The 72,089-nt window shown below is 37.0% G+C and overlaps 3 protein-coding genes across 3 annotated transcripts in view; 1 reads left to right on the top strand and 2 right to left on the bottom strand.

Annotated features, from left to right (window-relative positions):
- Positions 1-8,889: 8,889 nt before the first annotated feature.
- LOC115921824 (slit homolog 1 protein-like) lies at positions 8,890-10,565 on the top strand. The gene is made up of 2 exons (XM_030980056.1): positions 8,890-9,450; positions 10,506-10,565. Exons 1-2 carry the CDS (start codon positions 8,890-8,892, stop codon positions 10,563-10,565), a joined length of 621 nt encoding a protein of 206 aa, XP_030835916.1.
- A 9,267-nt stretch (positions 10,566-19,832) lies between these two features.
- On the bottom strand, positions 19,833-43,465 carry LOC574696 (choline O-acetyltransferase). The gene is made up of 14 exons (XM_030979259.1): positions 43,163-43,465; positions 37,525-37,929; positions 32,986-33,180; positions 32,389-32,561; positions 30,578-30,758; positions 29,124-29,298; positions 28,169-28,365; positions 27,030-27,130; positions 26,304-26,438; positions 25,752-25,874; positions 24,740-24,878; positions 23,615-23,677; positions 22,570-22,707; positions 19,833-21,679 (listed from the first exon to the last, which is right to left on the bottom strand). Exons 2-14 carry the CDS (start codon positions 37,606-37,608, stop codon positions 21,437-21,439), a joined length of 1,947 nt encoding a protein of 648 aa, XP_030835119.1. The 5' UTR covers positions 37,609-37,929; positions 43,163-43,465; the 3' UTR covers positions 19,833-21,436.
- A 25,773-nt stretch (positions 43,466-69,238) lies between these two features.
- LOC115917906 (probable vesicular acetylcholine transporter-B) overlaps positions 69,239-72,089 on the bottom strand; it is a 9,950-nt gene continuing 7,099 nt past the window's right edge. Inside the window, exon 2 of the mRNA XM_030979258.1 lies at positions 69,239-72,089. This exon is cut by the window's right edge and continues 1,658 nt beyond it. Coding sequence (XP_030835118.1) covers positions 71,949-72,089 — 141 coding nt within the window. The 3' untranslated portion in view covers positions 69,239-71,948.

The raw sequence follows: 72,089 nt of genomic DNA, 5'->3' as shown, positions 1-72,089 counted from the left end.
TGTAAACTGAATAGTTTCAAACACGTGTTTTAACGTTTGGATGTTGAAGTTTTGTCATTTTAATATTTTGTTGAAACCTAAAACAGTAGACAAAACTTTTATAGCATCGTATTTTTACTATGAATAATATAATTTATAAGGGTGTATCTATCAAATGCAAATATTCGGGGGTACCCATCCCTAAAAAAAAAAACGATTCACCGGTCATGAAATGAATTACTCACAAATCACAATTGTATTTTACAAGTAATTCTATATTATAATCTACACAAGTTTTTGAAGTATTTTGCATTTCTTATTTCCTGGTACTATTTTTAATCTTGTTTTATTCCTAATTCATTTAACTAATTGCAGTTTTTCTAAATTTACTTTGACAGGCAACCGTCTACGACATCACACATCACTGGAACTGGCGATGTTCGTCCCCCTGAGATCTCTTCTAAACCTAAAGTGAAGTATACTTCAATGGAGCTTCTACAATGGAAAGATTGTAAGTTACCAATATCTCGTTGTGTACTTAAGACCATCAGATATCTTGGAATTTATAAGCGTAAAAAGAAAACCAGAAGGGGAACGCATGGCAGTCGTCATAAGAAGACTTCTTATTGTGAACATTACTCCATTCCTGTTATTATTCAGCCACGCACGGGCCTACAGGCCCAGTCACAGAGTGAAGTTTGCTTGAATCAACGACAAATTATTCAAGCAAACTTGACTGTTGTGAAAACTGTTCCTCATTTTACTAAGCTGTGTACCTTAAACATGAGATCTGTCAGGAATAAAATTTCAGCATTCACTGACTTCGTTATTGAGAATGACTTTGACATAATAGCTATTTGTGAAACGTGGTTGAGAGATGGTGACAACGCTGTTATTAGCAGAATTACTCCTGATGGTTACAGCTTTCAACATAGACCTAGGGAGGAGAAGTCTGGAGGAGGGGTTGGTCTCTTGTTTAAATCATCTTTGTCTATAACTGTTCAGCAGGTTACACCGTACAGGTCCTTTGAATGTCTTCATGTACTGGTTACAAGTGACTCCCGTTCAGTTAGGCTCATCATCGTTTATCGTCCAGAAGTTTCTGATAACCAAGGGCGTCACCTACCATTTGGCATATTCCTTGATGAGTTCGGCATGATGTTAGATACATACCATCTTGGCTCTTCTGAAGTCTTGTGCACAGGAGATTTCAATATTTGGGTTGATGATGAAACTAACAGAAACGCAAGGCAGTTTCGTGATCTGTTGTCTATGTATGGGATGAAGCAACATGTTCTGGAATCGACACATCGCTGCGGACACACATTAGATCTTTTTATATCTCGAGAATCAGGAAATGTTCTCTCGGATGTCGCCATTCTACCGGGACTGTCAGATCATTTTGCAATCCAGTGCAACCTACTTCTAAGGAAACCTAAACCCATTCGTAAGTCCATTGTCACTCGTAACTTAAAATTAATGGATCGTCAGGAGTTTCAAACTGGTGTCCATGCTGCGTTATCTTTCATCGATTTTAATCATGATACTGTTGATTCATGTGTTGCACAGTATGAGAACTCTCTCCACTGTTTACTTGATAAACTTGCTCCAAAGAAGACTCGAATTATTGTTATCAAACCTCAGTCACCATGGATGACTGATGACATTCGTAGCGCAAGACGCCTTCGACGGAGACTTGAGCGGCGTTGGAGGTCTTCTAGAATCCCTGCCGACCGCATTCTCTACATGGAGCAGAAGCAACATGTGTCTCATCTTATAGACCAAGCACAGAAACAGTACTATTCTTCTTCCATTGATGATTGTTCAGGAGACCAGAAACGTCTGTTTAGAATTATTAATAAGTTATTAGACAGGAAGAAGGATCCATTATATCCCAACACTGATAATGATCATAATCTTGCTAATCGTTTTTGTGATTATTTTGTAGATAAGATAAAAAGTATTCGAGAAGAGTTAACTGATTTAAGTTCTTACAGAAATACTGACACCCTTTTAGAAATTGTTCCTGTCCCTTCTACTGGCATGTCAGAATTCACTCTCGCCACATGTACTGAAATTAGAAAAATCATCATGAATTCCCCTGTGTCTTCTTGTGATTTAGATCCGATACCAACTTGTCTAATTAAAGAATTTGTCAATGACTTTGTTCCTTATATCACTCAGATAGTTAATAAATCTCTAAAGTGTGGATTCTTTCCCCATTGTTTACAACATGCCCTCATAAAACCCCTTCTGAAAAAACCCTCTCTTAACAGACAAGATTTGAAAAACTACAGACCAATTGCTAATCTAAAATACTTAGGCAAGCTAATAGAAAGAGTTGTTTCCGGTAGACTACAGTCTCACTTAAAGAATACGAGTTTGCAAAATCCTTTCCAGTCAGCATACAGGGAGATGCATAGCGTGGAAAGTGCATTGTTACGGGTAAACAATGATGTATTAATTGGTATGGATAATGGAAATGTCTCTGGTTTAGTACTGCTTGATCTCAGCAGTGCTTTTGATACCGTTGATCATTGCATTTTGCTAAAGAGATTAAAGGAAATAGGTCTCAATGGTATAGTATTAAAGTGGTTTATGTCATATCTTTCTAGTAGATCACAAGAAGTTTGTATCCGTGATGCTACCTCTGCTTCAGTTAGTTTAGATTTTTCAGTTCCCCAAGGATCTGTTCTCGGTCCGCAATTGTTCAATGTTTATACTCTGCCCATACAGCATATTGTTCAAAAACACAGTATCAATTATCATATGTATGCAGATGACTTACAGCTTTATTTTATTTGCAAACCTGTCCAGATAGAAATAGATGAAAATGTGAAGAAAATTGAAAACTGTATAGCTGATGTAAGGAACTGGATGATTGAGAGTCGCTTAAAACTAAATGATGCAAAAACAGAATTCATTTTGCTTGGCAACAGTAGACAGCTCAGTAAAATTAAGGTTTCTCATGTTCAAGTTGGTTCTGCCCCTGTATCTCCTGTACATCAAGCTAGGAATCTTGGTGTAATATTTGATTCTGCCATGTCACTCGAAACCCATATTTCAAATTGTGTTAAACTGGCCAATTGTAATCTACGTAATATCCGTGCAATTAGGCAATATCTCTCACCTCAATCCACCCAACAGTTAGTACATGCTTTTGTTACTTCGCACCTTGATAATTGCAAGTCATTACTCTTTCGACTACCCGCCAACCAAATTAACCGATTGCAAAAAGTTCAGAATGCTGCTGCTCGCCTTGTAACTAACACCAGAATATCATCACATATCACTCCTATCTTGAAATCTCTGCACTGGCTCCCTGTTCAACAGCGTGTGATATATAAAATTCTACTCTTAACCTATCGTGCACTAAATGATCTAGCTCCAGAATATATTTCATCCCTTCTATCACCCCACTCTGCAGGTCGTTCTGGTTTACGTTCATCACATAATATTAGACTTAAAGAAATACGTACCAAAAGAAATTGGGGGGATAGAGCATTTGCATCAGCAGCTCCTTCTTTGTGGAATAAGTTACCTTTCTCTATTCAGACGGCCAACACTCTCTCTACTTTCAAAACTGGGCTTAAAACTCACCTGATGCTCAATGCATATTGTTAAATTTCAATGTTCTTTTTATACAATGCATGCAAAACAAACAATCGCACTGTGCCACATTGTATGTACCTTGGCACCATGAAGCTGTATGATCTAATGCAAGTTAACATTTAATATTTCTTTAATCTTAAGTATGTTAAATATTAATTTAAATTATTTGTATGCGCCTTGAGCATCTCTAGAGATGGATATGTTGCGCTTTATAAATATTGTTATTATTATTATTATTTATTATTATATCCAGTTGTAACCAACGCTATGTCTTCTCCTCTTCTCGCCGATAGCATCGACTTCACGAGATGTATAACTAGTTATACATAATTAAGGAGTTTCGTGGTCGAGTGGTTTAAGGCGCCTGACTGGAGATGCGAAGGTCGAGGGTTCGAAATCCGACATGGCACTAATATCCTTTGGCAAGATGTTTACCTGAACTTGCTACTCTCCACCCAGGTTTAAAATGGGTACCCGTAGGATGAGAAAGTTCATGTGGTTGGATGAGCAAGTGTGCGCTTGTAAAATGGCAACTGGCTGGAATGCTCCCCAGGGAGTGGGAAATGTGCATACATTGTGTGCGGGTAATGGGTAAGCCTGAATCCGATGACCGGGGTAATAATAAATCTGTAAAGCGCTTGGGCACATCGTTGTTTCGATGTATTGGGCGGTATATAAGAGCAGAATATTATCATTATTAGTAGTAGGATCAGAGACATCTCTGTAATTGGCGGATAAAGTTATGACTGTCTTGCCGTTGGTTTCGAGAAACAGGCTAATGTAATGCTATCCGAGGACAATTGTTCTCATGAATTTCTTTGTTCGCTGTCTTCGCTTATCGAATCCCCCCCCCCATACACAAACAATTACACCTAATTAGACATATTTATGTATTTTTATTCACATGTTGTCCTATAAGAGAGAAAGAGAGACGTGGAACAAAGCTAGAGAGAATGAGGGACATGGACGAGATATGTGTAAGCAAATAGAGGGAGAAGAGAGATATATATATATAGAGAGAGAGAGCGAAGGGAGAGAAAGGGGGGGGGGAAGGGAGAGAGAGATAGAGAGAGGAGATAGAGAGAGAGAGAGAGAGAGAGAGAGAGAGAGAGAGAGAAAGCTTGACAATTAGTACATGTGCTAACAAATATGTCATTTAGATTTCAAGATAAATTATGGCTTCGGATCTATAAATGTTTAAGACTTGTTTTTGTCAGGAGTCATTGATTTAAATGCAAAACAAAACAAGAAAAAAGTATCAACGTTAAAAATAATCGGGGATCTCATGGAAGAAAGCTTGCAAAGAAAACGTATTCTGCTAACTGGCTTTTAAAGCGCTTTGGAATTGTGGACACTTTGCTTTCAAATTGATAAATGTGCTAAATTGTATTTCTAATGAGGAGAAATATTTTCCTGTCATGGGAATGATATCAGAGAGAGAGAGAGAGAGAGGGGGGGGGGGTAGAGAGAGGGAAGGTTAGTAAATATTCATGTTGTTTGTTTTCATTTTTTAAATCAATTTCAGGGGTGAATAAGGACAAATAATGGGCATATATATATATATATATATATACCGTTTCCATTTCACCAATTATTATGCGTCGAATGACCACTTTTCTATCTTGATCTTTAAAAACTGGAAGTGCACATGTAATGAACATTATAATAGACTCATTTCATAGATTTTTCTCAAATATTGAATTCTGTTTCACGTATTATGATTATGAAAATGCATTGAATATGAATTCATTAATTATTTTAGAATTTCTTTAAATGGAAATTTATTTGTATGTTTGTTTATGTAAGATTTCATTTGTAATTTTGAATGAAATGTGGATTTTAGTTACCATTTTTTTTTCATGAATTTTTTTTTACACACTTTAACCCCCTGGTTAATAAGGTACTTTTTGTTTATATTTTGCAATTATGAACATTAGATTGTTCAGGTATTGTTGACAGCTAATCAAACCAGCGGCCTCTAAAGGAGAGCCCCAAATAGGACAATCGAATTGGTTTGCTGTTTCTCAGATAATGTTAATTATAACTAACATACAGGAGCGGCAGAGCGATTTCCAAAGTTGGAAGGGGGCACCAAAAAAAGGGCACTTTCTCGAAGAAAATAAAAAAGGGCAACCACAAATTGAAATCTCAAGGAGAAAATATAGAATTTTAAAAACATTGGTATATACGTCTAAATTGGGATTCCATTATCAGGAATGATTTCACTATTTGTTTCTCTTCATACATCATACAAGATATTACTTAAGCATCATACTTTGCAGTTGGGTGAAATGGTCTGAATATTCATATGCGAGGCAGAGAAGCGAGCGAGGAAAAAATGTAAGATTAAGAAATACCTAATTCTGTTCGGGGTATAGCACATTCTCATAACAGATGACTGAAAAGGCCTTTGATAAGTAACATAATTATATCATCTATAAATGCGAGCGAGCTTTGGGGTAAATTGCTCTTAGTCGCTTTAAATTAGGACCACGTTTAATAATGAGAGGAAAAGGGGACTCTTATCGAAAGGGATAAGACACTTATTAGAAAGGAAGAGGAGCACGTGTCAAAGTACAAAGGGTCATTATCGGAGGTAAAACTGGTGCACTTCTTACACCTGAAACGAGGCACTCACCATGGTTGAAAAACGGCGGCCAGGCGACTTCCAAAGTGGGGGGAGGGGCACCAACAAAAAGGGGGCACTTTCCGGAAATAAGAGTACCTATAATGGGAAATCTCATAGCGAAAATATACAATTTGTTAGACATTGGTATGTCTTTGAACCTTGAACCACTCAAAATTATTTCATATCTGAGTTGTAAATACGATTTCTTGTCCCGTATGACCATGCACGTTGTCTATTATGACGTCATCATAATGTAAGGCCCTTCGTAGTCAGAAAAGTAGATTTCAATTGATTACATTGTTTGTTTGTTTGTTTTATTGTTTTATTTCCACTTTTTCATATCAATACAAAGAAACATACAAATAAATATAATGAAATAACATGTAAGTTTGACAAAATTTGTTTCTAGTTAAAATAAAAGTTTCAGACAAAAGGAAAAAGCAGGAGACCACAGTCATGTCGTAAGCGTAAATGCTTGAAGATGACCGTGGCCTCTGCCGAGTTAACAAAATAAAAGAACAACCCATGCAACTGCATTGTATTCAATGTTAAATAAGATATAAGTGAAGTGATTAAAAGTGAGCATGGCTGAATAATTTTGAGTGGAAATAACCAAACATATTTAATGAAATATTTCGTGTTGAGAAGTGCATTTGTGCAAGGTGCAAACATTTAGCTTGGTGGAACAAAAAGAGACTAATACCGTGATATTAATTGTGTGTTGGTTACAGTAACGGGTGGTAATATTAAATGTATGCAGAGTCCATTCCTGTTGACAAACAAAGACAAAACAATACAAGACATAACAAATTAGATAATTTTAAATTTTTATGTAAGATCTAGTAAACTATAATGAGTTAACAAATATGTTTTCATATAGGCTTTAAAAGAATAAAGGGAGGTCCTAGTTTAATATGGTTTGGTAAGTTATTCCAAATATCTGGTCCCTGGTGTCTAATTGATCGTAGGGCTAAACTAAGTTTGGGATTATTGAGATGGTAATCATGAGCATGTCGAGTTAAATATGAGTGTACGTTTATATTTAATAAATAAAAGTTTAAAGGGAAAGTCCACCCCAAAAATAATTTTGTTTCGATAGAGGCAGAATAATAAGAAAATCAGGTGAGTGAAAGTTTGAGCAAATTCTGAATGAAAATAAGAAAGTTATGAATTATTGAAGTTGTGATCAATCAAATACAAATTGGCAACTCTGTGACTTATTATACGAGCTCTCCTTCATTTGCTTTGTGCATAATATTCCATAAAATCATGTTTTCTTCGTTATTGATGACGGAATATATATTTGTTCCTTGCAGGGGGAGTATAGAAACATATTTGCAATTATTATATTTAGGGTGCATGTATGGTTGAAATTTTTCTTGAGGGAAAATGAAAATTTTAGATTTTTTTAGTACTGAGCAAATGGAAGTTGAGCTCGCATGATACGTCATAGAGTTGCCAATTTGTGTTTGATTGATCACAACTTCAAAAATCCTAACTTCCTTATTTTTAATCGGAATTTGCTCAAACTTTCACTGACTTGTTTCTCTCATTTTTCTACTCCTATTAAAACTAACTTAATTTCAGGGTGGACTTTCCCTTTAAGAAAGATGCTGGAAGAGTTTTGGAAGTGTACTTATACATAAAAATGGCAGTTTGGAACGTATGTATATCATAAACATTTAATGTTTTTAATTGACTAAATAACGGGTTCGAATTTGCCAGATAATCAGAGTGTGTACACTTATTTATTTGTATTTGTTCATTGAACGGTATCGCTTTCATTCATTGCCGATTTTCACTCAAAATTGTAGTATGTTGTAGCTGGAGTATATACTGTAAAAGAGATATGACATTTATTTTCTAATTTCATTCCATATATATTATGCTGAGAAGTTTGTGTACAAACCCTATTGGAAATTTATTTGTGAGAAAATTCACGCATAATCTTTAGTGTAACATATCGGGTTCAACTCACAGGTACCGCTATAGGAATCTGTTCTATTTCTGTGATGCTAGTATCCTTCTCAGACGTTCATTGTTTATCTAAATATTGAGAACATAAAGAGAAATTCCGTTATTCAAATATGAGGGGGGAATTCAACACGATTGAAGGTGCCGTCTTCGTCATTTCAGATCTGCTGCAATTTTACCTAATTCAAGTCTATTTGTCATTGATAGTCTATGGTTTCACCACAGCCAGACAAATAAGTTATAAGGGGAAGCTTGCAAAATTCCTGGTACGAGTGGTGCTCATTAAGAAATTTCACTTCACTATGCCATTATATCACGACGAGGCCAATCAGAAGCATCGTTTTCTTGAGCCTCAGCGTGCCTTCTAAAATTGTACTAATATTCAGGAACTGTGTTACTATCTTGCTGTTTAGTTTATAAAATCATTTAGCTCCACGTTTCCAACTGAACTGTAGCCTTTATCTTTGGGGGTTCAAATATATTATTCTTTTTCGGAAAAAAGATGAATTCAACCTCGAATTTGTTTGTACGTGTGCGTCGCGAAGAAGAAATATTTTAATGCATATTTGAGTTTGGTGGAAATAAAGATGGAACATTCTTTTTCCACATCGCGATGAACGTTAATTTGTCTTTTGTACCCGTTTGTAGGCCGTTTTGAAAAAAATTATTAATGTTGGTTTGACTTTTTCGACACGATGGAATCCCCACGTGATATTAAGAAAATGAACAACTTGCCACAACGTGGTGGAACCGTTGGTGTTAGGATCAGGTTTCTTCTACTCTTCTGGTATGTAGTGGTACATATCGACGCGATGTCGACGTGTCCGACTGGTTGCCAATGTCTAGGGTCGGTTCGAGTGAAGGTTGACTGTTCCGGTGTGGAACACACAATGATCCCTGAAATTATTCCTTGCCAAACCAATTCCTTTGAAATTACGAACAATTTCTTGCAAAGGATTCACAATGGATCATTCCCATGCCAGGGATTCCTGGAGAAACTGAAGCTTACGAACAACGCCATCAAGGTCATTGAGGACGGTGCCTTTGACAACCTTGTGTCACTAGCAGAACTTGATCTTGGAGGGAACCGTCTGGCGACTTTGCCTCCGCTCCACTTTTTGACAATGCTCATCTCGGTCGACATATCTCATAACAATTTTACCCAATGGCCTATGCAGTTTCCACTCGGACAGACATACGTTTCTTTTGGATTTGACTGGAATCCTTTGAATAAAGAAATGATTGTGCCATACAAGGTGGGTAGGATGGCTGGCAAAGGGCTTCAAGCATCTTACATGGATTCATGCTCATTCCATCATCCAGAAATCATTAGAATTTTAATGATGTCTTATGGAAGCCTGGAAACGATAGGCTCTCTATCTCAGCTCTCGTTTGTGAAGTTCATAGAGTTATCATGGAATCGCATTAAATTGATAACAACAGATGCTTTCCAAAATCTTATGTCTTTGGTTGACTTGCAACTTGATAACAACCTCATTTCATCCATCTCCGCGATAAGAAGAATTCCGTTTTTGAAAACCTTAAATCTGGCAGTAAATGTCATTACATCAATTGCAGATGGGGCACTAACCGAGTTACCCAGATTGGAATCCTTGAATCTTAAACGAAATAGAATCAGTATTCTTTCTTCTCTCCGGTTGCCAAACCTTTTTAGTCTTATCATCAATGGTAACTTCTTGAAACAAAAATTAATTTTCTCAAATGTGTCGTTCAATTTTCCATCTCTGTCGGTGATCAATGTTGGAAACAACAATCTTGATGAACTATTTTTAGGAGAAGGCTCAAATATTCAACATATCTATGCTTTCAATAACTCTGTCCGTCTTATCAGAATTGCTGGTTCTACTAATATCGAATATATCGACGCGACGTCTAACAAAATAACAAGTTTAGACAACTTTCGAAATATGCATAATGTGTATGTGATATGCGTGCAATCAAATCAAATATCGGTTTGGAATGAATCAGGTCTTACAAATCTAACGAACTTATCTAAGCTCAAAATGGCAAATAATTTCATTCAAGAGTTGATATATCTCCCTTCCTTACCGAGTCTCAAGTATCTTGATCTGTCCTTCAACCGTATACGATGGATACAGAATGGAGCGTTCCAATATCCTGCACTTGAAGAACTGTATCTCACTGGCAACTCACTCACAAGATTCCCTTCTGTGACAAGTATGGTAGCACTGACATACCTTTACCTTAGTGAAAACCGGATCACGAACATAAGTGAAGGCGACGTTGGGGAAATCCCATCATTAGATATTCTTTTCTTGAATGCTAATAGGCTGCACATCTTCCCTACTCTACCACCAAATCAAATATCCACCATGAATCTCCAAAATAACAATATATCCAATTTAGAAACGCAAACATTCGAAAATTATCGGAGTTTAATCTGTCTATTGATGGATGGAAATAACATTGATGATAGCCCTCCGTTCCCATCTTCACTGGAGAGACTAACTCTTGATGGCAATCGAATTGAAGTTTTCAGGTATCTCCCTTCTGGTGTCCATATTTTATCTGTAAAGGGAAATAGCATATCTTCAGCCGGAAACGAATGGAATTTAGGCCAATCGTTGTTATTCTTGGACATATCTCATAATACCTTTACAGAAATCAAGCCTTTCTGGTTCCATTTTGCTTCGGAATTGAAAACTCTTGATTTCAGACACAACCTTTTATCAGCCATGAACGAATACAGCCTTCAAGGGCTTACAAATGTACATTTCATATACCTCCAATGGAATAAACTGATGTATTTTTCTGAAAATAGCTTTGCAGGTTGTCCATCGCTCTTAAATCTAGACATTACAGGCAATCCTGTAATTAAGATTTCGGACAGTTCCTTTTCTGCTTTATCGTCTTTAAAATGTTTGTGCTTTTCTCACACCATCCAAATGTATAATTCCTCTGACCTCTTTTTGTTTGATCGTCTCACGAACCTGAAGTACCTGACCATGACCAACAACCCCGCCGTTAGAAGATGGTCTCTTAACTCTTCGTACATCATTCGAAGTGATATTGTACGAGCGCAGTTTCAACTAAACGGATTGGCCTCTGCTTTTCCACGAATACGAACTAGGTCTCTGCGAATCTTAAACTTATCCAACAATCGGTTCCAATTGGTCCCAGAACAACTTACGAGGAAATCATCCTTCCCGTTTCTCAGACGTTTAGATCTATCTTGGAATAGAATAAAAGTGATCGAGGGAACCACTTTTTCTCATCTTATTAAACTGAATATTCTCCTCCTTAGCAATAATGAAATCACCGTAGTAAGACACAGTGCATTCGATTCGTGTGTACATTTGGACCACATTGACTTAAGCAACAACAACTTATCCTCAATAAGTAACAAGGATGTGCCATGCAGGTCGATTGGTCTTAGAATTGATTTCGCGGGTAATCCATGGCACTGTGACTGTCATTTGATTGCTTTTGAGCGACGGATTTGTTCATTATTTTCTAACCCTCCCATTTGTGAAACTCCTTCGACGTTCAGGAATCAAAGTTCTGTGGACGTTGTCAGAAATAAAAACTGCACTACTGAGAAACAGGGGAGAAATACATTCCAAATTGAAAATCAAGTATTGATCGCATATGTCGGAGATCTTCTTTTTGCACTTCGATGTCCGCTAAATGCATGCAATCGCGCAGAGATTGTTTGGACCTTGCCAGATAAGTTGACTCTTCGAACAAATTCTTCCTCACCATTCCACTCCGTATCCGTCAACGAAGAGGGACTTCTTTCGATAGCTGTTGTCACAGAAGATTCATCAGGCAAATACTCATGCTCGGGGCCAAGATTTGGGGTTTGGACAAAGGTTTATCTTACGGTCGTGGTAGTTAAATATGAGAGCGAGAATCCAACTGTGCAAAACATGCTTTCTTCCAATGCATTTATAAATGATGTTAGTAGTGGCAAAGGGTCGAATCTAACTGGGAGACAATCATCGTTCATGATTGTGGTTGTGATGATTCCACCTATGACCGTGGTTATCATTATCTTACTGCTAGTTATCAAACTTGAACTTTCTCAAAGAAATGAGTAACAAAAACTTATAGATTATTATTCACTCGATACCGTTAGACCTGCGTTATTCTGGCTCGTCGTTCTCAATAGCAAAATTATATCAATTATTGTATTGATTCGGTGGTTCGGAGAGGTAAATGAAGAGCATTCGTTGGTTCAGATTTATTTAGTTGTGTGTTCGGATCAACGAATCTTTAGGAAACAAGAGTACGTCCATAACTTGCATCTGCCGATCTGCATTTAGACAGTGATCACCAAAACCTCTCTTCCTTCTGAAAAATATGACTCTTCATTCGGACCCCGCTGTATGGTTTTGCATGGACCGGGCTTGCGGGCGGGCGATGGCTGTTCTCTCCTCTATACCAAGAGAAGAATGCAGCCCCGACCAACATTATCGGTATCCGTTTTTATTACTTTGTTGTGGTTGTTGCTTTTTTTAATACTTTTTTTGTTTGTACGTTGTTTTCCGAAATTTTCTGGTCGTTATTTGTTATCTTATTATCTTGTTTCTCTGGGGTTTTGTTGGTACTTTATCTATGTTGATTCTCTTAAAAAGTATAGTTGAAGGACCTGTGATTCTGTTTAAATGCAAATATTACATTTAATGTACCATGTAACACTTAGACACTCCATTTGATTTAAGCTGATGTTCACTTATTCCATATACATCCATGTTTCTACATTTGTAATCTTATAACTTTAAATGTATCATAATGACAGAGTATATATAGAAAAGGTGTCATCTTAAGTATTAACGGCTTGAAGTGACGTCACCTGGTAAATGAAAATAACAAAACATTAAATATGAATATATGCAAAACAATGGAAGGAATAACAAGGAAGGGAGACAGAAAGACAAAAAGACAAAGAAAGCGAAAGGACAGAGAGGAATTGAGAATTAGAGATATTTACATTCATGATAGTTACGGAGTACTTTCACTTATTTTGTGTATATTTTTAAAATAAACTGTTTGATATTTCTGTTTCAGTACTTTAATTAAAAAAGTGAAAAATTTAGTAATTTTACTTAAGTATATCTCCCATTACATTTATAAAGCCCTCATATTTTTGGTTGATGTTTAACGTTTTATTTTTTCCGTTGTACACTTTTACAGTGTTGTAATTTTATATTCTATTTACAATTGTGGTGACGAGCAACAATCCGTTGTTTGAGAAGAGATGGATAAATCAGGGCCTTTTATCGTTACGTATGGTCAAACGATTGAATAAGCCAGTTCACGGTTGCAGTATGAGCATGAGCAGATAAAGGTCATTGCAGAACAAATCGTCGCTGTTTTCACGAAGTGACGGTAGTGAAAAAAAATTGCATTCACTTTGCGTTACGATTTTCCTCACTACCGTCACTTCGTGAAAACAAGGACGAAATTTTGAAATACACAGAGACGAAATACTGGATACGTGCTCATGAAACTTATAGCAATACAGGTATGTACAGCGCCATGAGCGTCAGAGCCTGGCGGATACCGGCGCTATATAAATATCCATATTATTATTATTATTATTATTATTATGTAACATTATTCATTCATGCACATTCAGTGCACTCCATGATACACAGGTGGAAGTATTCTTTGAAAAGGGGAAACAAAGACTATTTATATCGCACCTCCATCGCTGTAGGAGTGATTATTTCAAAATGTACAAAATGGGACCTCTTCATGTTTTTAAGATCTGTAGATATTCGGGGTCATTGCAGTAATTTGCTAACCGTGAACTGGTCTATTGCGTAATTAGTTCTAAATTTGGTTCTCAGGTTATACTTTTAATACAAAGAACACATTTCTATACTTTCAGCCCTTTTCTCTTTCTCATGTAGACCTATGTCACATATTTACTCGTAACAATATAGCAACTAATTTTAAAAAAATAATTCAAGGGCAATTGAAATACTCTATTGTATGTACATACAGTAGAAGTCATGTTACGCCATACGTCTCCGTCATGTTCGCACATTTCAAATTGGGAAGTACAAGGCCATTCAATTCGCCTTAGGTTGTTTTTCTAAACTATTTGCCCTTTTCTTCTTTTTAAAAGTATTCAAAGTGACAGAACTTTTTTTTTAATTGAATATTTGTGTAGTGGAGGTTAAGTCATAATGAACGGGTTCACAGCATTTCAAATGATTCCACCGATTTTAGATTTAGAAATGCCATTGTTAAAATATTACCATTTATTATGTATTGCTATTTTTACGTGGTCAGATTTTCAACGCTTTGAATGAAATAATAAAGGTATCACAGCCCCATTGAAAAATAGCTTTGGAAATGATTTTGCTTTTACTTTATTTGATTAGGTACGTATCAGTCAGTAACCATCTACAGTGGTCATGTATTTTGTCCCCCTCGAGAGAGAACTGTATGTTGTAGGACCAGTCTAGAAAGATCACCTGTTTACAGAGGCCCCAATTTCTTTTCCCCTTGGGTAACCTTAATAGACAAGTGTGACTGCACATCATCATTAGTAAGAACTGCTGTAACATGAGTGTTGTGTTTGGTATTATTCTTGGCTGAAATAAATTTAACTCTCAGTTGAAATTATCTTCATTTAAAATGTTTGTCTTTTAAAGTTGAAACAACATTAGTGAACATTTTAATATCGAAATTTGAATTAAAAAAAAAAATTATATATAGTATATAGGAACAGACAAGCTCTTGAGGCATGGTTAGGATTTAAAAAAACCCCGATGTTTGGGATTTGTGTTAAAATCAGCGTCAACGGAACATTGACGCATCAGCTCATTGGCCCGTATTCTGACTTAGACTTGGTCTTAGACTTAGTTCCTCCTATTCCATGTGGAACGTTGGGCGGCAACAAAAGTTCTCCACCCTCTGCGGTCTTCTGCAAAATATTTGGCATTTTCCCAGCTCAGGTCTGTATTCTGAACTCTGAACTCAAGTGTATTATTGGAATCTCTTGACTCCCATTCGAGAGGTTTTGTTTTCGATCCTTGCTCGCTTCTTATCTTCCTGGATAAGGTGTTTTAAAAACCATATTTGTCCCTCTGCACCATGGTATTAAATCAGGTCCTAAGGCTTTAATAATTTCAAGTCCTCAGCAAGAGTACACCTAAAGGGAAATCCAATCCTAACAAAACAAACTACTGTAGAGAAAAGCAGACAAATCAGAAAAGTAGACTGGTGAAAGTTTAAATAAAATCCGACTACAGACAAAAAATGAGAAAGTTATGAATTTTTGAGAAAATTGTAATTACTATAGGCATGGGCTCTTCAAACTGGTTTAAATCGTTATTGTATATGTGATGTACTGGAGGACACTTTCCAATTTGTTCCAACACACGCAAAATGACTAGAATTTTAATTTTTCGAAACAGTTTATTACTCTGGAAGGTCTTTTCTCTTTAGTAGAGGACCTATACAAATATGCTACCCATAACATATTTTGAGTAGTGCCCCAAGGGAAAAGACACTCCAGAGAAAACAGAATTTTTTTATTTTTTATTTTTTTAACCCGAAAACGGTAGTTTATCCGCGACTACGTCACAATCCACTACCAACTGGCAATTTGAGATTCGCATAGGCTTTGTGACGTCATATATCAAACCTACATAACTTTTCTATTATTGGTCCGATTCATTTCAAATTTCGCCATTCTGTTTCTGTTATTTATCCATTTTCATACAATTGAATATATTACAAGGGTAGGATTGCACTTTAATGACACTATCTTTGGGGGAAATCAAATCTTGTTACTACTATTACTAATGCTATAATTGTTCTATTATTGTCATTACTATTATTATCATTATTTTTCTCTATATTTATATTCGTATTCATATCCATATAGGCTACATATTATAATCAATATTATTATTATTATGATAATCATCATCATCGTCATCATCATCGTCATCATCATTATTATCACTCTTATTATCATTTATGTTAATATTATTATCATTGTTATTATTATTATTATTATTACTAATATTATTATTATTATCTTCATCATCGACATCTTCTTTATCATTATTCCTCTAATTAATATGTTATGAATTTATGATTGCATGTCAACGTCATTCATTTCAGTTACCCATATACTACACGACACACTAATAACCAGACTCGTTTATAATTAAAACAAAACAAAAAACACTTCAATTGTTCACTGCGAATTCGTTTTCGATATATTGCTTTAAGATGGACCACGCTTTTAAGTTCTTAAGCGGGTTAAGAATATACAATGGTACAGCAACTAAGACCACATAACATTGGATAAATAAAAGTACAGATGAAACATTCATAATCAAATCTTCTTTTTTAAATAGCTCTGATAAATACATATAGATTTTTGTTTTCATCATATCACGTATGAAAATGATTTGAAATTTATCATCATTGGTAATGATCTTGATAGTAATATGTAATATAATTTTTGAAACTAAATATGTGTAATTCAATTTCACAATGATATTTGACAAAATATACAAACTATTTAAAGAAAACTAAAATCAAATGCATAAGCACTGCCAGTTATTTTTTTAGATTATTCGCATAACACGAAATTAGAATGGAAATAAATGAATAGCACATTACAATAATTATCTATAGCACATAACTTCTACACGTGTATTCTCCCTTCAAATTATTCAAAGATAATGTGTTTCACTATAGGTAAAGCAAAATCATAATATTTGGAGAATGTTGAAAAGGCGAAGAATATAAAATATATAATTAAAGAGGACAACTTGCACAAAAGACAATTAAAGATAAAAGGAATGAAGAGCATATAAATACAAATATCGAGTCTTTTTTCCTTTAGACAAGGATGCCAGGACGGTGGAATTAGTTACATACACTGAGTACACTAAGTGTCTCGTTAGTCATCTTAAGGGAAACAAATATATCTTTGAATTGCCTCTACAGTAGTGGAGAGACGGTGCTGTCTAGGATTAAAATATATATCACATGCACTTTTGTCTTTTTACCAGAAACCAGAATAAAAATTGATAAAGTTGCGGTAACAATCTTTCTCGTTAAAAAGAAAACAAAATCGACGCCCGTCAACTGGAAATCTGTTTTAAAGGAGAATACGATGACTCCCCATATTTTCCGTGGCCTAAAACACACGAGGCGTCAATCCGATTGCGTCAATCTGACTGCGTCAATAAGACCAATAGCTCACGTAGTCCCACGTCAGTAAATCGTGTGCAACGAGTATTACATAATTCAAAAAGATACTTTTGGGCGAGAGTTCGTTTTTATGGAGATCCCCAACTCCGCTTACTTCCAAAATTACTTTACTTTCAATATAATTACTGACGAAAACAATTAAATATTAAAATTGTTCCATGAACAGATAAGAACAACAAAAACCTAATAGATAGAAAACAACTAGCATGATATTTCATATAATTAACGCTATAATTATTTCCTTTTCCATAGCTTAATAATACAATTTACGACGAAATGTAGTATACGTCAGGTAAGCTAAATCTTCATTTATAAATAACAAATTATGTAACCGATTTAATTGGTTCATATCATCAATGTAATTGATTTAATTTCTATACCTCACTTATTGTATCAGTATGTAATATATTTTAATTGTGCTTAAAAGTGTAACTTTCGTAGAATTAGGTCATGCCGAAGATTTTAACATAATTATAATTTTGACAATAATACACAGCTATAGCTTCTGATATTGCACCTGAAGCTAAAACAAAGAAAATTAATTCAAAATGAAACGAAGAGCAATGCCAGAATGGACAGCGTTTTTATGAAATGAATACACAATGAATACAAAACACAGAAAATACAACCATCACTACCAAATATCACACACACATATATATCTTACGTCTCTTAGTTTTGTTTTGTTTCTTATATTTGTTACTGTACATAAGCTGCATATGGTACGTACATAATGCCACTAAATGATCTAAACAACGAGATTGCAAGGAACCCCCCCCCCAAACAAACAAACAAAAAACAACAAAAAATCAACCTAAGAGAATTTCGACAGCTCTGTGCGTCATCCATTGAATAAGCCATTTCGTAAATACTATCTGCGCATGGGCAGATAAAGGTCATTTCTGATAAATTGTAAAACCCATCGAGTTGAATAAGTGCTCATGTTATGTAATCATTATTCATGTGGTGCACCTGCGGTACTTTCTATGATACAACAGGGCAAACAAAAGCTTTTCATGAAGCACATACATGACTTTGGCATTGATTAATCTAAAATACACAAAGTGGGACTTCTCCATGAGTAAAAGATCTGTGGATATTTGGGGTCATTTTACCCATTTGCTAACTACGAAATGGTCTATTGTGCGAGAGCGAAAATAACATATTGTGTAATCCGAACATCATTTCAATATGCACTACAATAGGGGACAGACTTTCCATTGAGGTGATTTCTAGGAAGTCTCTACTATCGCGATAAACACAACATAATCTAAACATGGATTTTTGCCTATCTTATACCATTAGCATCACTGTTATGTTTCATATCGCTTTACCCCCAAAACAGAAAAATAACATAAGAGGCAAGCGCCTTGCTGATGAAAAGGGGAATAATGACTCTGACGCAGCTTAGCTGTTAGAAAGTGCTTTTAGTACTTACATAATAATTCGTGTTAAAGATTAGCACGTGACTAATCATTAACAGTACCGCTACAATAATTCTAGGAAATATAAATTCAAACAATATAACCTGTAATGTTAACCATTGACGCAGAACTCAAATGAGAATCTGCCAAAATCTGATTAATTTTGATAACACAATTTCCCATATTGTACATAATATACTAAAATATATAATTCAAATTTTAGCAAAAACTAATACCCATCCATTATAGGAAATAGTGATTTTGAATAGTAATTTACATTGAATCTATAGAATTTTTCTTTCCCACATTTACTGTCAAGGAATTACTGGCTAGTTAACTACATGTATTCCTATCTACAGTCGCTTACTCGTATGCGTGTTTTGTTTGTGTCCACAGGGTTCCAGGGTACTTTCGGTTGATAAATATATTTCGCTTATAATACAACTGATTCTGTATTCACTATTATACTGTCACAAGTATATCTTGTGAATATAATAATTTACTAATAAACTTTTCAAACAGACGATGGAAATAAACAGAAATAAGGATCACTCTAAGGCATAATTTTACAGCTTTGATCAAGAACCTAGAAACAAATCTAAAGACTATATTTCTGGCTAGAGAACAGAGAAAAATAGATGAAAAATATTTTGTTTCGTTTTTTTTCTTTTTGAGAGGAACTGTACATATTGGACGGCCTTTCACGATAGATCAACATTCATAATGATGATCATTATATATACTTCTTTCATCTAGATCGAGTTAAAAGGTGGTAGATCACACATTAAAATCAAACAAGCCAGCACAAATGAATACCAATAAAATTACCATCGATTAACATGATGAAAGAGAAATTTTGGTTTTGATAAAAGTGAAATTAGTTGTGAGAATTGCCGTTTGAGTGGAGCGTGCAATATCATGTGCGGATTAGCAATTGAATCCAATGACCGGGGTAATAATAATTACAATGAAACCGCGCGCTAGAAAAATATGACTTGTATTTTACTATTTCCATCTCTCTTGTGTTACTTTGGAAGGATGTTATACTAGAATGTTGGATACAAAGGCCTGAGTGCTCTTCGGACTCCTTCATCTTCAAAATAACGAGAAACAGACAATTGAGTTAAGATGCATGAGTCAGTTTCAAACTTATACCATGCAGTGACAGATTCAGTGAATGCGTGTGGTTCCTAAAGATCATTTTCTGACTAATTTAATTGGTAATATTGATTTATTTTATAAAACAGACAATTAAAAGTCTAACGAATTTATTCATTTGACGTTCCATAAATATAATGACTAATGAAAGTTAGTTTAGTCTACAATGTATTACATATTTATATTTTCTACATTTATCATTGTAGGCATTGTTGTGATTTCCAGCATTTTGTAACCATTGTCTGCAAAATACTCTCTTTCAGTTATTTTTCTTTTCGTGTATCAACAAAACTTGCTTTCTGGTCGTCACAATTTGACCACCCCTACCGTCCTCAACCTGAAAAACTCACGGGAAATCCCCTTAAAGTCATAGTAAATACTGAAAATAGTTGGACTGTAACAATAAACGTGACAATTTGACTTAGATTCATAGCATTTCAAAAAAGCGACGTGGACAAAATTTTAGGTTCAGAATTTTGACACATAATTCGGAATTAAACGCAACAAAAATCAATGCGTACGAGCTATAGTACTTTCACTACGTTGTTTAAGTTTTGCATATCTATTAAAAGTGATCTTTTGAGTGCATAGAACAATTGTTTTGAATAAATGGTTGCTATAGTAACATCGATGGTTGTTTTATTCGGAGTCATCCAATAGGTCGAAAAGTCCACAAGGTTTTTTTAAAATGCGCATGAACTGGAACTTATGGCTCAACAAATGATAATTGCGATTTAAAAATAAAACGTTTTTTCTGTTTTATTTCTGATGCTTAAATTGTCCATCCTTAGGCAGCTTGATGTAAACACCATTATTACATACAGAACTTAGTCTTAAATGGTGAGGTATACAAGTCATGTACCTGCATAATCTATCATTATGCACCGGTTTTAAGTTAGGACAGGAACACGCAATGCCCCTCATTAATCACAACGTTGCCTCAATTACAAAACACATTTACTTTGATTTCGGTACCTATTTAGTACGTAAGTTGATCCTATCTTGTCTTAGTTCCAGTCTTGGTCTATCACTGCACGTGTTCTAGCTCTAGTCCAATCTCCCCCAATGGTCTTTATGACAGATTTGCTGTGTTATCTCAAGTCATTTGGGGTATGGTCGATGTATTCATCATCCCTCTGTATTTCCCATCGCACACGAGGCGTCAGTTCTACTGCATTATTACCTACTCTCATATAGACTGTAAAGGCAATTAAACCACATCCCAGTCACTGAAAGTATTGATAGAACTGTTCATTTTGCAAGCACTATTTGAACGATATATCACTCTTTCATGACGCTTTGAACAAAGAGCCTATCAGTCACAGACGCGTTTTACGTCAGATAAATAACGCCTTGTCTGCAACGGGGTTAACACGACATCAACACGCTCAGATCTACACTAGTTCCTGGAACTGATTTAACTGGTCTACCCTTGCGTGTAGCCGTTCGAGTTGTTGTTGGTGTTTGGCTTGGTCCCCGTGCAGAGCTCGTGCATGTCGATGAGCGTTTGGTAGAGCTTTGCGCGGAAGACATGTGAGTCGGTCGAAGGGCAGGACTTGAAAGACGCTATAGCAAACAGAATGTAGTCCTCATGGGGGTTATACGATGCACCGTAACCGTCCGGGACCACAGGTCCGTAGCACATAAACGTGTCCAGTTTGGTCAGAACCTACACGAGGAGGAAGAAAAGAAGGGATATCATTTTTGTAGTTATAGGTAAGTACTGACCTAGACCGAAAAATTATATCTCTTTCGTTAGCCTCTGATTTGGGTAGGGTCGGCTCCTCTCTTTAGAGACAGAAGCCGACCATAGACGTTCCTGTTCAAGCATTTTGGCTCGTAGCTCGAGCACAAGTTTTTCCTTCATAATCTTTTTGCCTTGCGCACAGACTAGGAGGGATGAGATTTAAAATTATTAATAAAACTTGAATTCGGCGTAAATATTCAAAATTGAATGACACACGCCCTTAAGACTAAAACAACAACAACATAGATGACGTCAAGCGCAGTGAGAATTTTAAAAGGCCCATGACATCGAAATACAAGTGTATTCCTGTTGGTGTGCAGTCCTGCATACATCTCATATTTTGATACGTAAACTTCTGAATTTGTTTCATAGATTTTTAAATATTTATTGAAATATTTTTTTCTTCAAACTTGCTAAGCTCCACCCAAAAACCTCCAGACGTCATTCCCCTAGGGACATCATCTGTCAGTCATCAATGAGCTAACTTGAGAAAGTGGCATGTAACTTTTCCAAAGTTGACCACCTGTTACAATACCACAAACAATAGCAAGATATAAGTTGCATGTAAATGCAGTGTATGCTGTATGTCTATCTTGATGCAATACAGTATCTATCACCCAAGGGGGCATAAATGGTAAGACTATATAAAAGCAGGAGGCAACAGTTGAATATTAGAAACATGTGTGCTAAAATTGGCTTTCAGATGATGTACACATCAGTGAGAAAGTTTGAGAGTTGTACAGAACATCAATTTGTTTCCATGGTAACTGGTCAATGTGGATGCTGAAATAAGACATGATGCGGATTCTCACCTGACTGGTTGAGAGACAGAACCTGTTACTGATCTCGAAAGCCTCATCAGCGAAGATGGCTGGTAGTGGCATCCCTATCTCCTTGCTGACCTCCCTCAGACAGAGCAGGTGGCAGTCAAACCCCTGTCCCGTGATCGTCTACCGTTTCAACAACATAATAAAACAGAAATCTATTATTTTATATTCATAACATGGTATAACGTCTCTATGCGCTTCAATAGTATTTTGCATTATTATATCCCAGGTGTGACTCCGGTGACCATGTCACTCAGGACTTGGGAAGAAGAAGTTTTACCACGTACCCACTTTACTACACCTTGGTCGAGAGTGGCAAATGTAAATTAATGCTATACCAAAGGATGTTAGTGCTGCGTTGGTGATTCGAACCCCGTACCTTGTGGTTCACAGTCCAGAGACATATCCACTAGACTGCAGCACATCTATAAAATAAATTTCCTCTGATCATGTTAAACGTTTACCAATTATTAAAGGACATAATCAACGGTGAAATAAATGGTAATAGCAAAGCTCTACATATGTATTAAATTCGTCTTACTCTTTCAAAACTAAAAAATGTAGGCCCTTAACCATTTCTTTCAGAAGTTCTAAACGATCATTATAATAACTATTTCGGGGCAAGTCTGAATTGACAGTCATAATTATGATGTACCATAAACGTATACCAAGTTTGTGTACTTCTACACATAAATCTACATTGAATGTGTTATATCACTTTATATTTGGTCATTATCTAAGCTCATTGATGGGCTTCTAACTGGATACAATAATTTGGGACGAAGTCGGTTAAAGGTACGGGAAATTAGCTTGAACGTGTTCACTATCAAAGCCTATGTCATCGTTTCAGGGAACCGTCATATGTACACGTTTTCCGATATCCCGTTGATACACAAGTTAATTATAACATACGCGTTTCGATGGGACTTCGGCAAACTTGAAATTATCATGCTTATGACTCTTTCGTGAAACGATGGCCAACTTTGAGAAATGCATTATAAAAAAAAAAGAGTCGTCTTCAATATTATACCTGTAAGCATGTTTCTGTTTGAGCTTTGATGGCTTCCCTCATCAAGAACTTCTTCTCCTCTATCTAAAAGTAGAAACAAATAAAATGATAATCTTCTTTAAACCTTACGCAGAAGAAAACATACGCCCACGACGTCGACCGTCGAAAATAAAAGGATTATATAATATGATATGGTGAGATAAAAATAGCAGTAAGGGTCGAAGTGAGCCACATCGATGCCGGGAAAACAAAAAAATTAACTAAATAAAAATAGTTTAGTTTCCAGTTTTCTTTAATTACACGTGGGTACATCGTTATTCAATACACGTTATATAAAAACTGCTTTTGTTTTTTTATGATTGAGAAAAATAAGTAATTGAGCCATTGAAGCCATATAACAATTGAACTAGAATATAGTTCTTACATCTCTGAGGGCTTTCTGAGCAATGGACTTTTCATGGTTTTCTTGGAACTTTCAATGTTAGCAGCTTCCTTACTATTCTGTATGTAAGATACTCACAGCTTCAATGACATACTACGGCATAGTCACCTTTAAACCTTGGCCGATAAATACACTGTCGCTCATAAAGGTGGAATATTTTAGTTTTACCCCAATTTATGGAATTATTTTAAAAATTATTTAAAAATAATAGTATACATTCTCAGATTTTATTGGATAGTAATTTGCCAATGTGTGTTTTGCGGGATTGCTTAAGCATGTGTATGCTACTATGCTATGATCATGTTACCTCCCCGAGAGCCTATAAAAAACAACTATGCCTCGAATAATAAAGCAGTCATTATAACTTGTATATACCGAAAAGAGTCATAGAGTACATGTGCGATGTGCGACCAATCATGGTTTCAAGTTTGTTTACGCTATCTAGACCTAGTCTTAATAGGGTGTCTGATCGCGCACCACTCGAGTTTGTCTGCTAAAATCCTTCCCATTGAGATTGCACGCATATACGTAAATTGCCAAAACCGGTCAATAGTCTTTTGAAAAGTGCCCTAGGGCTTTTTTGAAAAGCCTATTGACCGGTTTTGGCATTTTACGGGAATGGCTAAAATCATGACTCCAATTTCGACCAATCAGATGGCTTGATTTCTAAACTGTGGAATAGAAAGAAATAACATTACACTTACACTGGCCTCTCGTTCTCCTTTGATTGACCGTACGAACTCTAGAGCTTCCGGTGAAGCGGCCCGGATATTGTCGACTCGGCCTTCTTGAAACCGACGTGTAGAACCGCTCTCGTATGTACTCGTCAAACGCCCGTATATTCTTAAAGAAAAAAATAAGCAGGATTTTATAATGAAAGTTTCTTTTGAGAGTCACACCTTTTTAAAAGAAAATATATCAACCCATCAGTAAGTATTATGCAGTTTTTTTTAGCCTGTTTCATAAGACTTATTGTCAATAATGAATGCTAAAATATTCGTTAACGAATTTGGTCTCAGTCAGTCAAATGTCATGATTTCAGTAGATTATAATAGTAAGTAGTCATTGTTACGTGACTATATTTTACGTATCAAAAGAAGTACTTGGGGCATATCAAGATAAAAAATTAATTGGGGTCACACCTCCTAATCGATTCCACATCAATTTCAAACTGGCAGACTCCTGGCCATGCGGGGAGAAGTATCTTTTGTTTGGTCAGTCTGTTGGCCTGATGTCGGTCTCGTTTGAGTGACTGGGATATTATACCGGAGCTGTTCAAATAGGTTCTAGGACACCTACCCCCTGGACATCCATCCCTCGACAAATACCCCTTAGGACAACTACCCCCTGAACATGCACCCCGGACATCGACCCCAGACAACTATCCCCTTCGACAAGCATCCTCTAGGACAACTACCCACCGGACAACTATCCTAGGAGGTAGTTGTATGGGGGTAGTTGTCTAGGGGGTAGTTGTTCGGGGGGAGTTGTTCTAGGGGGTAGTTGTCCTAGGGGGTAGTTGTCTGGGTGATAGTTGTCCGGGGGTAGTTGTCTAGGGGTAAGTCGTCCTAGAGGGTGGTTGCCCTATGGGGTAGTTGTCTGGGGAGTAGTCGTCCTAGAGGGTGGTTATCCGGGATGGATGTCCAGGGGGTAGGTGTCCGGATACGGTTCAAATACATTACTCAAAAGGAAATTGAGCGAGTTTTGTGTTCATACCTGTAGTATGTTAGCTGCAGTGCTAGCTGTACGAAGGCATCGGGACTTATGTTCTGAGATTTGGGGAAGTTTTTACCGAACTGAGTGAAACGTAGTAGCTTGACATCAGCATCACTGACAGCACTAATGTAGTTGAGAATAAAATTGGAGGAAAGCAGTTAATGACAATCATTGAAAAATAGTATATTATGACATTAAAAAACAATATTTACAGTGATGAAACATTTGACCAGGAGAAGATACAGGACTTCATTTAAAAGATGGGACAAAAAAGGTTAATCACATTATAAGATACCTAGTGTCACTAGAGTTTGAAGGAGCATAAAACATCACCCTTTCTCCTGGTGTACCTAAAGTATTCACGATTAGGTTGTAAGCATATTGGAAGGGGTGGGGTGGACATAAACACTTTTACAGGGAGAACTCTAGGTTACCTCAGATCCCTTGGTATATTTCTCCCATTAGATATATCTTGCGGCAGAGGGAGACCGTTTTTTATGGTACATAAAGGTTTAAGGGAGTATCGACACCCCGAGAACAATAATGACTTACTATGTGATCTGAGCTTTGGCTATTTCGATGTCTTGGAGTAGGATTGGTGAGATTTTCCAGTTGAGTTTTCGTGGATTAGGAAGCTCACATATTGACTGTGCTCTCGTCAGTTTTCGTTTGTGTGTTTCAGAGTCACTGCGGGAAGATAAGATATCAGATGATTGTTATAGAACTGCAATCCTGGGATAGCCCAAGCGCGTAACTTGACTGTCCGCAAATGCGGCTGATTTTGATGGACGCGCATAAACTGACCTCAGCAATCGGGCAAGAAAAATAGAAAGGCTTATATTACCCTAACGTCACAGGGGTTATAAACATTGCAGGAGTGGCTCATCTAGGATACATATATTTGATCACGTAAATCGATCTTGAACAATCCATGGACAAGAAATATACTATGAGGAATAGACAATATTTATTATACTTTCTTTTAGAATTTTCAAAGTTATTTTTTGATGGTTCATAAGAATAATTTTTTCTTCAATATCTAAAAAAAAAAAAAAAAAAGTTTGATCTTTTGTTCTTTAAATGTGGTGTTAATTAGGCCGAATTATATTTACATGAAATACAGAGACTGAAATGGTCAGAGAGAAAAATAAAAGAATCTCTCGCATCCACTTTTCATTGACATGCAAACCTATAAGGCAGGTGACGGACCTGAACAAAATGTGACTTTTAGCAACCATGCAGGATATGTTTAAGTTTAAGAATATATAAACGACGTACATGTATTTGAGTAGATGTTCGACCAGCTGCACGACCGCTACTCCTTCTGACGGGGAATGCTCGTAGTTGAGACCGGATTGGCCGTCTGTACCGATGATGAACTACGGATAAAGAGATACAAAGTTTTGTCTGAATTACCACCGATAACCCAACCATTAATCCCATCCGGTCCGGTAAATTGTAGAGCGCCAATATTCCGAATGTCTGATTGGGACTGCTAAATAGATTTAAAAATATTTTTAAAAATCGTTGCCACCAATCAATTACCAATTTCAATCAAATAACCAATTACCACTTAAATCATGTTAAGGATATTAAACATTCATTTGTAATTGTTGAACGTTCAGTGTATCATTTTGATACTACCTTAGGATACGTCGATGGGAGGATGCGTCCCAAAGTATTTGGAGGGGGTGGGGGGGGGGGGTGGTTGTACCATATCAAGTGCAAGTGTCTGCCACGATTTTGTGTCTTTTCTTGTGCGCCATGAAAAATCACTAAAACCATAACTTACATATCCTACTTTGTGAAGAAAGAGGCATCTCATGATTTATTAGAAGTATCTGAAGTTTTGGAGCATAATAATGTGTTCCCTCAACCTTAGGAATTACAGTACCTTCGACTTTATGTAGAATATCAAATTGTTATAATTGAATTCGTACGTGTAATACACAACTGTACTATTTTTTCCAGACTGTGACTCCCGACCTTGCACATTCCATTCTAAACTTCCTTTTCTCTCTTCCCATTCTTCTTCTGACCCCCATGCTTTACCTTCTCTTCCTGTTTCTCTTCTTTCTTACATCCATCATCCATATCCTTTCATTGTTTTTGTCTGTATACTTTGCTTTTTAATTTGTATACTTATTATGAATGACACTGTGTCAAAATTATTTTGAGGAACTTAAATTCTACAATATGCTTTTTCTTAACTTCCTTTTTTCACATGTAATTTCGAAATTATTTAGTGTAAATGCCACACAAACTTATGTTGTGTAGATGTCTTTATTGTTCACGAATATCAACTTTGTAAATATGCTATGTTTTGTTAATGTATTGTATTTTTTTCATGTGAAATAAAAGAAACTAAACTGAAAAACTGAAACTGAACATGATGAATTGATAAACTCGACACTAACCTGCATGGTTTTATCGAACCACCTGTTGCCCGTGTTGTTCTCGACTCCTCCCCCGTGCAGCATATGGAGACCGAGCGGCTCGTCGTCCGAGTCGATGGGCTTGCCGACCTCGGGAGGAGGGTAGTCCATGCGCTCGTCAAGGCAGAGAACGAAGATACATCGCTCTATCATGTCCAGTGAGTCGCGATTCGTTGAATCTGAAATTGTAGAGAAGGTGGAGTATAGTTTAAAGTCCCACTGCACTACTTAAACAATGCCTAATCGGTCACCATTGGTCCCCTGGTCCCTTTTTTATAATGTTAATTGAGAGCTGATATGATGAGATAACCACCTGTCAGTGACCATGCAGGGAGGTCTAATCCCTCCTGGCCAAACTAGTGCAGAGGGGTTTTAAGATGACATCATATCCGCAACTTATTTTATCTTTTAGGAGCATAATCGCAACTATTTTCGAAGAATCAACTCACGGGCATTTCAATACCCTACTGTATATATATATATGCCATAGAAATCCTGTTCGTATTACGTAATATGTCTTTATAATGTTCGTACATCTCAAAATATGACGTACAAGGCCATAATAATTGCCTTCTAAAGGTTGATTTTCCGAAAGTTGTTGCGATCAGGTTAATGCCAAATATGGCAGACTTTCTTTAAAGAAGCGATTGCTCTTAAAATGTCCTCACATCTGAATTATTAATGGCTAACATTTTTGTTATTTTAAACTTTAAAAAAGTTCCATCCCACATGCGTATTCCTTCCCATGTACCCGTATGCCTATATTGTACGAGCAAGATCTAGTCAATCCATTTCTATTTGATGATTCCCAAACCTCATAGTATACACTAATACTTATGTAATACATAATCAACTTTTCCGAATAGGCTCCTTAATCGACTCTATTTAAAATGCGTCAAGAAATTACGCAAAGTAGGAAAAGAGATGATTAACTAACCTTCTATTAATCTAGCCCTAGAACTAGCCCATGTTGGTCTATCGGCGGTGGTAAGGAGACCCAACGGGACGGAGTCGGGGTTTTCTTTGGCAGCATCTAGTATTCTCTTGAGTTGACTGACCAGGTCTTGGTCGCTCAGTCGTTTGAAGTTGATTATGACGTCTAAGATAAAGAACTGCAGAAAAATGAGAAAATTTAATAAATATTGGAGAAAACCATTCGTAAAAACAATTTTCTTTTGGATGGATACATGGATCTACTTTCAAAATAGAATTACATTTCTATATTTGTGAACTGCAGAAAAATGACATTTAAATCTGGAATCCTGAACGTAACGAAATATCTGGAATGAACTAATGAGCTCAAGAAAACGATAAAAGCCCCTATCACTTAACTAGAATAGTAACGATATGCGTTTTCATTTCGGGATAAAATTTCCTTCCTTGGGAAATTACCCATGCAAAGTTAAGAAGACCTTTAGGATCATGTACTATGTCATTCATAATTATAATACAATGCACTTTTTACGGGGGGGGGTGGGGGAGGGAAGTCCTAGTGGTTCTATAGCAATATACTTCCATTAGTCATAATTACAATATTGATAAAAAGTAGGCAGAGGGGGGGGGGGGCAAGCATGAAATAAATAGGAAAAGAAAACGTGGAAAAGAAGGTCACATGACTCCATTCCAAACCCTGTTCCCTAGCTCCATCTCATTTTATCATAATGATAAGACCAGTACGCCACTCCAACAGCTGCATCCTAAACTACATCACAATTAACGATTACAGTGGCATTCACCTTCGGGGGAAGAGGGGGGGGGGGGGGGGGGGAGTTAGGAGACATATGCCCCGGTACCCGAGTTTTTTTTTTAGAATACTTTAAAGGGACTCGGTGACATTGTTCAGATGAGAGGAAGTGGTGCTAAGGTAGTGACTTCAATGCTAGATGTACAATTAAAGATAATCCGAAAATTTGGCTGAAAATGGACCATTATTAATGATACAAATTAGGAAAAACTGATCTGATCGATTCCTTAATTTTTCCAACTATATTATTACAATTTCATTACATTGTAGGTGACTGTAAATCGTCACAAAGCAATAAATTGGCTCTATATACCATTCCAGACATTTAAGTGTTGACAGATTTTTAATAGCCTTTTTTTTCATGGAAAAACGGTTGGGAAAATAAAAAAAATGGTTGGGAGAATTTATTTTTGATCACTGTTAGAGGGTGTTGCACAGTGATGCCTTTAAAGAAAACCATAGATATATCTTTTGGTTTGAGAATTTTTCAGGATTCTTTGCATGTCAAAGGGTTAAATGTAGAAGGAATGTAATAAGTAACATTTTATACAAATATTACGCTATTTTTTCATCACCCTTCAAACATGTTACCGAGTCACTTTAAAAAAAAATTGGTCTGACAATCCCTGCTATATAAATGGGCCTACCTGGTTTTGACATACGACAATGATGTGTTCCGGTTCGGGCATGAGACTACTACCCGGTGAGACTAATTCATCTTTGAGTAGACCGGGTACCCGGTAGGATGAGAAGAGTCGGTAGTACTGTTCCATACAAAGCGGTTGCCCCTGCTTGTTGTGCCTGGCCCGGTCGACGGGTAACGCTCGCCTAAGAAAATATATGAAAAGATAAAGGTGAAAGCGTCTTAGAATATTATGTTAAAAAATAATGCAATTCTGGAGTCCTAATGCAGAGATGGGATCAAGGAGACGAACAAACAGCATGTGAATGCAGCCAGGAACAGACAATGGAAGACCTGCTAGTCTATCCACTCCTGCAAGTGCCATGCACCCAAGATGACCTGGAAGCCGTGAATTGCCGTGTCAAAGCCTATGTGGACCACTGGATGGGACTTGTGTAGTGATTCGATAACAAGAAGAAAAAGAAGAAGGTAATAGGAATATTTGGTCAGTGTCATTATTTTTACCTGTTATGCCTTCGTTTGTGTTTGTTGTTTATCTCTATAGGTTAAAATATCATAATTACTAAATTACTCCCAAACGCTATCAGGACTTTTTGATACATGAAAACGATTCTTCGATCGATTTGACCATGGACCCCACGGTAGGGTCGATGATTTGACTTTCGTTAGTAATGATTTATGTTTCGCGGACCCTCAATTAACTGGAAGAATTCCTGGAAGGTTTTGAGACATGGTATCTGCAGAAAGCTTCCAACGGGATACTCCCGTTTACAGGTATGTCCAGTGTTTGGAAGTCATGGGGTAACATTCTAATCCGATGAATCCTTAACGCGCAAGAGGAATGATAGGGAGGTTGGTGCAGGACGGTCCAATAACAAATTTGCTTAATAAACTTGAATGGTAACCGTTCATTAGAAACCATACATTCCCAATCGATTCCCAATCTTCATCATCATATAGTGCCGTTCCTTCGAAAGGGGTTAGCGGCTATGCACCAGTTCATTTCTTGACATCATCAAACCAAGTGATTCGCTGTCTACCCCTTTCTCGTTTACCCTAGATCTACCATTCCTTCCAGCAAGATCTTCTGCAATTCAATTCAATTCAATTCAATTCAAAAAAAATTCAGTTCAATTTTATTTCATTCAGTCAAAAAGACAACATTTCATATAACAACCAGCTATATAACATAAAATACACATTAGGAAAATATTTTACATTTGGACATAAAATAAACTGAATAGGTTGCAACCTGAAAGGAAAAAAAATAATCCTTATATAAAGGTTGACCCTTTTTTATAATAATAATCCTCCTCCTTTCATCACACTACCAACATACACTAGTTATCTCTCTCTCTCTCTCTCTCTCTCTCTCTCTCTCTTTGTTTGCTCTGTTCAGGACTTCTTTGTTGCTAATTGACATCTTAAAGACACATAGTAGTCAGCTCTCATGGGGAATTTGACACCGCTCAGGTGTGTACTTTATAACAGGCGTTGTCATTCTCCAGAAATAGCCTTCAGTTTTATGACCTTTGTACTCCTCATCCATTCCTCCACAAGGTAAAGCCATTATCTCACTTTTCCCTCACCCGAAGACTCTCCGAGAGACGAAAGGGTATTTCTTGATGGACCTACGGGTTCGCTGCGTTTAGACTTGTAAACACATTAATTGTATTTCCACCAAGTCTAGTGTCAGCGAAATATGGCCTTCTGCACATAGAAACTGACGGCCCACACCATTTAATACACAGTAACTTGTCGGTTAGACACTAAGAGAACACGAGGAAAAGTCATTTTTAGATGGATTATACTTACGCATCAATAACAACCTTGTAGTCCAGAATACCGGATATCAGTTTTGCAGCAAATCGTAACCTTTGACCTTCGTCTCTGAAATATTGCTTGGGAAAGACCATACCAGGGTTGCTGTTGATGGGCAAGGCGGACCGAACCTTGAGGTACATATCATCTAGCCAATAGTCGTATGTCTGTGGTAAGAAACGTTGTAAACAATCATCCATTGCGATAGAACGAAGTAGAATTTTAATATGATACATGGATATGAATGATATAAAGCTCTATTCCTATGGCAAGCATTGAATGCAATGGAAATAATAGAAAGTATCGATGTTTTAAATCGGGATTTATGGCATTGGATGGCTGTCATGAAGTTTATAAGAATAAGTATAAAAATGTCTCAAATCGATTTATTTTTTATTTTAAAGGAATAATTGAATGGAGCCTGGGAAAAAATGAATCATTTCCGTTCCTCCTTCCTAATATCAAATTAAAAAAAAAATGTTTGTGTGTGTGTGTGTGTGTGTGTGTGTTTGTGTTTGGTTTGGGGGTTATCTACTTGAAAAGCACTAGCTTTGTACAGGACGGACACCACAAACGGATCGAGGTTCCTACCCAGTTCACTTTGGTTTCCCTCATTTCGACTATCTTCTGTTGCAATGTCTCCCCTTCTCCTCCCGGCTTGAGGAACTCCTGGACCAGGGCTTGGGTTCTCTCATACTGTTCCTTGGAGACCAGAGGACTCAGGGACTTGAGGTACCTCTCCAGACTCTGGCCGAGCGGAGGCACCGGAAGTGTAGGCAGCGGTCTCTGGAAACATTGGAATAGAACGGGAGATAATGGTGACAACGTTATATGGTGTTCGTGTATTTTCAGCAATAAAAGAAATACGAATATAATGTACTATGTGTAATTTCATCCTTAAAGATGAAGTTGAGTTCTGGTCATGCGATTGCATTGTGAAAGAAACGGTGTGGAATGGACCAGAAAAGGTTGATCATCTAGTACATAAGAATTGTGTGTATTGCAAGGTTCTGGAATCATCAAGATGATAAGAAATTTGGCCAGGTCTTGGTAGAGTTACAAACACTGTATACAGAAATATGTATATGGGACTACACGAACACGTGGCGTAAAAATCCTACCCCGGAGTTTTACGATGTTACATGACATATTTAGAATATGAAGGCATTCGAAGAGCCATGCTTTTTAGGGAACATGTCTTATCTGATGTTCTTCCACACTTGCATAATAAGAATGATAACGCTCACAAATTATTTTTCACCCCTTCCCAGAACTCAACCTTCTCTTTAATTCCAACTGCAAAAATAAAAAAAACACGCGAAAACACGCATTAGCAAACTTAAAGTTATCGAAGATTGTAAACGATGGATTAAATAACGGGACATTAAAACATGTCGGGATCTAATTTTTATTTTACCAACTCTGGCACACAAATCGTAGGAAGGGCGGAGTACTAAATTTTGAAAATTGTTTGATGCACTTTTCCCAATACAATCCCCATATAAAGTTTATAATTTACCCTGAAATATTGCCGGTAATTTAACATTTTGTAATAAATATGAAACTGGAGCCTGGCCTCCTAAATTCCCCGCAGTGGAAGAGCGGCTCGGAGCATGGAACTCCAATGCCATTGTTGCTCTTTATAAATCACGCATGCGTTTGAATACATTACAACAGTTTCCACTCCTTCTCTATCACCTCCTTGGTGTAAGGTTGTATATTTCCCTCCATGCACTATGCATTATACGAGGTTTTCATGGCTATTTGAACTTTCGTTCAACCTTTTTGAAAATCGAATAATGTAACAAAGATTTATTAAGATTGTCGAAATGGAATAACTTAGAAAAATTCTTCGTCCATTCAAATATCCATGAGCTTTTAAGTGAACAGTCCTAAATTCCATTACTTCACAAAATTGCATCGACAACGTTAATTTTAACGAAATATCCTTTTTAAGCGCGGAAGGTAACAGTATACACTCATCTAATCTAATGTATTTCTTCTCTGGAAATTTCTTCCTCAGAGAGAGACAACGAAATTCAATTTTCCGCCTGGAATTCTGAAAGCAATTTGATTTTTCTACTGAACTTCATTGAACGAGCCTAATTAACCGCGCTAATTTCGGCGCCTCGGTCGGCGCTCACGCATCGTGCGTGCACCGAGCTTCGTGTAAACAAGCGCTGTGGATCATATTGATCAGAGCTACAAAATGTAACAGATATAGATATCGATCCCCTGCCTCTTTCATCGTCACCTAAACCACTTCCTGTCTATCTCTTTAACTTTCTAACTATCTGCCTATCAATCCGTCCGAATACAATTCTATCTATCTCATGGCGTGAAGAAATGCGTTTGTTATGTGTCGAATATTGTAAGCTGATAAAAGAGTGAATCAGCATGCTGTTATAGGTGTTTAGGTAAGTATGGATTTGTATTTTAAGTAAATAATAATTTGCTACCAGTAACATGATGTTTTGTTCAGTACTGTCACAATCACAATGATTTAAAAGACTATTTTGCAATTATGGAAATATATCAAAGATACTCTTGCTTCTCCATTTTGTACTATCAATCGGCCTAATTTTACCTACACAATTCCCCGAGATAATGTCGACCCATGTCTCGTAGATTACATTATTTTCTTAATTATAATATTTTAATCAAACTTCCTCAATACCAACGGAGAATGCAGTTTCATATCTTTCATTGTGATCGCTAGTATCAGTTTTCAAAAATATCTGTAATCCGCTGTCTCCATCAGTTTCTTCCGCCTCACGTACCACGCATCTATCTACTAAAGATAAATAATTCAAAATTGATTTCCCGCGAACCGTAAATACCATTACGTTGGTATAGATGTAGAGAAATGATATAGCGTGAGATTATTTTTCCCTGAAACGTCAAGATGACTGTCATCAGTTTCGGTTATAGGATGAAAATCGAGGTTCTTTGGCGGGGTTGCCTAGCATCGCGATGTCAGCTAGCGCCTCGGGTGATACCACCGCTCTAGCTGCAGTCAGAGCACCACGACGACTCCAATTAGAGGAACTCGAGAGAGTACTCGAGACCGGAATAAGATGCCGGCCGGAATTGGGTGGCCGAATTTCATTTGAGGACGGATAAAAATGAAAGGAAAATGCGCTATCGGATTACGTTTGATATTTATACTGGCAAATGAGACGAGGTTATTAGCCCAAGCCGCAACCTCGTAGCTGCCCGCCCCCCCCCCCCCCCACTCAGTGTTATTTAGGGTACGCATATGCTTGTTCCCTCTTTTTGAAAGCACCCCCTATCTGAGGACTGCCAACATTTCCGAACCCCCCTTTCGCGGGCTTTTCGCGGGCTTTTCCTGCCTTGGAGACCCCCCTAAATCATGAAAAATGCTCAATGTACCCCCTAAATTCTAAATAATTCCTCACGAGTCCAAAGAAATGAGAGAGAAAAAGAGAAAACACCCCCTTTTTAAAGAAAACTCCGGGTGAAAAGTAAATACACCCCTTTTTTTTTACAATTCTCGGGCCGGACTTCGTCACACCTTTACTGGACATTTTGTTAACACGCATGGGGGCCGTCCATTCTCGGAGTGGGGGGGGGGGGGCGGGCTTAGCTGACACTTTGCGTGAAGTTCGCTGCTAGAAAGTTACGTAAAGTAATGCAGGGGGAAAAAGCGATACAACGTTTGTTGGAGGAACATTCGTATAATCCCTTCCCTTAATTGCGACCGAACTCAACAGGCTATGTTGGCGATGGGGCCTTTATAGCCAAATTGTGATAACCATGGTCGTGTCTGTCTTGATTATTTAGTTGACACCTGTTATTGTTATGGTGTAAATTTGATACTTGAAAATATACCAAATAAGGCATGAACATTAAAAATAGAACACCTCCTCCCCTCGAGTATGAGGTGACAGAGGTCTGCCCGAGTATAAAAAGCCGATTGCCCAAATATTGCTTCATTGTGTGTTGAAAAATCCGGCCATATTGGCGGATAAGTGACGATACAATAAGAGCCATTTAGCAGCATACATGAGGCCGAGCGATGATCAGTTAAATTTACATCTAAAGGGATGCCTCCTTTATTGTTTAAAGGTCTATTTCATAACAATGGTAGGCCTTTAATTGTTAGATACACTCCATGCCCTGTAATCTACCAATCCAGATAAAACTGACCCTGGGTGAAAATCAAGTTGAACAACGCGAAACTTAGACCTCAGACTAACCTGGGCCCCGTTGCATAAAACTTACCATTGATGGTAATTTTGCCATCAATGACAACTACCATGGTAACAGGGCTCAACAGCCAATCAAAATCAAGGTTTCCATGGTAGTCACCATTGACGGCAAAGTAGCCATCAATGGTAAGTTTTGTGCAACGGTACCCTGATTTTTTAAACCCGATTCTGAACAAAAGCCTGTACCTGGTATCGGGTATTTATTTATTTATTTATTACTAATCTTTTAACAAGGTAGCTCATTCAACAATAAGAAGTGGTCTTTCATGGAGCCCTCAATAATTATGAACATATTAACATCCTGTTAATATACAGAACAGTTTAATAAAATTCCATAGTACATTTAGAAAGATATAACACAGAAATAATAGACGTGGCACAAACGAATAAATATATAAATATATATAATATATGTATACATTTCAAAACACTTAGGGTACATGTGTTCAATTGTTCTGTATCTATGTTGTTCACTCGAAATTATTATAATAAAACAGTGCTTAAAAAGCGCTTTCCATCGAAGTCTCTATAAGCGCTAAGTGAAAAATAAAGTTTCAGATTTAGTTTCTGTTAATTGTTTCATATTATGCATTCATTCCACGTTTTGCAATGATTTCACCAAATAAAATAATATTACAGGACAAACCTAAATTCTTTTCTAAAGCAAAGAGACACTATGGCCCGAATTCACAAAGGAATTTTGTCGACATACCTTGGTTTTCTTACGTCATATGGTTTGTAAAAAACGCGTCATATGACGTACGAAAACCAAGGTTTGTCGACAAACCCCCTTTGTGAATTCGGGCCAAAGTGGGTACCTCATATCAATGTTGGTGTATGTATTAAATTAAAAGACTGAAATAAAGTTAAAATTCAATTTAAGAATTTATTTGCCTACCAGATGTATGGGATTTGTGATGTCATCGTCGATCTCACCGTTTGCCACATAGTGGGAGTGATGACGATTAGGCATGTGGTTCATGTATGACGGAGGAACGGGTGAAGATCAACGATAGAGAGATAGAGGGAATGGCAGGTGGTGTGGCCTGGTAGTCTGCACCCCTGGGCGTGGCTCGGTGGTATTGGGGGCGTGGAACGTCCAATAATGGTGCTGTAGGTTGCCGTGCTTGTCAAGATGAGTGGGCGTGTCGGATCGTTGGGCCTAAGAAGGAAGCAAACATGTGGGCGTGGTTGTCCTCCCGAAGTGGGCGTGGCTCAGTGAAGTAGGACTGTGTATATCTTTTAGGTAGGTAGCGCTATCTTGTGCCAGTGTTGTGGCGATAGGACGTTCGCATCATTGGGTCTGTAGAATAGAGAAGGCAAGTTGGAAAAAATTTCAAATATCTAGTGATTAAATGAATTTTTAAAATTCTTTTTGAAACATCTCTTCTTAACAATATCATGTAATCACCGTCGTCATCTTTATATTTTCACATCCAATATTAGTTTATATGAATGCAAACTATTATGAAATCAGTAAATGCGTCCTATTCAGACACGTATTCAGAACAAAAGAAGAAAATTCATAAACAAACGTGGGGACGATTATTGTGATAGATAAATAAGATAAAAATGTCACCACTGTTCCTATACATGTACTTTGCTACATTCCAATTGTAAGAGCTGTAGCTTCCAGTGGGGCATACACAAAGCCATGTAGTGCACAATGATTTATGGTTTTGCCGAATAGATTCTCTTAATTAGAATGGTAGCACGCGATAAAGAATGTAAGCCATGGTTTGCTAATTACTGGTCTTGCGACCGTGTCCTCGATCGCATGCCGAATATTGACAAATTGATCCAGACTTACGCACGCTAGACAAGGCCTTCTGTTATTATCGATGCGAATACATGGCTTCAAGTATTGTAAATGTGCATGTATTTATAGATATATATTATGTATATATATATATATATATATAGAGAGAGAGAGAGAGAGAGAGAGAGAGAATAAATAATTTACTGTGGGTAATACTCCGTCACGGCGATATACAAATGATAATTAACCCATGTACTACTGAATTATAATATTCCCCATTTGTTAAATACAGGAAATACCAGGTTCCAGAAACAAAAGGGTTAAAACAATTTTTTTTTTTAAATCCTTGAGAGAGTTCTCTTCTTGACTCTGACCGATTTCACTTTTATTTCTTCAGACAGTTTATAGTATATATATATAGAGAGAGAGAGAGAGAGAGAGAGAGAGAGGGAGACAGACAGAGACAGAGAGGACATCCAATATACACATCTGTAAGACATATCTTAAAGACTACCTCTCTCTATATATAGGCCACATGTCTAGAGAATCTACTTTCTCTGTTTCTCCGCATTTTGATCATATTTTGATCTAAACGTAAACCGTTAACCAAGTATCAAGACATTTGGAACATAACGAAAATTGAAAAAGTTATTTTACTTATTAAGTCTAGTCTTATCGCAGCGATAGTACATAACGGCATTATGAGACCGAATATGTAAGTTAACATTAAATCATAATATAAGTACCATCCTTAATTTTAACAAAAGGGGTAAATAGATAACGAGCCACACACTCAATTTAGCTCATTAATTCATTTTACATTGGATCTTTTTCAGAATTACACTATCATGATTAAACATTATAGTTTTGACAATGCAGTTTTCATTCAACCAATAAAGGTGTGGAGACATCAAAGAAATTCCAGAATAAAGCATGTTTTATTCTCTTCTTTTCAGATTGATATCACGTGGTATCAGGCGCGTACGCAGGATTTTTTCAAGGGGGGGGTTTTAACATTTATAAATCGGTCCGAAAATTTCGCAACGACTCAGCCAGCCGCTGAATAAGGGGGGGGGGGGGGGGGGGGGGTAAGAGGACACTTTTTTTTTTTGGTCCCAAAAATCGCAACGACTCAGCCGACCGCTGAATAATAAGAGGACACTTTTTTTTTTTTTGGTCTCGAAATTGGAAATTTGACATTTTGCTCCGTTGGTAAGGTTACCTTTTTAGGTCGGCCATGGGAATAATTTTTTTTTAATAATTAAAAAAAAAAAAAAATCCAAAAGTTTTAGGTTTTTTTTAGGGGGGTTTACACACAAAAAATTTCCAAAGTTTAACCCCCCCCCCTGCGTACGCGCTGGTATACCTAAACCCTGAACTTGTTAACTACAGACTATTACTTCAACATTGAACAGAGTTACAAGTGATTACTGCATTTCCGTTTTCACTTCCTACCTGCTATTTCCTTCTGAAAGGGAATTCTATCAAATAAGTCCAAACTATTTGCATATGCATTCCAAGGGTAATTTTATATAAAGGCTGGCTAAAACATTACATTGAGCTATGAACAGAAAAAACCAAGAATGGACTGAATAGAAAATATCTGCAAGAAAATCCGAATCTAACTAAAATTTAATCGAATTTATATTCCTTTTATCAACCTTGCAGTTGTTTCGTAACATTCTTGGTGTACTACATAAATACAATTGCATTTTGTCATTTGTTTGTAGCTATAAATAACACAAAAGAATTGTCATTTATCTCCGCAGTACAAGAGACAGGTAATGCATTACTTGTATCTACTCGGTTCTACCTGTATGTATAGTCTGTCCAAGAAAAAAAATGAAGTGCCCTAATTAAATTTCCGCTTCTTAACAATTTTTCATAACGAGCTTTTACGAGAGAAAAAAAATTGTTTGATTGATATGAAACATGAGCATTGGAGCTAAGGTTGGGGAGGGGTGGAATGTCAGGTAGAATAAAAAGGCAGATTGAGTAAAACTTTGGCTTCATATTCATACTTCTTTTTTAGTACTTTACCTATGTAATGTGGTTGAAGGAAAAGTGTTTATTGCATTTATTAGTTGTTTAATATTGCTGAGGAATTGCGTTATAATATGTAAAGGCGTAAACTTAGAAAGATAGAGAGAAATGAAGAGAGACAAAGAGGGTAAGAGGAAGGAGGAATAATAGATGGACGGGTAAGAGAAAAAAAAAGAGAGAGAGAGAGAGAGAGAGAGAGACAGAGAAAGATAGACACATACCCTATATTATTATCAGCCGTTTAATTTCTTCTCTAGACAGTATGGGTAATTACATATAATGTCTGATGAAAAAAAAATGATGTGAGAGGACAAACAAACTCATTCACTATAATAATCTAAGTCAAGAATCCTGATCTTAACATATCAAATAAGACAATGGGGAAAATATTAAGTGAATGCGTGTGTGTGTGTGCGTGCGTGTGTGTGTGTGTGTACGAGTGAGAGAGAGAGAGGGGGAGAAAGATTCGGAACCCGATGAAACAAAATGACAAGATAATGCTTGAATCGGTTTTTAAAGCCACCCCCTCCTCCCCCCCCAAAAAAAAAGTCGGTGGTAGAGAGGAGTATATCTTCCTATAAAAGTCTGTAAAAGAAACTTAAATTATACTACAAGTTTTAAATGTTCTGTTTGGAAAGACAAGGAAATAATAATAGGTAATTCTTCTTCAACAATTCGTAGCTTTCGGATATGGTTTCTTTCTTTTATTTTTATCAGCCCACACCACATGCCGATGGAGCTGAAATTTGATAGTTGCTTATATTTTTGAGACAGGCTGTAGTGTTATCCTTGAGTCAATCTATTCAATTACACGTGGTCTAATTCCTCTGCCAGAAGTGAATTCATAACCATTAGGATTCCGGTTAATCTATAAGTTTCTGTACAGACTATTCATATAAAAATATGTTATATATATATATATATATATATATATACCAATAATGCACTCATACGACAAAATGAAATTCCAACTCTCTTGGGTGTTACAATCGTGACCACAATTTCGAGACCTAATGAAAAGTGTTGGAGAAAACACTTTAAAATGTACATTATATATGATGTATATTTCAAATTATGATTATAATAATTGTGGAACGATGCGCTGTACCATGAATACAGTGGCCTGGGATTAGTAATTATGAAAACGACATAGCGCATCTGTGTGAATCCGACTGAATCTTTATCAATAGTTGGGCTATTCATTTTCTGCATACTTTAATCATCGTAATGACCTTTCGCAGCAAGACCTAGCATTTCATTATCCATCTTCTATTGTATTGACTTATACTGTTACCAATATCATATCGGCTCGTGTAATGCATCACAAAGGTATATACAATATGATATTTTATATTCCACATACTAAGAATCTTGCTCTACGATTGGTCAAAAGTAAATCACGTGATGAAAGATAGTTCGCCCATTATTGATGGGAGAAGCAAAAAGTTCGTTACACTGTGTAGATAGTACTACTATCTACACAGTGCAAGCACTTTCACTGAATATAGAGGTACTATCTACAAAGGGCAACGCACTTTCACTGAAAAGCGCACTAAAACAGGCGAAATTAAGCGCGCATTACCAATGAGCGCAATGAAAGAAAACACATGCGCGCACCGTACCCTCAAGGGGCTGGGTTAAACTTAAACTTTTTTGTTGTGAATTTAGGCCTATAGTGTCTTTTATGTAGATGCATACACGTCTTTTTCTGTTTGTAGTTAAATTGTTTTAGATGTGGAATATAAAGCAAATAATCACCTTTTGGTTTCAGGCGATGGCAAACTATCACTTCCTCGTCGATCAGAATGTATACGCTATCTTTCCTCACCTTCGCTTCGGAAAGATAGCTACATCCATATCGCCTCGGAAGTGATAGTTTGTCCCATCACCTTCACCAACGGTGATTATTTGCTTAATAAAAATAAATATGACATGTCTAGAAGTCACCACCGCCGTCTATTCTTTCATCACCGTTTTTCGATTAATAACCTTTTCATAAAGAATGTACTGTTTGCAATAAAGACACTGTTGTCGACAAAGATGGAATATTCTTTAGTGGGCATCAGTGTAATATGAATTTTATCACGAAATTACAGGAACACAACCTTCTGTATGAACATGGCCACCAATATAATAAGCGTTCCCCAACACCACTATCTCCATTATCATCACCATCACCACCACCACCACCACCACCACCACCACACTACCTCCATTACCACCACCACATCACCACCACCACCACTACCACCAACACCACCACCACCATCAGTACCTTTTAAAAAAAATGTGCGTCATTTCTACAAGTGCATCTTGTACAATTCGTCTAAACCGTAGTGCATTGTCTCTACCAGAATCATCATCATTAAACATTAGTATCGCCATCTTCAACAATATCTTCATCACCACCACAACCACTACCAACAACACTGCACGACCACCATCTCCATGCATGGCATTACCATCACCACCATCACCACCATCACCACCACCATCACCACCACCACCATAAATCGCCACCATCACCATCATCACCATCACCACCACCATAAACCGCCACCATCACCACCATCACCACCACCATCAAAATCACCATAAACCGCCATCATAACCATTACAACCATTACAACCACCACCACCTCCACCATATTATACCGCCACCATCATAACCATTACCACGGCACCAACGCCACTCCACCACCACTACTATCACTATCCCGATGATCTCTCTCACCGTATCAAGACGTGTCCAAGGACTAATGATGGTGTATATCATTTTCGACCTTCGTGTGGTAAGAGAGCAGTTGATAGAGTTTTGGTCCCTGGTTATATTGTCCGTTCCTACCTCAACATCTTTCTACTATGTTACCTGAGTCTGCTAACTCCAGAAAACTTCGTTCCACATAAAGTTCCAAATCAGAGCAATATTCTTTCAGGATGCAAACCCCAAAAGGCCGTTTAAATTAGTTCGTTCCAACATATAGTCACAATAAGACCGCGAACAGTAAAGGTAATAGCTTATCCTTCGTATGAATATAAAAAGAAACATGCTCCAACTTCTATGTTACCAGAAAAGTGAAATAAATCAATTTAACACCCTACTGGCACTGCTAGCGCTACCATCAACAACGTTGATTGGTCGAACAAATTGAATGATACCGGTTGAATGACGTCAAAGTGGTTTCTATGGTGACGTAATGATTGAACGAGGTGGAGGATGATGATGATGATGGGGGAACATTGGATGAGAAGACAGTGAAGCTAATTCCGCGTGACTCCAGTTGTTGGAGAGAGGAAAGGAGGGTGACGTGAGGAGAGTGACAGATCGGTAGCGATGGACGATGAGAAAAGAATGAGATGGTGGGCAAGGTGAGGATGAGAGGATGATGCTCTTTAGAGAGAGAAGAAAGAGGGAAGAAAGAGAGACAGAGAGAGACAGAGAGAGAGAGAGAGAGAGAGAGAGAGAGAGAGAGACGAGAGAGAGAGAGAGAGAGTTGGAATCTGCTATAGAAAAATAAGTACGTGATACAATCCACACTAATTAACGAGTTTATTCTGGCATGTTTCGTTTTCCTACTACAGCATGACACTAATTAGCGTGTTTTTAAAGACTTGTCGAGAAAGAAAAGTGCAACGATATTTGTACTTAGCGGTCTCTTCTTCTGCAGATCGGGAGAAGAAAGTAAACCCATTAACGTAAATTAAATACAATAAATGTTCATACATAAGTCATTTTTGTTTGCACAAGTTAGTACATGTTTTCCTAATTCGCTTCAGTTACATTCTAAAGCTGTATACAGGGAGAAGACAGCAATATATGAGACCATCCCCTAACAGAAAAGCATGTAAATGGCTGAGTACCTTACCCAGTAAGTATATATACAAATAGAGAGATGAAATTGCTTACTGAAATTATTGCGGTGTAAGATTTATGGCCTGTAAATTGAGCATCGGATCACAAATACTAAACATATTTCACTGATAGCACGAAAACAACCCCAAAATAACAGATAGTCGAGTTAAACATTTTCCCTCAAAACATTGAAAAAGTAAATTGTATATCCATAGTTGTTTTTCATTGCAAAATGAAATTTGAAGAAAAATATAATAAATGAGTAATATATACTCTCTCACGCATCAAAATGACATGAATTGCTTGTCTTAAATATTGCGTGATACATTTATTTACCTATAACACAATTTAATTTGTCTGATTTGTAACAATATAAGATTAGCTCTATCGTCCTAAAAGCTTACAAACCATGCCATGGCCACTGTAAATGAAAGAGGGTAACACAAAGATACTTTAACCTGCAAAATAGATGTCTTTGTGGGTAATAAAAAGTGAAAGTCATCCTCGTCAGAAAATGACTAATGGCGGAAGTAAAGGGGATTATGGTAATAGATTTATTTGCATGTCGATGAGTAAGTTTAATTAAAATAGTCAATGAATGACCACGTGTCTCCCCAGCCCTGGTCTTACTATAATTCGTCTGTTTGGAGCCAAAAGGGCATCCACCCATGTACTGGTTCAAAGTGTTAACATCCTTCTTGTTTTAGTTATATGAATTATCGATTTGCATTCGGCGTGGTCGTTTTTATTAATTCTATGCGTGTTTGTCGACAGGACGGCTGAAGTGAAGGTTATTTGTAATAGCACTTCAAGATGATTAGACTTGACACACACTTAATAAAAAGCACTTGTAAGATCTTGAAGGGACCATTTTAATCTTGTTAAGTTCAACAATGGACATTTTGCATTTTTGCAATTCAGAAAGACCTTTAATTGATTTTACTTTGGTCGAGTTTACTGAGTATTCCGAACGTGCAAACATGACACGCATTTTAAACAAAGAATGCAAAACATCGTAAAGTAACCTTCTTTTTCTCGGGAATTTTAAATGATCTTTAGCAATTAAGACAAGCATTCAATTAACATGACGATGGTCGAATTAAGCCCCTTTATATGCGTTAAATATTGATAACTTGTACGGTCGTGTTTATAGGACTTTAATGTGGTAAAGTTTTACATTTTTGTGCTATATAACGATAGGTGTTTCCTTTAATTATATGGTATTTCAACAAGGTGATTTTCAGTGTAGGGGCCTAGTTGCATTTTCAATTCTTTGCAACTCAATGGATATAAGTTGGGGTTATTTTTTGTTACCATGGTTATGTACTTACGACTTAACAGTCCTGCCTCAATCTACAAACATCAGAATGTATGTTACGCGTATATAGAGCATCGTTAATTAGAACGAATTAATTGTAAAATAATGTACGCATTCTGTTGACATTTGAGTTTGTAATGGTCACATTAGCCGCTTTACCATGTTTGTATAAAGTCGCCTTTTATCGTACCGCCTGGAAGTGTAAAATGGCCGTTTATTTAGATTACCTGTATTTTCAAATGTTACTTCTCAGAATTAAAAGTTTGCAAGGACCAATAAACTTACGTAGGCCCCCTTTATAGGCCCACATTATTAAAGCATCACGTTACATTATACAGATTACGAAATGTTATTAGCTAATTCATTTGTGGTCTTTGGAAGGCATTTAATCGACTCCTATCTGTCGATATTCCCACTGTTTTTAAAGCTATCAACATTCTGATATTATGTTGTCTTGTCTATGTTTATCCCTCCTCCTCCTCCTCCTCATTCTCATCTTGACTTCTCTCTCTAGCTCCTTTTCCTCCCCATCTTTCTGCTGATACCCCAATTCCTTCCGTTCCTCGTCATCATCCTCTCATGTTTCTAATCTCGCATATTTAATTTTTTTTTTTTTTTTTTAAGAATTACAATATGAATTTGATTATGAATTAGCAGGAAACAAGAATCAAACGTTTGGAAGAGAGACATTTGTATTGTATTTATTTTCCGATCATATTAAAAAGACAAATAACATATGACATAAAACGAAATGAAACATAACAGAATAAAAAAAAAAAATTACATGTGTATATAGATTGCTTAAAATGATTGGCTGGATTGCCCGTTCAGTGTCATAAAAATATAGACACTGTTTTCCTGGGGGTCCAGGGAAAATTCGATATATCAACAGATGGCGCCATTCGCTTTTTGGTGTGGCCACGCAGTATGAAGTGACAGTTATCCTGCTTATAATCTTAAATGTAAAATACAACCAACTTGGATTAATAACTTTCGGAAACTTTGAAAGAATTTTTTGTAGTTGGATAGGATAAGTCCTGTCTGTTGGCTTGTAGTGGTCAAAAGAATACACAGCAGTTGGAGAGAGATAGAGAGGCAGAGAGAGAGAGAGAGAGAGAGAGCGGGAAAAGGGGGAAGGGGGGGGGGGGGTTAGAGGGATAAATGAGAAGAGAAGAAATGATATAAACAAACAGATGTAAGGACACATAGTGAGAAGAAGTGAAAGGGGGTTGGGGGATAGAAGGAGACATGTGGAAACACAAGCAGGCAGACAACAACAACTAGGGCAATGCAGCAAAAGGTTAGAGAGAACGAGTGTGAGGAATTAGAGAGACATGAGAGAAGCTAGGGAGAAACATGCATATCTAGACATAGAGTCCGATATAGAGAGAGAGAGAGAGAGAGAGAGAGAGAGAGAGATAGAGATAGAGAGAGAGAGAGAGAGAGAGAGAGAGAGAGAGAGAGGGGGGGGGGGGAGATAGAGAGGGAGGGGTAGAGAGATGATAAGGGTATAGGTAATGGCAGTGGAGAGAAGTGAAATGCCACCATGCAATTAGCTAATGAAATTTTGTCGGGGTATCAGCGAATGACGTGTGTGTTTGTCATACAGACCCGGATGTTATCTTTAGAATGATAAACGACATCTCTACCAAATGTCGTCTACTACTAAAACCTTAACCCTTTCTATGTTGTTAGAGGAACGTATTCTCGAAGGCGGCCCATCAACGTTAAACCTGGCTTAACTTAGCCAACTGATTTATGGAAGGCTGAGTGTAACCACTGACAAGTCTCTTACAAATTACTGTAATTACTAACAAAGAACATAAACTAATCAATTTGATCATGAAATGCAAATGAGAATTGACTCCAATAGAGACAAGTTTTTGTACCTTCATTTCGATGAAGAATCATTGTGATAATTATGGTTAGAATGGAGAGCTTAACGCGTTGCACTACATATCCGCAGACTAAATATGCGCACTTAGCCGGGGTTAAAAACTGTCTTAAGTTAGTATATGCGTTTTTCGAGGATCTTTAGTGTCACCTTAAAAAACAGGTGTTTTTCTGTCAATCGACACAATATAATACACATTCTTTAAAGCTATCTTTCAATATTTTCAAATGGTCGTAAAAGTCGCCAAATTCTTCGAATTCGTCTAAGAATGGGAAAAACACTAAAACTCTCAATTTATGTTTAACAAGGGAGAAGTGATGTTGGTGATGATAATGATAACAAGTATTAAGAATTCGCATCGCAGTCCAAATTACTTCAAAATAATAGATAACACGATATCTTTACAAGAAATTGCAAAACGAATCCATTTAAATGTAAATACTCTTATCCATCTTTCCATTACTTTTGAACAACATTTACCATTATCTTTTTCTATAATCCCCATTCGATGGGGGGGGGGGAGCATGTGCCCCTTGGTGGCTACACCCCTGACTAGAATAAAAGAAATAATGACACATGTTGCTCGTGAGTATACCCAACTTCATTGTTCGACTAACCTACGTGTGGCCTTTATCTTCGACTCAATTCGTCTATGAAAAAATTAATGATGGCGGCCCCCATAAAACGTTATTCATCATTCTAACATGCCCTTTCATTGTAATTGGGTTAACCGATGTACTTTTCACTAGGAATTTCATCTCATTAATTTTCGAATAGCAGCACACAAAGTGGCAAAATGGCGTTCAACGAAAAAGCGGTGAGCCCTGTAAAAGTTCAAAGCCCGAGAAGACGGAAAATACGGACAGCCTATTAATTCGGTCGCCATGAAATGGGGCGTTCTCAATTATTAACCGCAACGGTACGCTAGACCGGACGGACGGTGTTGCTGCCCGTCCGTTTCATGTATATATATATATATATATATATATATATATAGTATACAGCATGACCATTCTGTTCGTCTTAAAGGAATACGTCAGATGGAGAATATGAACAATAGCTGGACACGTAGTAGATGGCGAAAAAAGATGTATATAAAAAGGAGAATATAATTTTCAGAGAAAACTGCGATACGGACGAAGAGGGATGAGGGGATGGGGAAAGGAAAAAGTGTAGGGAAGACAAAAGGGAAAACATTCCTTATGTAATGCTTCTCATTCTTTAGCATTTTCATTTAAATGCAGTAACAACTTTTACAAATTTGATGAAGGCATAACCAAATTGTGGGTTTCGTGAAAACGTTTTCTTTTTGTTTAAATGAAGAATGTGATTGACTAAAGTTCACAAGGGACTTTAATTGAATATTCATGACCTCTCCGTCTAATGTGTCGTTAACCTACATACAAGATTAATCTGATAATGTTCATGTTGAAACATTCGCTGTTCGGAGTAATTTACAGAGAAAGTGTTTTAACAAGGGGCTAAGGATATCCCGTTATATCATGTGATACATGACGCTCGAAATACAAATTTCAATATCTCCTTTCTTATTTTTACGATCCTTTTCCCCCTCACTCTTTCCTTGATTTTTTATTTTCTTTCCTTTTCTCTTTCGATGTCTGGTGATGGCGATGGTGGGGGAGGGGTCCCTATGCCCCCTGTAGATGTTCCACTGATTACAGAGAATATATTTGTTTTGTATTGAGTCTGTCTCAACACAACCTTTAGCACGATTATAAAGAAGAACTCAAACATCGGACTGGTCCTTGTTTTCGGTCACATCTTTATTGATGAGAAGCAGAACACCTGGCAGGCAGAAGTCGGTATGAATAATGGATTTTACAAGATCGTCTAATTATCTTCCCCATCCCTACGTCTCGTTTGCATACACGACTCTGCGGTCTTCTCACGGTAGCTAATACCCCATTCACACAAAGAAGACATGCCACATACCAACAGAGGACCAACAGAAAGTTTCATTAGGATATTCCATATTGTTGTGTAACTTGATTGCGCTTGAATGAATATGCTAGGGTAATCCAGCTGCTTTTTAATACTGTAAAAGTATTTGTTTTCTTATTGGGTCGAAAAAATAGATACTACCACTAAACTACTGATACAACTACTACTACAACAACAACAACCATGTACTACTACTACTACTACTACTACTACTACTACTACTACTACTACTACTACTACTACTACTTCTACTACTACTACTATTACTTCTACTACTACTACTACTACTACTACTACTACTACTACTACTGCTACTTCTACTTCCACTACTACTATTACTTCTACTACTACTACTACTAATAATAATAATACTAATACTACTACTAATACTACTACTACTACTACTACTACTGCTACTACTACTTCTTCTACTACTATTACTTCTACTACTACTACTACTACTACTACTACTACTAATACTAATACTACTACTAATACTACTACTACTACTACTACTACTACTACTACTACTACTACTACTACGACTACTTCATCAATCGCCTTAGTAAGAAGTTTCTTTGATATTATGATTATAAACTATATCGTAGTTATCAACGAGACAATGCACTCGAAAAGAAGGTGAACGAACAGTCACATTTTATGAGAGTAATGCAGATTTTGGCGTTTCGTTCGAAATTCTGGGTAATTATAATCATCTCTCCTTTGCTACACTATTCTGCAGCGATATGCGGGACTATCCGAGTATCATATAATGTCTGCGGCAAGGGGAAAGCGATGGTGCCGGAACTACGGGAGGAACAGCGACCCAGATAGCTGGGTGAGGGCAGGCGACATGCCTATCAACGCTTTATCAAATTCGCATTCAACAGGAAACGAAAAAGTGCATGAATTACGAGAGGCCCCTCCAAAAAAGTTAGATTCTGATGAAACACTAGAAGAAGCAATAGGAATGTAAGAAATACAATGAAAAAGACAAAGGAAAGGAAAGTAGATTATTCCAGATTAAAGCTGGGGTAAAGAACATGAATAGGAAGAGAAAAGGATAGAAGGAGATGATGGATCCACATCCAATTGCCAACCGACAATATCTTTAAGATAAGGAAAACGAACTAAGATATGACATGAGGAAGAAAATATGCAATATTGGTTCTTTCGCTTATTCTTATGGAAACCAGCTAAGAAATAATTATAAAGATTTCCTCAAACATAGAGGACCTAATTTACCATCTTTTATCTTTAAATATCTTAATTATTGTTTGTTTTGAGTTATAATGCATTTAAGCTCAAAATTACATTTTATACTGTAAATACACGTAATTTCAAGTTCCTATAAAATATCGAAACAAATCTATATTTTTACATTTTGAGAATATATATACATACAAATCATGTAGATCAGCATTCACAACACTAATTGAAAAAACATAAAATAAATCTCAGTGTTTTAAAGTAAAATTGAAAGATGGAATGATAATAAAATAAAGTGTGTATAAGGGTACAGAACGCCAAATTTATGCCATCCTTCCACACGATTACAACGAACAGAAATACCAAACTATACTCAGAAAATGGAATTAGTTTCTTCTCATATTTGAATGTAACTGACACTTTAATTTCCTGACGATGTTTTTAGAAAGGGCAATAACCTGAAAGTAATATGTCTAGCACTCGACCGGGGAATGACCGTAAGCCTCATAACAAACACCCAAAATCTACTGCTTTCTTTCGTCAGATTCCACAGTTTGTTTTGCATGTTTGTAGACGTTTTTAATATAATTTAGGCGGTAGGGCAATACCGCTAATTATCGCTAATCATAATGGGTTTATCAATTTATGGTCGATGAAATATCCAAAATGGAAGTGAGCAGATGTGGTACGCGAGTAGTCTTAAACGTGTCCTTGCATGTTTGAGCCCGTACGTTCTGAAAAAATCCGTAATTCCTGAACACCCCACAAATTTATAATACTTCTACATCTTCTTTAGATAACATTCTCTTTCATTATTTGATCTGTATTTAAACTTTTCTTTATAACTTTACATTATAAGAAGCTCCCCAACGAATGTCTCTAGGACAGCACTTTTGTGTTAAATCTGACATGTAATGTATCAACAGATACTATTAAAGATACCCAAATTCGTCTTGAATTGAGAGCATCTTTTGAGAAAGAATACTAGGTAGTTTGTTGCGTTTAGTTATTTTTTAGAATTGAGAAATTGATCAGTCTCAGGAATACAATATTGTAATAAAATATAGTCTTTATTAGAATACAAAATAATAAAAGAGAATATAATATGATGTAATATTATATACTCTATTTTAGAATAAAAGAGAATATAATATGATAGGCCTATTATAATAATACTTTCCTAAGAAAATACAGATTTTGTTTTTGATCTTTTGTATTTATTTATTTATCTTCAAGAGCATTTTCATGATTAAATTAATCAACAGTTTAACTGTTATGTGTTTGATTGCATGAATTTTATTGAAAAAATGTAAATAACATTAGCCGTCTACGTCATAAGTACCGCAAACTGACGTCATAATAGTTAATGAGGTGACATGATTAATGTACGTCCATTAGCAGGCAACATAGCTGACGTCATAATGAGTGGGGAAAGTACGTGGCTTATGTCGTGGAATTACATTGGTGGAGCCATGCAGCTTTCCTTGTTCTAAGACTATGAGTATAAGACTCTAACTTTCTGTCAGGAAGACTTGATAAAGGTAGAGTCATGGGGGTGGGAGAACGATGGTGATGATTCGTGAGAGAAGGCGATGCACTCTTATAATCTCCTTCGCTTTCATCTTGTTTGCAGTAATCGGATCTGACGCAAAAACAGGATTGGATAGATCCCACATTACCCAGACTGCTTTGCGGGTCATTCTCCTCCGCAGTGCTATACTCATCATCATTCACTTTGAAAAGAGCGAAGCGCAAATGAGAAAACTTTCCTCAGACAAAGTGATATATATATATATATATATATATATATATATATATATATATATTGAGATAGTAGTAGGACCAGATAGGAATCTAGTTGGACAATAGGTTTATAGTCGAGGTTGCGGTACATTGAAAGAGACTAGGCGTAACTTTCACTAACAAAATAAGCTGGAGAAGGCGAAGTAGGTATATCATGCATATCGAGGTAGAGCCTGTGAAAGCAACTAAGCATAAGTAAATCTGAATTCATATAAGTAACCTTTACTGAATGTTACACCCTTCTGGCATCAAAATGAAATGCAGACAACAGAAAACAAAAATTTTGTTCAACAAACTGCAGTTCTAGTCTAGACTTTTATTTGTTTAGTTGTTCATCTACCCGACATGATGAGAGAGCATTAGGGTTTTGATGCATTAATAACGATGACATAATATATCAACGGCACGAACTTCCACGGTTTTTCGTTTGTTGACGAACATAATAGAATGTTAAAGATTTTGAAGGGTAAGGGTGAGTGGTGCAATTGGTGTACGGTGTTTGTAATCTACACCTAAGTCTAGACTGCGGGGGCGTCCTCTGGTATCCTCGTTCTAAAAAAGTTCAGATAAAGGCTTTACTTAACCTCTAACGGAGAAGGGATGCGTAATCAATTTATTCAATATTCGATCATACTCCGCTTGAAAAGATATACCTGCAATAAATAGATTTAGAGAAGGGTTGAAGAGAACGGAAGGACAGACAAGACAGAACACATGGAAACGGAACAGAATAGAAAGGTATTAGCGGCAGACCTAAGAAGAGGGGGGGGGGGGCAGCTAAGCCTTATCTGGTCTAGGCCTACTGTGCGCGAGCGGTGATTTTAGATTTCAAGATGGACCTGATGAATGTGATAATATTGATAATGTTTTTTAGCTTGTTTCTTATTTTTTGGACTAGCCCCGCCCCTTCCTATCAGGCATTGTTAGATCCAACTATATGTACAGCTGTTACATTAAAGGCCAACCGAGTTGAAAAAAAAATACACGAAATACATTCTATAAACATTTTATTATCTTGAAGTTCAATTCTCTTTTTGGACGTAATCAGGTGACAAATAGCGTGACCACGCTCTCAAAGATAGTCTTTAAAGTAAAATCTCCACCGGTTTCTAAGAAAACAGACATGGGATAAAACTTTCTGATAAGGTCACCTCCGTCTCGTGGGAGCAGACAGAAATCACACGGGAACAGAATCGTTTTCCCGCCAAAATGGACTCACTCGTCTAGACTTGATATAGCGGTAATTGGTTCACAAAACCACTCGGGAGAGTCGGAAAATGATGACGAGTAGAGTGAGAGAGAGAAAAAGAGAGTTTAGAGGATAGTTTCCACACCAAAAATCCAAGGGCACATATTTTTTATTTATTAAATCGGAAGGATGACAAGAGACTTGGATTCACACTTCTAATCAACTTCTGCTTCCCTAAGCCCCCAAATTGAATTTTGGCCAATTTGTTTGTGAAAAACTTACCAGCCGATTCGTATAATATTCCTCGTGCGGTGAGCCTTATAGATCAGCCGTCATAAGACTTTGGCCTAAATTTCAGGAAGTATAAATCAGGAAGCAATATCGATAAAGATCACATTTTTAAGCCCCATGATATTTCTGGTGTGGGGGCGTGGGTGTGTTTGTGTGTATGTGCGTGTGTGGGGGATGGGAGTGGTTGAGTGTTTCTTTTAGGGTGTGTTTTTTTATGTGTAATTATCATTATTTATACAGACATGTATCTTGAATGCGATGTATTTTACCGACATTGATATACCACTGCTGTAACGTATTTTTTCTCGATTGCGCCATCTTTCGGTAATGTCGTACATATAACAATTTCCGGTTACTGTATCCCAGCATCACTACGTCATGCAGTCGGTGGTGTATTGTGGGACATGGTTGTCGACATGACCAAGGACTTTAAATGTACAAGCTCCTAACCTCTTCCATATGTGCTTAATAAGAAGTGATGACGAAGGGATAAGGGTGTAGGTGAAGAACAAAGATAAAGAAGAAAATGACGACGAATGAGATGATGTATATGATAGCATGGCAAGAAAGAAGAAGTCGAGGAAAGTAATGAATGACGAGGAAAAGTGAGTAGAATTTTCGAAGACAACTAGTAGAATTTAAAAGATTGGAGAAACTTATTGCAATAATTTGTTTTCAAAAACAAAAAGAGAGAGGGATGAGGGTGAAAAGGAAATGATGAATAATATAAGGAGGAGAATGGAAGGAAAAGATAGATCCATGAGCAAAAAGTGAATTAGATTGCTGGAGTTGAAAACCAGACTAACATAATCTTCCTTCTTCAAAGTACATAGCTGCAGCTTTCATAGTTGGTTTGCTTGTAGATAAACCTGTTACGCGTCTCAGACTTCACTTTTAAATCTGCGCCGACGCTGCCATACTTCCGTTCTTTGGGCTAATGTGATTTTTCACTCCAATTACCGATTTTTCAGTTTCCTTCTGCAGGCCCGATGGGAAAAGCATCAAATTAGCACCAGGTTTCCTCCTTAGCATTTCAGATCTCATGATATAATTTCAGCTACTTCAAAAAGAAGTGTCTTCGAAAACGGGGCTATCATGATACCATAACTTTACACGGTTGTCTTTTACCGGAAAGGTTGGTCGGCAGGTAGATTTCTCTATTCTTTACCACACTCGACACGAATGACTATAGACAATAATTTACAATAATTCAGCAAAATTGTTTACTTTAAAGTCCGTCAATACTACTGGGCCGGAAGGGATTAGACCACACAGAGAGGTCACTGACAGGTGGCTATCTCATTACCTCAGCTCTCAACTAACATAAGAAAAAGAGGATCATGGGGGACCAAAAGGCACCGATTGGGGAAGTTTTCTATATAGAGGGAGCAAGTAGCTACAAGTAGGACAGTGGGGCTTTAATGGCACTACAAATATTCATGTTGTCATTTCCAGTGGCTGAAGTCAAGAGTTTAACAAAATACGTACAGGATCAAAAAGATAAAAAGTCATATTAATTGACGGTCTGCTTGATAATCATAGGCGTCTATTCCAGCATTATCAATATGAAAGAGAAGTCTTATAATTATTTACACTTTTCAAATGACTGTTGACGAACTTTAACAGCTTACAACAGACATCAATTCTTTTATTCTGTATCCGTGGATTTAATTTCGAGGACATCTTCATATTTGTCTCCTTTTGTTGTTTATTTGTCATCTCTGCATCTCAGAAATACGCACTCCACACAATCACATTCTCGAAAAGCATGTTCATATAACCTTTTCTTTCTTTTTTGCTTTAAAAAACAAAGTATTACCACGATGACGTTTGAGTGACTCCTTCTAGCATACATGGAAATGCCTTCGCCTTCTTCATAACACTTGTTCAGTACAATGTTACACGAGCTTTCGACCGCACGGGGTTGCCTCGCTCTCTTAAAATGCTAATGGCGGTGCAGTTGATTACATAATAAGTTTCATGGGTAAGTTATACACGTTAAACACGCGGCGTGCTCTAAATAAAATGCCTGAAGAGGACCCGAAGTAGAACACGAGTCCACTTCGTAGTGACGGGGCTTCGCCCGCTCGAGGTACCGACGCTCGCATTCCTAGTCGTTTCGAGGAAAAGTGACACGGCGGGCTTGTTGAAATGATCAGCATGGTTAATTTGTAAAACAAATAGAGGTCGATGGATGGAGGGGCAGCGAAGGATAGGATCTTGAGATGCATTGGACGGGTAGAGGAAGAGATGGTGGAAAGGGCCCTGGGTACAAGTTCAGACAATTTATGGAAATCGCGACTACGCTTCTTTCTTCACTTTTCCAAGTCTATCCAAGAGATACATTGGTAAACAATTAATTATACAACTAGACAAAAAAGGTCATCTACAATACAAGCCTTATAATAGATATGGCATCAATATCAAGGAAATGCCTACAGTTTTTCATGGCGCTTGCTCTACGTCGATGTCTCACAAATTAAACGTTAAAATGTGAATAATCAAAAGAAACGTCGTCAACAAACACAACAAGCTCAACAAACACATGAAGTGGACATGCAGTCTTACGAGCTTCCAAGATAAACAGTTATGGTTCAATAAATTACCCTGCACTAAACGTAGGAATCGAAATAAACGCCTGTTTAAAAATGAGACAACTGCCTCTAATAGGAAACATATAAAACAACCTCACAATATTTATGTTGATAACACTATGGAACTCCCGTTTGTACACAAGTAACACGAGATCGCCTTTGCATTGTACACTTTCAAAACTACTAGCAATTCTTCCCTCTCGACTTTCATCACCACAATTACATAGACAACGAGGAAAGTGAATATTGTTCAAGAAAGAACAAATTATCTATCACTGTATATCTCGCCATCACTCTACCCTAAGCCATCTCTCTCTCTCTCTCTCTCTCTCTCTCTCTCTCTCTCTCTCTCTCTCTCTTTCTCCCTTTCTCCCTCTCGATCTTCCTCCCTCTTGATCTTCCTCTCTCTCTCTCTCTCTCTCTCTTTTGTTCCCTCGCTCTCTGTCTCTCTACCTGTCTCACGGAGTAGCTTCTTGCTACAGTCAGGCAGTTATAACGATTCAACAATCAAAGAGAAACAATTGAAGTTGCTAACCAAGTTAATTACGATTGAACCTCCATATCAACGCGAGAGCCTTGCTTCTTCTCCAACCCCTCAATTGAATTACGTTCTCCCCCTTCAAGCTAGCTTTCATATTGCTCTATGCCGAGCGAAATGGCCAGGTAGGGAAATGTGATTATTGAAATTGAATTTAGAAAAATACCACAAACAGAAAAATGCGAGCACATGCTTGGTCAAGAGGGATAGGAGTTATCTTGCTGATGAAGAAAAAAGATGTACTCGCTTTAGCGATGGGAAGGAAATTAAATGTTCTGCCGAGAATTTTACTCGCTTTATTTATAAAATTGAAAACGGATTGGAAGTTACCAAGGTAACGGAAGAACTTAATGGAAAAGAACAAAATGAATGAAGGGGGGGGGGGGAGTAAAGAAAGTGCGAATGATGAAAAGCAGATACATCAGAAGGTCATGTTTTAAGGGCGTTTATGTATAAAACATGTTCTATACAAGAATAAGTGCACTTGGATCGACATACATGCGTGCATTAATCTACTAACCCCAATGCCAAGCTAAAAGAAAACAAACGCCTGCCGATACAACCACGACTATCTTAATACAAATGGTTGGAAGTCTTTTGGAGTAGAATCCAATCCAATTCAATTGGATCCATTGCGAAGTAGTGGTCGAATCACTCGTATGAGATTGTATTTCACTCTTTGTGAGTGTGGATTTCCACCCGAAACGAAGTGATCAGCAATATGACCTGATGAAAGCTGGATCATTAAAATACTGCACATTTTAAAATCGGGGGAGGGAGGGGGAGGGAGGGGGAGGAGGGGGGGGGGGGGGGGGCTAAATAGATTATTGAGCGAAAGTGGGATATGAAGATACAGAGAAAAAGCTGTATACAAACTGCTATAACGTATTATAAAATGACTAGGGCCTATTCCATCAAAATCTCATGGCATGACTTTGTAATAACAGAGCTTATATAGAAACGACGTCATATAAAATAGCTACTGCACCTGGTCTGTGGATTAATACCAGTTCTCCAGTAGCACATATCATATACGCATAGTTATACGTGTAAAGCGAAAGGAGGTCTAGTTCATAATGCTTTAGGGTTTCTCTAGCAGGAGATACTTAAACAAAAAGTGCACAAATGTATCAGTATTTAATTTCGTGGACGAAACTTTGCAGAGTGCTGGCCGTATCAGCCGCTGGGCGATATGGCGCCGGTGAAAGGTACACCGTCATGTACATGTATACTCTAGAACATCATACTCGAATATTGGAGAAGTGAATTATAGTGGGATCACTGGACTCAATATAATTGTGTTTGGTGAATGTAATAGTGCTGGAGAGTAGGGGGGTAAATTCGAAGAAGTTGTCGCAAAATCTTAGAAAATGAAGTAAAAATAGAAAGTAGGTCGTATTATGCACATTTATGCTTTAATAGAATGTCAAGGAATCCCCGTTCCAAGAATGTATCTTTTCATCGTATTCATTCAGTTCACGTATACATGTTTGAATCCCATCATCAAGTTAGTATTAAACTACTTAAGGGTGAGATGTAATTTATATTTTTATAAATGTCCGATGCTATTTGAAAAAAAATCATTGAAAGGAAACACATCGAAGGTTACTTGGCCATGTTGGCCGCCCAGTATTAACGCTATAATGTTTTATCATTTTAAACCGGTTTGTTTAGTCACTGAAAATGGGTTAGTTTGAGGTAAAGAGTGATTAGAGTTTTGACGTCCAAATCTGTTTAACTACATGAAATATGTAATTACTGCGACAAATGTTGTACTTGGCAGCTCAGCTAACATCATATAAATGTGTAAACACCTAAAAACCTGTTCGTTTAGTTAGTTAATCAGATTAGAATGAGTGATGTTTTACTTACGTACAAATATTTTCCCGCATTCCTGTCAAAGATTTGCCGTCGCTTTTGTAATTCCAAGTAATAAATGACCTAAACTTACTGGGAAATTTCGCCTCTTGAACAGTCACCAATGAAAGATAGAGAAGGAAAGAACATTTAGAAGCTCACACTTTGTTACTCACAAGGTCCGTTTCGTTCATGAAAAAAAGTATGTACGCACTTTCATCGTGTTTTCAAAAACTATTCAAAAATGGTCCAACTGGCTTTTAACGAATATTTTTAGAAACCTCTCATTTTCGGTCTTTTATTGTGTATTCGAATTTAACACTATTGTCTATACGTAGACTCCCTCTTTTCTTTGCTAGGTAATAATCGGAGGTGCAATTTTATGACGGTGCTTGTTTTCGTGTTTGTTTGTTAGTTTGTAAATTTTGAGATACTGACTGTGAGGTTGGTATATCTGATGAATCAGCTTATATAACATGGTCGTTCCACATGTCTGACTGTGTGTAATAGAAGTGAGAGAGAGAGATGAAGCGTGGGTGTCGTCATGTGTGCGGGTGGGTGAGGGTATGCGTGTGTGTGCGTGTGTGTGGTGTGTGCGTGTGCGCGCGTGCGTGTGTATGGCGTTGGTGTTACTTCTTTGCTGATATGCGAGAGAACGGAGCGATAGAATGGGGTATAATCTGACGAAAACTAATGCAAAGACTCAAGAAATCAACTAAGGTTCAATTTCTATACACCATTTTTTGTAATAGAAGTGCGAGAGATGTAGCGTGGGTGTCGTCATATGTTCGTGTGCGTAAGGGTGTGTGGGATGGGGTGGGGGCGTTGGCGTTACTTTTTTGATGATATGCGAGAGAACGGAGCGATAGAATGGGGGATAATCTGAAGAAAACTAATGCAAAGACTCAAGAAACCAACTAAGGTGCAATTTCTATACACCATTTTTTGGCTTTAGAGAAAACATGTTAAGTTTACGTGAAATGTCGTGGTAGTTATTCAAACATTTCCAAAGTCGATTGACAGGGCTATCGGCATTGCCTTATATTATGATGATTTTATAAAGTCAGTGCCATCGGCCTGCATAACGTCGGGTCATGTCGTGTTCTTCTTCCTTCCGTTAATGTTTTTTCTTTCTTTTATATCTCTCTTACGTCTCCTTTTTTTCTCTGTATCTCCGTTTCTGAGCTATGCATGGTTACGGTACAAAATAAACGAAACTACACACAATTTAAAAGCAAATTCAGGGAAGGCGAAGAAAGACGCACTTAACAATGCGGTCATTGAGTACGAATAATCAAAATAAACGAAACTCAACGACGATTCGGTGACGATGGCGGATGCGACGGTGATGTCGAAAACAAAATATAGACTCTACTACAACTTTATTGACGTCATCCCAAGTGTTGATATTTACTCGGGACTCTTATCAATTTTAAAGGATATTAACCTTGTAGATATATTTATATATATCTCCAGAGAAAGGAACACCAGTCCCGGTTAATGGTAAAGGTTAATGAAGGCGATGATGTATACCAATGGATTAAGGTTGTCTAGATGCGCTATATAGTGTATGTAACTGACGGATGTGACGTCATCAATAATTGTTATCTTTTAAAGAACAACTGGTTTCTGCCACTTGCCATTTGTTTTTCTATCTCAAATTATTGATACAAATACTGTGAATATTAATATAAAGCATGCTGAGAATAAATATCGAAAAAATAAAAGATTTTTGTTGGGTACGCTTAAATGATCTACACAATACAAGTAAATGACGAAAGAGAAGGGAAGACAAGGGCATGACTGAGTATTATCTACATCTATCTTTTCTAAAGATTGGTACTTGGTAGACTATTAACCGAATCACTGTCTTAATGGCCAGTCTTACGATAGTTTTAAACAGTTTTCTGATATTTGAAACTGCGGAGAATGCCTTTTAACTAATTTCATGACCGCGTTATTCATATCTTTTTAATCCTGACATGTCTAGATTGCTATGAAAATAAGACGGACAATTATAAATTTATGTTGGATTTTGTACTAATTAAAAGTTTGGTTGGATAGAGTTGGAAAATTGTAAACTTGTGTTAATTAATTTTGGATAGCAATGGTTTGATGACGGTGCCTCCCATCTCGTGGTGAAAATTGTCTTGGATAGAGATAGACAGCCATTACATAAATCTTTGGTTTATTTTGGACAACATTGATTTAGTGACATACTTCATCCCCTCCTCCGCTCCCAGAAGAGATTATTTAGTTCGATTCAGGTGGAGAACTGTCAGTGTAAACCTGGGTTCAGTTTGGTAAGTCATCCCTCATCATGCACAGCGGTCAATTACGACAAGAGATTGGCCGTGATGGATGGGTACGTCATCCTAAGATAAACGCGTGACCAGATATGACGCTAAATCAAACCTGTCCGACTTCACACCCACGGGGGCCGACCGCTCTACCTGCCTGGGGATGAGGTTAATTGGATTATGTGTGAAATCCTTACGACATGGCCAATTTGCGGAGTGTCTATCATTCGATGTGAGTTATTGAGTTATGCTCTACCTTTGGTGGTCATTACTGAGGTGTATAAAGGCCTATGGATATTTGCCTATCAATACATATTCACGCGGACCTAGTGCTTATATGCCATAATATTTAATATTTAATTTGTATACAGCGCTTAATAGAAATGTCTCTAAGCGCTTTACAAAATTATTATTATTATTATATGCCATGTCATTATACCTATTTTTGAAATTTATTTCAAAACATGTATTTACTCTTTCTACAATTTTTATGTGAGGGTTATTGTGCTAATTGCTTATTGCCCAGAGCGTTAAAACAGCTTTGTCCATTTCAAATGATGAATCATATTATATCGCTAACAATGACCGACATCATGACTGTGAAAGATATAATAATAATAGTGATAAAATGTACTAAAATAAAAATATAGTGTAGGAAACAGTATAGGGTGAAAGAATAAAGAGAGAGAGAGAGAGATGAAGAGAGAACGAGAGAGAAAGAGAGAGAGAGAGAGAGACAGATAAGAGAGAGAAGAGATGAGAGAGAGAGAGAACATGTAGGAGATTAAAAATGTATAAACAAAGAAGAGAATGATACAGGTATTTTAATTTTTCTTACGTGACATCGTTATGGTGCAGTAATCTTGCCCCAATAAAAACATAACCAACATTATGAATGAAAATATGAAAATAATGAAGAAATTTCACACACATACGCGCGCACGCACAGGCACAAAACACACATACACAAAGAAGAGAAATCCCCCCCCCTCTACACTTAAAATAACACAGTAGAATAAACCCTTTGCCGTTGAAAAAGAATGCGTAACGCTCACCCCCCCCCCCCCCATTCCAGTGCATTCACATATTAAAGCGTGTTGCCTTAAAGAACGAGATTTAAACAAAATAATCATCGTTACAAAATCCAGGGAATTTTCTGGTCTCTTCACTCTGCGCCAAGAAGATTCAATTCCATAACATAAAACAACGAAGTCAAGTTAAAGACGAAACAACAACAATAAACGAGAAAACTGCCTTTCAGTACGACGGCCCTCTCGTTAGGAGGATGATGGTATTTTCTCGACCGCTCAGTAATTGGATCCACTCGGATATTAATGCGAGGACAAACAAGAAATGCTGGTGTTGTCTGGCAAATTTGTGCGATATTTAACTGTCATGGCAACAAATGAGCGACCGGAAAAATGATAGATTTCGTCGGCATCTCCGAATGAACGAACGCAAACTTCATTAAATCCAGAGGGAGAGTCCAATTCTTGTTTGATGGGGTAAAGGAACCTCATCACTCACGGAGGCAGTCAACGCAAAAATGCTTTCTTCATAAAATGGATAATACTAATACCCGAGTCTAGTGTTAGCTTTACGTGGGTCTTTACACGCGGCCCACATTACCTTGGGTGAGATGTAAAAGTGTATACACAGGATAATCGATGACCATGTATATAATAACTTTTTTTTTTCTTCTTCTGATATTAATCCGCTTTAAAGAGACCTGTACCATCACAAACTGTTTTTCTTTATGTGTGATTTTGTTTCACGAATTCTAAATACAAATCGAAATTAATTAAATTTGAATAGTTGACGTTTCCTCGTACCCCAGACACAGTAGTTGGATTAATATAAACGAAAATAATTAGTTGTGTAATTTTGTAGAAGGAAGACAAATTGAAAGAATAATAGGATATTTTAGATCGGTATTATAATGCATATGGCAACGTCTATTAAATTATCAAATTTGAAGTTATAATGAGATTTATAACAACAATAATGATAATATTCATACATGTATCGCTTATTTTTAATGTTTGTAATCGCTGTACTACGTATTATTACCCCGCCCTTAGATGAGGTACGTAAAGGCAGACACAAAACAACAACTTTAAATTGAGAAAATAAGCGTTTGAGACTGCTGGATCGTATGTTGGAATGTATAAAGAATGAAAATTACCAGAGAACGGGTAGAATTTAAGGAAAGGAAGAACGTGCCGTTTATATACGAGGAAAGAAGAAGGAACAGGAATATATCTTACTATTATAAGCATACTATTTCTGAAGAGGTATCTGAGAAGGAATTGGACACTCCATTTGAATCTCAATCAGCCCATGTTCGCACCAACGCGCAAACATGGCCGTGTTTATTCTGCAGTCGATACCCCGCTCATAAATACTTGGCATGTAAAGCTTTCTTTCCCTCCTAAACCGACCTGCACGTCTGTGCTCTGCAGTGCCAGTGGCGCTGTTCTTTTCCATTTTTGGGGCCATCATTTTTTTTTCTCGTTCCCCTATCAGAGAAGTAGATTTTTAAAAATTTGAACGAAATGGGATACAAATAAAAAATAAAGTAATGACATTCTGAAAATTGTAATCCCTATACTTTGGGAAATTTCAAATTGGCTTAATCGGTAGGCCTACTATCCCTGTGACGTAGTGCAAAACAACTTTCCCGATTTCCATGTTTGTTCCAACACACAGGTATTACTGAAATGTCGATTCTCAAAAGGTATGAATCAGGAGGGCCTTTTCTTTTTGGGGGCACCTGGGGAGTGTTTGACAATGATTTTAAGTCGGACATAACTATGGCAGGCCATTCATGTCACTGGTAATGATATGCTACTCCTACACTCTAAACACTAAAATGCTGTTTTTAGCACTTGGAGAGCTACATATAGCACTTTTGGATCAGTGGAGGAGCTACTCGGTACAGCACGTACACTATCGGTACTATAATTGTGCACTAAGCCTCTAAGGGTGTTATTTTTTATCACTGGGAGACTAGTCTCTGCATTTCCCAAGTGATCATATAGTGACTGGGCACTGACAGTGTTGCTTTAGCACCAGTGCAGGTGCTACCTGGTTCAGCTAATGTTACACTAAGGGTGCTGATGAACATAATTATATACGGGCTATTAACAGCACTCATAGTATATACGCATTACACGAGATTCATATGTATATGTACAATACGTATTTGTCATGATTAAAAATGGTTTGTAAATGATAAGACTGAGGTAGTAAATTAACAAAATTACAAACTCACTGTCCTGTTTCTATACCATTGTTCTTTTTGTTTATGGACCGATTAAATATTTGAGACGCTGACAACAGATTATTCAATTTACTTGAAGAACACTAAAACTTATTTTAAAATATTATTTTTTTTAAAACAATATGCAAATGATATGCTAGATATTCATAGCTCTTCAGTTGCTAATTCATTTGCCTCATTAATTCCCTTTGCTCAGCTCTTCTTTTTAGCACCCATTCCTTGAGCATGGCAAAAACTTTGCCAGAAATGGCACTTTAGGTGCATGCTATAATTTATCACAGGTGCAACTCCCATACACAGCACCTGTTTTTCAGAACATCATTTTTTGTCAGTGTTATAGTTATTTCAAGATATGCATTTTCCATTTATTCATGGTTTTCCTCAATAATTAGGCGAGTTCAGTACTAAGATTAACGCCAATAATACATGTCAAATGTGAAATGGATACATTTATTTCCCCCTTCGCTGTACCTTTGATAAACCAGACTTCAGCCCGCATTTATACATGATGTGGGTGCACGACCTTCGTAATACACATCATTTGCCGCACCGTTTAGCGGTCAATGTCAACATCAATTCCCGCCAAAACTAAATAAAGAAACATGAAGAGTCTCCCAATTGATACTCAAATGTCAACATGAGGGCCCTCCTTTCCCGCCAGAACTTCCCCTGCTATTGGAGCACAACGGGCCGATAAAAAGACACACATTTCCCGCGCAAATTTATTCTTCCCGCCCCTGTCCCAAAAGGAGTTCACAAGTGTATTTTAATAGGCCCATGAGAATACACCGCGAAAGTCAAGATGTAAATGTCGACCAACGTTAATCATTCGAAGCTCTTTTTTCGCCTTTCAAACGACTACTTTTGCTCTCTAGAAATACCGCCCCTCCCCGACTAGACAAGAAGTTGGATGATTTATTGAATAAAGAACAGATTATATTTTTGTGTTTATTACAAGTTTTAGTTGGTAATTTTAAGTCAGACAATGGTGCGCTTAGAAACACCTGTATTAAGCGCCTAATAAATTATTATTATTATTATTATAGCCGCGCTACGTGATAATACACACAGTTTTGAATATAAATTTGAGTAAAGAATATCATATTTGGTGAGTTTATCGGTCAGAATGTAATTAATTTTCTTCATTTGCCCTGTTAATTTGAAGTGGAGCTCGTGCCCCAACGAATACGCTCTTGTGGCAATTCCTAGGGACTTTATTTCGTCAAGGATGAAGGGTTAGGATAAGGGTATAGCGTTTGGTCCTGAATTTTATAGAACTCTGTTTGTGTACGGAATGTGCCGCGGAGTCATTGTCACCGACCTAATGTCGTATGACTTACTAAATCTACTTATATCACGTATATAGAAAGTCTTACGCAAGACTTATTTCCTTGAGTTGTGCACACAAGTAATTAATAATCTTTAACACATCTCTTCTTTCAAACTAGTGAGAAATTTTCCGTTTCAAAAGTAACTTCCGATTTCAAGGATAAGAATCACAATATATACACAGACGTGAACGATTGGTGGCTGAAGTTAGGGCGGACAGGCCGATTTTACTTTTTTAGTATATTTGAATTTATTTTGATATTTGTAATTCCAGGTTCGGATCACTTAAAAGGTTTTATCTATGTAAAAAGACATTCCATCATTAAGTACTCGTATGTATTCTCTAGAGCACGCGAAAGTGGCTTTTTATGAAGATCGTTTGAGACTCGAAGCAAACGTTTTCCGAAGGCGTACTTCGTTTAAAGTATGTTTACCATGAGCATCGTAAGCGTTTGAACACCACGTGTCACTTCAAAGTCCTGTCCATGGAAACATAGCTTCCATCGTTTAGAAGTTCTTGGAGGCAGGCACGATCACCTGTGCGTGCCCCAGTACGAGCGATCACGAGTGATCTTTAGAAGACAAGAGTAGTTTCCAATTCTGCACTCTGTTTGCATTCGTGTGTGACCGAAGTAGCGTTCGGGGACTCGAAGCACGGGACAATCAAACAAGATTGAATTCCGATGCCGACTTGTTTGCGCCTGTATGTTCTGTCGGTCTGTTTCTTAAAAACCTCATGAATAGCAATTATTGGTGGCGGGTATGTTGAACCGGGAGATAAACAATCTAATATTTGTTTTTATTTTTCAGGCAATCACCTCAACGGCTTTCTTCTGAGAATTCGGTTGGAAAAATAATCCACAGGACCATTTAACTATCACGTGATCAAGTACTGTCACGTGACAAACATCTATAAGTATGGTAAAATTCTCATTTATCTCTGGTCGGCTACCTCATTTGCCTACTGCGCATGCGCTAACACATCGCCATGCGCCCCCTTTAATATCCCATACCCCTGTCTGACTGGGCAGCGTGTCACCCATAGCGTTTACATGTATTACCATGGATTTAATTTTGAAAACACATTTATGACGTTGCCAGTGTGAACATACCCGTACATTCTGCATTCACATGATGTGATACACTGTGTGTTTTATAATATAAATCCACTGTAGGCCTATGTGGGACACAATATACACTCGGAAAAGATTTTGAGAATGTTAACTGTGGATGATTATTATAAACACCTTGGCCATTGGTACAATCACATTATGTGGTTATTTAGGATATAAATATGACCTGGAACAGTGTCCGATTGTACGCAAGGGTTAATACAATGTGAACGCACAGTTTTCATGCGGTATTTATCATGTTTAGACACTAAATTTTCTTCTTTTTCACACGTTCTTAAAATTCTTTCCACAATGTAACAAATCTGTGTTCACACTGCGTCAAAAGTGTGTTAACATTAGGTTTACACTGTGTCAACATTGTGTGTAAATTTTCTACACCGTACATAACACATTGAAACCAGAATGGTTTCACACTGACTGTATGAACAGCCTACCTGCATTACACATATTTTATCTTATGCAAGACAGGTTGAATTACTGATCACTGTAGTAGTGGTTCTTCTTCCTCCTCATTTCGGTAACTCTGTCTCTAAATACTCGTCATCTCTTTCTTGAAACATAAACACGCATACTCTCTCTGCTTCTTTTTTCTATTCATCACTTTCCTTTACGAACTCTTTACGAATCTCTGTCTTTATGTCTCTCTCTCTCTCTCTTTCTCTTTCTCTCTCTCTCTCTCTCTCTCTTCTCTCTCTCTCTCTTGTGCTATCTAATATTGTCTTATACCCTCTCCGTGATTGCACATCAAAAACAAATAAATGAATGAAATAAAAATGCAATATACCAATCATCACTTCTCGGTTTAAAAATGTCCATTTGGTTAAGTCATCGTCGTGTCTCGAGTTTGTTAAAATAGGTAGACAGCGCCACCTCTTGTTGAGTTATTTGTTGTTTTATCGTTTCTTTGTATTGAGCAGTATTGAATTATTTGAGATACATGTATCAGAATAAATCAGTTTTCAATATTTTATGAGCAGTACAAACAATTTTGTTGTCTTAGTTTTATTTTACCGCTATGCTTTAATACTAGAAGCGATTATTGCTTGCTTTGTTTAGATAACAAAAGTACTGCACTCTTCAGTTTTTAAGTACTGTAACCGCAATTGATTTATAAACAAAAGGTAGGACGTTCTTTGCTGTTTTCATAATGGTTTTCGCAATATCGTGTTGCTTTTTATACCCGTAATTGATCCATTCCCTCTAATTAGCCGGTGGGGGTTCCACTTAGTTAGGACACTGTTTGCACAAGAACCTAGACGTCAATGTTGACGTAGCTAAGTGATATTTGCCAAAAGGAAACACAAATTGTTTATTGATCATTATAATATGTAACCATTCGATATGGTTGAGCAAAGAGATTAAATGAAAAGAAAGATATAATTTTCATGGAATGGATGCAGGATAGTCCTTTCCTCCCCTTTGATTATTTTCTTTTGGAAAAAATAATGCAAAGCCCTATCGTTCTAACCCTTTACCAGCTTCTGTTAAAGGCACTGTTTTACAATTTTCAAGTTTTACAAATATGAGATGCATGGCCCTACGTGTCTGTGGTATGGTGTAATACTGAAGCCCTAAAATGCGCCTCGAAATGATCATGAAGTGCCTCAAAAAGAAAAACAATCTTTGAGTGACCAGTTTTACCATACTCACTCCCCCAATAGACTGTAGTGTTATAAAAGCCGTTGGGAAAACGTTTTCTGAAATATCGAATTCCAACCATAAATAGCTTGATAATCAGACAAGCGATCGGCTTGTAAAAGTCATGGGATTCTCGACTGACCTAAAGGTTTATAATTATGATTGCAGCATGAGCTTAATCCAGGATTTTGTTTAGAATCTGAGGCAAAGATACCCGATCCCTTTAATAACCAATGCAGTAATCATTATATTGCCAAAAGTAGACATGTAAAGTGCATTTGGTATAATATCTTCCAGATGATATGGCAGTCTAAGGTGTACATCCATACTTGTCAATTCTCTAACCTGTTATGGTCTGAGAGTATTGTGATATGTTAACCACTTGATGTGTTAACTATGTTGACAAAGCAAAGAAAATAGGAAAGAAATGACAGACTGTGAGAATAGATAGAGAAAGAAAGAGAAAGAAACAGAGACAGAGAGAGAGAGAGAGAGAGAGAGGAAAAAGAAAAGAAAGAAAAAGATAGAGAGAGAGAGAGAGAGAGAACGAGATTCAAATAGAAGATGATACATTTTTTGTAATCGTAAACACAAAGTTCAGATATATAGAAAGATAAAATATTATGATCATACAATAAAATCAATTTAATACATGAAAATCATCACACCAAAATTTAAACATAAAATCCAATGAATATACAAATACCAATGTATGAATCTACAACCAATCACCAAATAATTGCTTCTAACATGTTAACTGTAAAATAACAATTCATTTAGAATGTGAATATATTCCGTTTCCAAATATTAAAAAAAAAAAAAATCACACCACCAATTTCATTTGCCGTTGGTATATATGATGTCTATTGCACTACGTTTGGAAAGTCCATTACAGTAAATATACCACCCCCTTCCCTTATTATATTTGCTCATTTGTAATATATAAATGGTGAGAAGTCTCTGCCATATACTCTCTACGAAATAAAACATAAACGATTGTAAGTAAATAGATGACCGGGGTAATAATATGATTGTAGGGCCCTCAGGGGGAACAGTATTAATACTGATGAGGCTACCCTGGGTAAACAAGACATATTATTATTATTATTATTATTATTATTATTATTATTATAGTGGCCATAGAAAATGACAGAAACTAAAAGGGAATTCAAGACATGTCCAGATAAACCCGAATCTTCTTTCACTTTCTTAGTGACATTGGTTTCGTATAGATCTCTCTTACATGATTGAGAATTTAGCAAAAATTAAGTACATCAATTGAAGTCGATGATTTAGAGTACTTTATATGAAAATATTTGGTCCCTTTAATATGATTGGCTCTTAAGTATTCGTTTTGCTGTATAAATTACTTGTATCCTTGAATTATGATTAAGATTGAGTTTAAGTTAATTGAAAACGTAAATGCTTGTTGTTCATGAACGAGGGGGACAATATCATTAAATGGTATATTATCCAAATCATTAACATATACTCAGTTAATTCAACTCCTTTTACACATTCAAAATAATGCCTTCCGGAATTGGGGGCGGCAGGCTTTTTACGTATATTGTATATTTAAATAAAAGAAGAACAAAAAAATTGACACTTTTATCACATATCATCAATAGAATTTTCTGTTATGGAGATCATGATCTAGCTGCATATTTCGTAATTGATGTAACATTATGACGCACATTAGGAAACCAATACTTTTGCATAGCCATCGAAGGACCCATCCCCAGATAAAAGATGAAAAAGGAAACATCTACCGCTATAGTCTTCTATACAGCTCGGTCTAATTAGTCCACTTAATAATTTAATGCGAGCTGAGATCGGCGGCGTGTCTGCAGATCGCATACGGGAACGTTCTCCCTGGGAACGGAGATCATTATAGCCTTCTCAGCGTAAGAGAAAATGACGCAAACGTCAGTGGAATTCATTTAGTAACCTGGCAAATCACTTACTCAAAGTATATGATCGAGTTTACGATATTACATCAAGATGCTAACGAGAATACCTTCGAAAAAGCGTGCGTTTTAGCACGCAATATGGAGGAGGAAAGCGATTGGCACGATGTTGTTATGCACCCAACGAGGAAAGCACTAATTACCTAGAGCAGGTTGGAGAGTCTTTCGCAAAGATATTCAGATCATGTGCTGAGCCTAAAATAACAACCACAGTACACCTTATACCTTAATGAAATCTTTCTGAATGTAAGTCATTCCGTCTTGCTATCAAAACAAATAATGATCCAGAAAAAAGAATAGCAGTCGTCTAACAAATGTGAATCGTAACCAAAATTTTCGAATGAAACTGGTACTTATTTAACTTAGTACAAGTCAGATGAAAATAACTGAAAACGATTTGACAAGTCCCTCCCATGCTCTTAGGAAATATCCATACAAAAGTTATGTCATTTTAAGAAATTTATATCACTCTTCGTGTAATTACAGCTGGCTTCGTTCACTTTTAATTACACGATCATCCACCAATGATGATTATAACCACGATTAAATAAGCAAATAATTTGGAACAACAACTTAATATCTGGATGATATCAAATCTCTGATAGATATAAAAGTTTACTGATACATTATTTCTTATTCGTATGTACAATACCAACGTAACGCATATTCTTGATCAGACCAGTTCACAAATGTATTCAAATTCATGCACCCTATTTCTCGCAGAGCGCAGTCTCTAACCTTTGCGTTACTGGGTTTATATTTCAAGAATCAGAATGCAGGTTAGGCCTCAATCTTTGCTTTGTCGGCCAATTATTTGGCAAATTAAAGACCCAGAGGGTGTTCATGAGACGTTCTATAGTTGCTAATGTCGCGAGGACGTCTTGCGATCATCTTGAGAACGTTATGTGTTTGCTTGCGGTCGCCACTACCAGCCACTGTAGTAGACGTCCTTGAGGTAAAAGTCATTATATCCTTGAGCGAGATATTTTTTTCTACATTGCTTCTTTCCATCCATTATGTACCCGGTAGGATGCGACTGTCATTGTAAATGGATTATACACACCCGTAAAATGGCGACTAGCTGAAATGCTGCCCGGGGAGAGGAGAATGTGCACTTTAATGTACAGAATAGAGATCGAATCCAGTGACCGGGGTATATTACCTCGAACGATGTGGGCAGTACATGGTAAAGCGCTATAAAAGAAACCGGTATTTTAGTATCATTATTATTATTATTATTCGCAGCATACATACATTTGGATACACGTGTGACCTGATCTTCACAATATATGGCTTCTTTAAAAGTAGACTCTTGGAATAGTGATGCATATGAACCGATTTGCTTCCTACGATAATCTAGTATTAATCTTCTTGTTCCGATAGAGAACTATAATCCGGCTGCCTAGCCACGACTTTATGAACACAGGGATTCTTTGATTTGCCCTTGGTATCTGTCCGTGATCCGGCAAAGCCGTTCATGTTATCGCTCGAGTCGGATTTCTC

The sequence above is a fragment of the Strongylocentrotus purpuratus genome, unplaced genomic scaffold (assembly GCF_000002235.5).
Source record: "Strongylocentrotus purpuratus isolate Spur 01 unplaced genomic scaffold, Spur_5.0 spur5_scaffold_10, whole genome shotgun sequence".
NCBI lineage: Eukaryota > Metazoa > Echinodermata > Echinoidea > Camarodonta > Strongylocentrotidae > Strongylocentrotus > Strongylocentrotus purpuratus.
The sequence above is the reverse complement of the archived record's forward strand: the minus strand, read 5'-3'. Positions and strand labels throughout refer to the sequence as shown.

Coding starts and splice junctions, on each gene's coding strand:
- LOC115921824 (XM_030980056.1), top strand. CDS start 8,890: ATGGAATCCCCACGTGATATTAAGAAAATGAACAACTTGCCACAACGT. Junction 9,451..10,505: donor AAATGATTGTGCCATACAAG/GTGGGTAGGATG, acceptor GAATGCTAATAG/GCTGCACATCTTCCCTACTC.
- LOC574696 (XM_030979259.1), bottom strand. CDS start 37,608: ATGAACCACATGCCTAATCGTCATCACTCCCACTATGTGGCAAACGGT. Junction 30,759..32,388: donor TACAAGGTTGTTATTGATGC/GTAAGTATAATC, acceptor ATATTTTCTTAG/GCGAGCGTTACCCGTCGACC. Junction 27,131..28,168: donor GGTTCGATAAAACCATGCAG/GTTAGTGTCGAG, acceptor CTTTATCCGTAG/TTCATCATCGGTACAGACGG.